Source organism: Prionailurus bengalensis, chromosome D4 (assembly GCF_016509475.1).
Source record: "Prionailurus bengalensis isolate Pbe53 chromosome D4, Fcat_Pben_1.1_paternal_pri, whole genome shotgun sequence".
Taxonomy (NCBI): domain Eukaryota; kingdom Metazoa; phylum Chordata; class Mammalia; order Carnivora; family Felidae; genus Prionailurus; species Prionailurus bengalensis.
The window spans coordinates 58,453,288-58,514,235 of NC_057359.1; the positions used below are offsets into that span (position 1 = coordinate 58,453,288).

At 48.0% G+C, this 60,948-nt stretch overlaps 1 long non-coding RNA gene across 1 annotated transcript; it reads left to right on the forward strand.

The window, feature by feature from the left end:
* Positions 1–18,006: 18,006 nt before the first annotated feature.
* On the forward strand, positions 18,007–60,666 carry LOC122474630. Its single transcript, XR_006294959.1, has 3 exons — positions 18,007–18,237; positions 56,998–57,281; positions 59,308–60,666. It is a non-coding gene; the product is annotated as an uncharacterized LOC122474630 (long non-coding RNA).
* The last annotated feature ends 282 nt before the right edge of the window (positions 60,667–60,948 follow it).

Genomic DNA, 60,948 nt, shown 5'->3' on the forward strand with positions numbered 1-60,948 from the left:
CCTCACTGTCATGGTGATCTTGGCAGGCCCTGGGGAGAGGGCCCCAGAAATCAGCCTCAGGGGTCAGAGGATGGGGCCTCCTCAGGGTGTGCTCCCAAAGCACACCACAGCCCTGCTTATAAAGGTGTCAGGCGTCTGTTACCCTCTGTTCATCCCTCCCTCTGCCAGCAGCTCCCTGTCCCTGGATTCTGGCATGGTGTGTATTTCCTTATGCACACGCAAGCCTGGTCCAGCCTGCCCAGCTGACTCTCTAGATGCAGTGCTCTGATTAGAATAATCCCTGTGTAGCTCACCAAGGACGTTTACATCCACTGCCTTGTTCTATCCTCACAACGCTCTGCGAAGCAGGCAGAGCAGTTATTCTTTCCCTCCCTGCTCATCCTAAGGGAAAACGGAGGCTCTGCTGGGTTCTGGGGGAAATGGTCCATTTCACATCTATCTTCCTCAAAGTTACGCAGCTGGTTGGGAGAGCCGGGTCTTACATTCCCCTTTGGGTGACTTCTCAGCCTGTGCTCTCTTGGCTCTGCCTCACTGGCTGTCGGAGGGATCAGGAGCACAAGGGCATCCTTGAGGCGGGCGTCCACCTGAGGGAGGCCGCTCCCAGGGCAGGGGCCAGCCTCGAGCTAGAGAGCTGTCATTATTTGCACATATGTAACGTGCCAGGCGCTATTCTAAACCACATTCACATATTACTTTGTTTATTCTTCAAATCACCCTCTGACATAGCTGCTGTTATTATTTCCATTTTATAGATACAGAAATGGAGGCACAGGCAGGGTAGGACACTGGTGCAAGGTCACACAGCTAGTAAGTGGTAGTGATGGGATTTGAATGTGTGTTCTTAATCACTGTATCCTCCGGGCTCCTTGGAAGCAGATGAGCAACGTGGAGGAAGGGTTGTTCTCTCACATGACTTGGTGCTTCAGTGTCTAGCCTGGAGCCTGGCACAGAGAAGGGGTTCATGAGGTATTTATTGGAGAACTGGAAAGCCCAGCTTGGTGGGGCGCTCCTGCCTCTGGACTGGCCAGCTCCTCACCGTGTTTACTCATTTATTCTTATCACAAGTGTTTCCTGATCTGTCAGGCCCTGTCCTGGCACTGGGGACACAGTGGTGGCTGAGCTGGTCTCTGCTTCTGTGGAGGCAGGTGGGGTCTGGTGGGCCAGCTGATAATAAAGGGGTGTGGTAAGTGCAAAGATGGGAGCACCGTGGGTGCCGAAAGAGGGCCATCTGACCCAGCCCGGAGGGGGCAGCCAGGCAAGAGGACAGTGGGGAGAGGACAGTATGTCAGGTGGAGGCGACAGTATCAACAGGCCTGGGGGCAGGACACAGTGTGGGGAGAATAGAATGCACACGAGGCGAAGCTGCTGGGGGACAGAGTTCAGGGCTGGGAGTGGCAGGGGATGACCTGAGATTGTCAGGGCGAGCGATGTTTTAGGAAGCTCTAGAGAGAAACGGGAGCACACGAGGTCAGCAAGGACAGAACGTGGCATGGGAATTCGGGCAGTGGCGGTGGTGGGGGGGAAGTAGGGGGAAGACTGGGGCCTGGCTTGGCTTATGTTTGTCCCTCCCAACCCCTGCCCAGGCCCGGGCCGGTTTTACGGTTGTAAGTGAGCTCTGGCAAGGGGCTGAAGCCATGGATTTGAGACCCGCAACCAGCGCCTGCCTTTCAGACCCTCGTGCCCTGTGAGAGGAACAGCTCTTCTTTCAGGGTTTTTGGAACATTTTGCCTTTGTCTGTCCCAGGTGACTTCCGAAGTGAGTGCCCTGAGGGCGGGGAGAACCCAAGGCAGCTGAGATAATCTCTGAAACCAGACTGATGTGGGTTTCAATCTCAGTCCCACCACTTAGAAGCTATGTGACGTTGGAGAAGTAATGTCCCCTTTCTGAGCCTCGGTTTTCTTATCTGTAAAGGGGAGGTGATAATGATGCAGCTCTTATAGCACTTATGAGGCTTTTTAAAAAAAGTTTTAAAAATCTATTTATTTGCGGGAGTGGGGGGCAGGGAGAGAATGCGCAAGAGCAGGGGAGGAGCAGAGAGAGAGGGAGACAGAGAGAGGGAGAGGGAGGCAGACTTGATTGGGGCTTGATCTCATGAACCATGAGATCATGACCTGAGCTGAAATCGGGAGTCAGACACAGTTGTGGGCTTAAATGAGCTCTATCTGGGAAGTGTCTGGATGGTTGCAGGTCACTCCCAAGATCTTTGCCATCATGTCTTCCTGTGTGGGCCAGCACATAGTAGGTGCCCAGGAAGTAATTAAGAGGTTGCAAAGGGATGCTGTTTGCCTGGTTGAGTACCTGAGGCAGATAGGCCAGGGTGACCGGGGCTTCTGAGGTGGGATGTCTTCCAGAGCAGGGTTGTTGGGGTTGGGGGCTGGTGCTGGGGGAGGAGCAGGGTCTGATATCTCATCCCTCTGAGATGAGCAGTCTCTGATGGGGCTGGTCCCCTCTATCCCCCCATGGTCCAGTGCCCCAGTCCTTCCCCAGCAGCTGTGTGGGGAGGGAGGCAAGGCTGCACTGCACCCCCATGCTACAGAAGGGGGAAGAAGAGACGCAAAGAGGCAATGAGACTTGCTCAAGTTTCCTCTGGAGGCAGGAGGGAGGTCTGGGTTCCTCTGTGGGGATCACAGAGGACCTTGAAGTCACCTTGTGGCAGGCTAGCGCACAGAGAGTGGGTGTACAAAATGAGCACTCCTGCCACCTGTAGTGAGGGATTTGCTGCTCAGGTGAGGAGGGCCTTGCTTGAGGTGGTGGTGAGCTCCCAGCTTCCCAGCATGCTGCGAATGGACTCTAGCCATCCTGGGGAGGGAGGAAGCCCAGGCCCTTGTCCTGCACAGCTGGCCTATATGTGCTGCGAGCTCCCAGAATAGCAGGAAGAGCATGATGACCAGCTTGCTTGGGATATGGAAGCTGAGGATGATGCCCAACTCCCAGCTGCCTGGGCAACCTGGGGGACTGGGTAACCTTGATGACTGAGGAACAGGGCTTAATCACAGGATGGTGGAGGGTGAGGCTAGCATGTGTGTAGAGGGGCTGTATCTTCCCAAATTCCTTGAGGGGAGGAGGGTATTCAGCTAGCCTTGGTCTCCTCCTGGGTCCTGTGGGGAAACCTGGTGGGGGAGGAATGACCCAGGGATGGTCCATCCAAAGGTGCTCCCTGAGGTCTGAACTGGAACCCACCTCTGTTGAATCTGACTCATCTATCTACCCACAATTAGTTATTCCCATAATAATCGTTAACAGGCTGAGTCAAGCACTGTTTAAGTATATCACATATATAATCAACCCAGTCAATCCCTGTTTTACAGAGGGGAAAACTGAGGCACACAAGAATCAAATGGTCCAAGGTTACACAGTTCACAAGTAACAGAGTTGGGATTTGGAGCCTGTTCTAACCCTCACAAGTTACTCCCTCCCACCCACCGCCACAGAGGGCCACATGGATCAGACAGAGCTCTTGTCCTGAAGCAGCTCATCATCTGTTTGGGGGCCAAGAGAAGAACAGGTGAAGTACTATGGGCCTTCAGAGAAGGAAACAGTACCATCGTGACAGGTGTGTGTGTGTGTGTGTGTGTGTGTGTGTGTGTGTGTGTGTAGTTATGGAGCAGGCGGCATGGGCACTTAGACACAGAAGTGGGGAGGGCATTCCGGATAAGGGAACAGCATGAGCAGAAGTATAGAGGCAATAAAATGCTGTGAATATAGGCCTGGTTAGGATATTGGGAGTGCAAAATATTGTCATGAGAAAAAAGATTGGGGGTGGTTGGTTAAAATTGTGGAGGATGCTGATTATCAGTCTGCGAATAATGGGATTTGTTCAGAGAGTACTTGGTAATGACTGCAGGGCTTTAAGCAGGAGAGTGTTGTGGTCTGAAGTGTGTTTCTGGAAGGCCAATCTGGCAGTGATGGGTGAAGATGAATTAGAAGGGCACAAGTGTCAAGATAAGAGAGAGGTGGCCTGAATGTGAGCAATGAAGAGACTGGCCCAAGAGGGGCATGAGATTACAGTCAACAGGGCCAGAGCAGGAAGAGCTGGGGACTCTGGGTTGTCTGCTCAAGAAAACTGAGAGGTCAAAGATGCTACTGATAGAAAAGGGGAAACAAGTTTGGGGAGACTTGATGTTTCTCTGACCAGAGCCATCCACTCAAACACTACCTGTTCAGTCGGGCTCAGCTTTCTTTCCTTCCAACAGTGATTACTTTATGGGAAATCCTCACAGTCACATATTTGTTTTTTGTGTTTGCCCAACTAGCCTGTAGGAGAGCCTTGTTCACAGAACTATTTCCAGTACCTAGTACAGTCTGGCACATAGTAGGTGATCACTAAATATTTTTTGAATAAATAAACGGATGAATGACATGTGTTGTGTTTGAAGGGAACTGTGGAAAAAGTATACAGCTGGACTGAAAATCAGGAAGGACATCTGAGCAAACAAGAAGCTCCCACACTTGGGGTCAGCAGCCCTAAGCCCAGAGTGTCAGAGACAGTCCAAAGAGAGAATGGACAGGAAGCAGAAGTTGAGGATTAACCTTGGGTGGAGGGCTGTGAGGAAATTCGTGTGTGTGTGTGTGTGTGTGTGTGTGTGTGTGTGTGTATGCGTGTGGTCACTGGGCTACCAATTTGGGACAATGGACACCTGACTGGACTGGTTCACTAGTTGTGCCCAGTGCCTAGTACAGAGTCTGGCACCAATGTGTTCGGTGTTTGTTGACTGAATTAATGTGCTCTTCAGCCCTGAGTGAATCTTCCTGTGCATTAAGAGGCTAGAGCAGGAGGCAAAGGTTAGCCTGTGAACTGGGGTCAGTAAGGTTGCCTCAGCTGCACCTGTGGTCTTTCCGGATTCTGGGCAGGAATAAGTAGGTCCCCGCTTGGAGTGCTCCCATTTGGTCCCCACCCTGGCTCCCAAGTGAGCAGAGCCTCGCCAAGAGTGCAGAGGTGGAACTTCCCAGTGGGTGGCCAATGAGGAGGTGCACTACATTAAAGCCCGCCCCGGAACTGAGCTGTTGGCCTGCTCCGCCCACCGAGGAAGCCCCGCCCCAGGCTCTACCCAGCAGGGTGTGGTGGCCAGACCCACCACAACTCTTCAGGGTGCTTGGTCCTTTTTCGTTTAGAGAGAGGCCTTCAAGGATTAGTTTTGTGAGTCTGGTTCCGTTCTTTCGTTCAACAAAATGTCAAGCGCCATTCTAGGTACCGAGGATACTGCTTCAGACCCTTTCCTTAGGGACTTTACAGTCTATAAGAATGGAAAAAGGAAGTAAACCAACTCTCAGCTTACTCTACAGTTACCCACTGTTGTAAGTGTGACAAGAAACAAAATAATGGGGGCATAATTTATATTGAAGGCAACATTGGAGCTGGCCTTGAAAGGATCTCATTCAGTAAGCAAAAGATGGTTGGACGTTGGAGAAAGGCCTGGAGCTGAAATGCTTTTGCTACATTGAGGGCCCAGCAGCCAGGCTGCAGGGGAAAGCCCAAGAAGAGGGGAGAGGAAGGCAGGTAATGCTGGACTCTGGCCGTTTTCAGTTTAGATTTTTTCCAAAAGATACTAGGAAGCCACTGAAGATTTTTACAGGGAAGGGCCATGTGTTTTTAAAACATTCACTCTGACTTTGTGTGTAGAATGGATTGGGGAAGAGGAAGAAGATTTTTACTGGGGGGTCTGATTTTCCCGTTCACTATAACTGGTAACTAAAGGGCGTTTGAGACAAGGCAATGTTCACAACCGTGAGCTGAAGGGCTGTGCATCGGAGGAGGCACAGATTAGCCCTAATCCTCTCCAGAAATACATGTGTTCACCAGGTGGCCTTGGGAAAGCAACTTTCAGGACTCAGATCAGCAGTGGAGGGAGGAGAGAAAGGACATGGAATGTGTCACAAGCCACACATGCCTCCCACCCAGGTGCCTCCCACAGTCAAGTGTGTTCCTTACGTGCTTTCTGAGGCCAGTTTTCCTTTCCTATTACAATACTGCCACCCAAATTTCCTCTCTAGTCCTGGTTAGTTGTGAAACAGAACTCAGGTTTCTGGGTTCCTCCATTCCTGTGCTATGGTGTTCTGGTTTCTGAGAGTCATTTGCCTACCAGAAATCTGGCTACCTGGATCCATAGCTGAAGCAGAGTCCACACAGTCCGCACAGCAAGTGAAAAATGTCCTGTGTAGCCGGCCAGCCATGGTTGGACAGGAGGTTGCACTGAAGATCTTCTAGACTGTGGAGACCACAGGAGCGGAGACGGCCTGTTTCTACCCATCACTACATTCCCAGCACCCAGCCTGTAACGTGATAAGTCCTTAATACATATTTGTTGCATAGAATGATGCTTTACCATTTTTTTTTCAAGTCTAAGGCATCATCAACTATAAGAAATACTGTGATTTCATTTATAACTTTGCAGGAAATACAAAGAAGGGGCTGATGTTAAGTATGCACATCGGTTGTAAGAGGCATCCTGACAATAGGAATGCTAAAAGGGGAAAAGACAATACATGCATCCTAGAGTCAGGCACTTGTGTGATAACAATCATCCTTCCCTACACCGACTCTTGCGGCCAATTCAGCTGTCGAGAGCCCGTTGTTTTTCATTCCCCTGCCGGTGCTTGTTTTTATGTAGACACATCCCTAGGCCTTTGGATGTTTTGAGCCCAGTTTTCCTTTCCTCCGGGAAGTTGCCACCAGCCCCCAGTCAGCAGTTGTGCATGGATGAGCCCCCTGTGTCATCTCGCCATGACTTTGTGAAGGACCAGCCCACAACATATTTTCTTCGGAGTTTATAGGAATAATGGAAGTGACACAAAACTGCAGCCAGACTCAAATGAAAGGACAAATGTAGTTGGCCAAAATGAACAATTATAGGAAACAAAGGGAAAATAACGATTAAAGATCTTTCATTACAGCCAGCTAATTATCATGAGTTCTGGACTTAACTGTTCAGGCATAGAATTAAAAACCTTAATTATATTGTCACCTTTGTCTCTCAGCTCCCATTGCCACAAATGAATCCATTTACTGTAAGTGCCGCTGATGAGCAGAAATTGATGGCAGTCCCAGCGAGGTGGGAGAGGGGGCCCCGGCGCGGTGGTGGGGGGTGTGCACCAGGCAGCACTACCAGGCCCGCACAGCTGGGCGGCAACTGCATTCCAGGACATTATAAATTAGAAACACTTTTAATGAGACAAATACAGGTTTGATGGATTTTATGATTTCTTCTCCCCTTCAAACCGCTAACAATGCTCCTCCTCTTTCTTCCTTTCTATTAGAGCCGGCCTCTTGTTAAGTGATTGCATTAATGGTCTTTGGAGACAGTGTGAGTGTGGGAGGACAAGGGGGACTTCCCTTGCGAGGGTACTGGAAGGCTCTTCTCTCTCAAGGAAGACAATTCCCAGCTGTTGTTCCAAATGGGGGCCTTTTAAGGCCCGGAGCAATGAGTGGAAACGTGAGCTTACTTTGCGAGTGAGCGAAATTGGAAAAGAAAGATGCAGGATGGTTGGGAAGATAAAATCCTCAAAACTAGCCAGTTGCTTGGTTTGAGAAGCCGGCCGGTTCAGTGAGCGAAGCCAGGCATGGCTACAGGAGGTGGTCAGGTGGTCAATTTCTTGACTTCAGGGTGAGATGGGGTACAGCTGGGAGTTAAAACCTTAGCGTTATAATCAAGCATGGTATAGTGGTTACGGACACAAACTCGGAAGCCAAACTGCCTGGGCTTGACTCCAGGCTCTACCTCATTCTGTGTGACTCTGGGCAAGTTACTTAACTTCTCTGGGCCTTGATATCCTCATCTGTAAGGTGGAGCTATTGATAGTCCCTACCTCATCGGACTGTTATGAGGTTTAAAAGAGTTAATATGCATAAAGCACAGAACAGCGCCTGGCGTATCGTAAGAACTACGTGTCAGATATACCAAATGAAAAACAGCCCTGAAATTCAAGTATTGTCTTCATTTAACAGCAGTGTGACCTTGGACATGCTACTTAACCTCTCGATTTCTTCTATAAAATGGGAGGAGTGGCCATACATACTTTGGAGGTTTCCACCGTGGAGTCAATGAAAACACGGGAGTGTATTAGCCACTACATACTGTCGCTGTGTTAGCCCCAGCTCTGCTATGAGCCTGCTTGGATTTCAGAGCTGTGGAGAGAAAAGGCAGGTACGCAGTCATGGAGAAACTTGGCGTAAAAAAAGCTGAAAGCCATCCGCTAACACACTCAGTGGCTGTGGGTGTCTGGGGCGTGCGGGGTTTCTGTGGGGCAGACACTGGGGACACAGCAGATCAGGCGAGGCGGCTGTCCTGACTGGAGACGAGTTGAGGTCTCTGGCTCTCCTGCGCGTGTGGAGAAGGGGTGCAGGCCTGCCCTGGCACGGGCAGTCCTATCTCCCATCTTTGGAAGAGTCGGGAGCCTGTGTTGCCATGGTGACTTGGAGGCATTAATGGGATGGAACTCCTCACAGGGCTGGTGGTGGGATGGCGGCGGCAGCTCCACGGTGCGAAGATGCCCAAAACAAAAGGGGGCTACCTCGGCCGTGCAGGGTCATGGCCAAATCCAGCTTGGGGGATTTCCAGCTTTGCCGCCCAGAGAGCAGGAATGAGATTCACTGCTGAGGGGCTTTCCTCCTGTATCTGGGCACCCCCTCTGCCTCCGCCGGCCAGGATAAAAGACTCGGATAGGGGAGGTGTCAGGGGGATGCCAAACAGGCTGGGCAGGGGGATGAGGGGGGTGTAGAGAGAGGCAGGAAACAAGGGACAAGGGAGGAAAATGCCCACTCTGGGGTGAGTGTATAGAAGAGGCCCCCTCCTGACCACCCCCCCCCCACCACCCATTCCTCCATTCCTCAGGTGAAGATCCCTGACAGCCAGGTCTATGGGTGACCAGAGGCTTTTAGATCCTTTATCACATGTGTTTCTCCCCAAACCCTGAAGGTAACCAAAGCAAAGTTTATTATCCCCATTTTACTGCTGAGCAAGCTGAGACCCAGACTCAGTATGGTGATGAGCCTTTCCTGGAGCTGGGAGCAGACTGGGATCAGATCCTGTGTCTGTTTTCCTTATAACCATGAGAACTAGCAGGACTTGGGGTTTGGGGGGTAGGCTGAACCCTATGCTGCCTTCACTCCAGGCCTTTCTGTCTTTGTGGCCCCGGCTTTCTGCGCAGAAGCCCAGGACCCTTCTTCAGCCCTTGGATCAGGTCCCTACCAAGCAGGTGAAAGCCTCAGCTTGCAGTTACTCCGTTGGCAGGCCCAGCTCTGCCCCCTGAGCTGTGTCCCGCCCACTGACAGGGGTCGTCGCGCAGCAAAGCTGGGCTGGAAGGCAGAGAACTGGCTCTTACCCTTTCTCCCCCACTGAACTCCCTGTGTGCCCATGCGTCAGCTTCTTGCCTCTGAGCCTCAGCTTCCTCGTCTATAAAGTGGGGCAAACGTGACTTGCCTCTCACCTCACAGGTTGGCTGTGGACGTTGAAACACTTAGGTTACAACTCCTCCTGAAACACTTAGGTTACATCCCAACTCCTCCTAAGAGGCAGGAGTTGGGATGGCAGCAGGATGGAGGGTTGGCTGCTACCACCGTGGCCCCAGAGGGTCTGGCCCTGTCCTCCTGAGGATTCTTCCCCATTGGGCTCTCCTCTTCTCTGCCCTACACTTTCCTGTTTCCCAAACTTCCAAGACTCTCATACATTTGTATCTCTTCTCAAATGGTTCTTCCGTCTATAACTCCGCCTTTCCTGTCCCCAGCCTATCAATGCCAACTCCCTCTCTGGATGCTCTTCTGATTCCCCCACCTCTCCCCAGGAACTGTCTCTCATCTGTGTCCCACTATACTGCAGAATCATCTGTCAGGACAACCGAGATACTGTATAGCCCCCATTTCCCTACTAATAGCTCCTCTCCTTGGCTAGACTAAGCTTCTGAAGGACTGGTGTTTGCTGAAAGCCCAATGGGGGTGGTCCTCACCTTACAGATGTGAAGGTTGAGGCTCAAATTAGGCAAGTGTTTCACCCAAGTGCCCGCTGCAAGCTGGAGGCAGAGCTCACCGTCTCTGGCCCCTGGTTCAGGGCAGTACTGCTTCCCCTTATTCATGTGGGTCTCACAGTCAAAGCCAGGTAAGTTGGTAGGAGTCTACATTTAGTCGCAGATAATAGAAGTAGCCTTAGCTGTTTAAGAAGAAAGGGATTTAAGACAGGAAACTAGGTGCTTACTATTCTTTTGGAGGGCGAGCAGAGTAGACCCTTGGCCGGGTCTGCAGAAATAACTCCCAGAACAACACTGCAGAACCGGCCTGCCAGAGGAGCCCCACCTCTGCCACAGTCAGGAGAGTGGAGGAATGTGCTGGATCCATAGCTGCAAAGCAACGGTGCCTTGACTGTGCTTCTTGATGTATGACGGCTCTTGCAGATAATGCAGCATGAGCTGAAGGGGCAGGAGCAGCAGACACACAGCCCTGCCTCCCCCTCACCTGCCACATGCACTACTCAGGTGCCTCTGATTGGCTGGACCTAAATCACATCTGGGCCCTCAGCTGCAAGGGCATCCAGTAAACGCAGCTTTGGGCCTTCTTGGCTCTATAGCACAGGAAGGCCAACTGGAAGGGACTGGAAAAGATGTTGAGCACCAAGCCTCTGCACCCACCCTGCACCCACGAGGCTGAGCTAAGGCCAAGACTCTCCAAATTGGACCAGGAGGCTTATGTACCTTGCAAGAACCTGCCCTTGGCCAAAGCTCCCACAGTATCCCTGTCTTAAGAAAAGCACTATACTTTGAGTTCAGCATCTTGGGATCCTGAGCTCTATCAGTAACTGGCAAGGGACCTTGGACAGCTCACCCACATACATACACGTACACACCCACATGCAACTTTCAGTGGGGCGTCCGTGAAGGACTGATGGGGAACAAACTCTATAGCTTAATCTCAGGCCGAGCCCGTGTATTACAGTCATGAAGATCTTGGTCTCGGAGATCAGGCCCCTGACCATCCAGGTCACCAGTCTGTGGGCCCACCTCATTCTGCCGTCATCAACGTGAAAGCCAGGGCCCAGGCATGGTGAAAAGCACAGGTGTGAATGCACATCTGGTTGGCAGCCAAGCACCCACCCTTTGTACTACACCAGAGCGACTTCAAAGCTGGGGCTGGGGCTCATGGCCCCCCTCCTTAACCGAGACAGGAACTGGTGCACAGAGAGATAGGGTGAGGAACATGCCACAGCCTGAGGCCAGAGGCAAAATTCTCTTCTGCCACATGGTAGCCTCTAAGCCTCAGTGCTCCCATCAGTAAAATTGTCTTCCTATCAGTGCCACCTCAAGGGTCATGAGAAGGATTAAGAGACACAATCCACACCCAGCAAGCAGTACAGAACCTCGCATTCAAACAGGCTCAATAAACATCTGCTACACTGTCGTCAGCTTGTGGGCTTCAAGCCACAGTCCTTACTGATGTGTCTTAACCAGTATGTCATCATTCCTCTGTCTCTCCTGGGAAGGCCACTGCAGGGCTGCCCCTGAGCCAACAAGCATGTGTTGATCATTTAGAGCCTGACAAGGAGCTGACCCCGGGGTCTGAGGAAAGGAGTGAGCAAGTGAGCAAACTGGACCACAGCTTCTCGGCCCTTGGCTACACACTGAGAAATACCAGTGCCAGCCCCACTGGCAGAGATGGGATATAATTAGTTCAGGCTGGAAGTCAGGCACCGTGTTTCATTTGTTATTTATTTTATGGCTTCCCAGTGATGGCTTCGTGCAGTGGGAGCTGAGACCCACTGGGCCAGGTGTCCTGATGTGATCTGCTGGGTTAGGACAGAATAATAATGAGCTGTGTATCTATCTTACCAGTGTCTATGCTTCGCCTCTCTGAATCCTTGCAGGATAGGAATTAAGGTCCCCATTTTATGGGTGAGGAAATTGTGGCTCGTGGAGTTTGGATGACCCTGATCCACGGGCCTGGAAGATCAGCGAAGAGACAGAGGGGGTAACTTTTGCGGCCTTGCTTTGTTAATATCCCCAGGAAGAATTACTAGCAATAGAGAATCCTTCTCGAGGTTCAATTCTAGCCTTTTTGCAGGAGCTGAGTTTGGGGTGTCTGCCAGAGCCATGCTGCCTGTCCGGCCTTCCTTCCTCTGATCCCAGCCAGTCCTTGTCTCCTACTGCAGGGGACATGGAAGGGGCCTTGCCGGTCTGCAGGGCAGGCTTCAGCCTGTCCAGGCCCAGGTAGACAGGTCTGACGTGAGGATGACAGGACTCCTACTTGGAGCCTAGTGTGGTTCCTTGCAGGGGACCCATCTGTGTGGTGGCTTCCGGAACTCAGCCGGCCCAGAGAGAAGGTTGTCACTTGGGCCTGGCCCTCAGATTGGCCGCTAGGTCCTCCCAGTGAGGATTTCACCTCTCTCCCAAGACTGGAGCACATTCATCACCCCAAGTGTCTCAAACAGTGAAAGAGATGGGATTATAGATGGCACCGGGAGAAAAATGGAGATTTAGCTCCCGAGTAAATTAATTTATCTATTCCCAGACCCGGGTCGGACAACGCTGGCTGGAGGAAGTCATTTATCTCTTTGAGAGATGATTTGAGAAATACAGTCATGGACATGTCAGTGCGGTACTTTCCAACTTCAGGGTGAGATGGGAAGAGCCGAAGTGTCTTCTGCCACTGGAAGACAGCAGGAGGCCCCGCGGTGACCAACTGCTCTGCCTGACAGCGGGGTCCAGGCATCGGGTGCTAATTACCACATCCTCTTCTCAACTGGAGTCTGTGTTGTTCCCCTTCACTTCCTTTTGATTATCTCAGGGCAATTTTGAGAGAGCCAGGGACGAATGTAAGCAGAGCTGGTACGCACATTATTACGGCCTCTCTCTGGGCTTAAATGGCTCTCTTGAAAATAGGCCTTTTTATTTATCTTCTCTTCTCCTCTCCTTAATTTGTAGCCCAGCCCTAAAGGCGTGGATTGATTGTGCATTTCCTTTGCCTTGGAATGAGCCTGTTTATCACTTCTGTGGGTCTGAAAATAGGAGAGGAGGTAGGGATGTGGGGGACATCGCTCCTCCCACCATCCTCTCCTGCCTGCTCAGACCAAAGGCAGCTCTGCCTCCAACTTTGAGTTTTACAGAAGCCACGTGCAGTTTGCACTGGGGACTGGTAGGTGCAGAGTTCCTGCGGTGGTAACGGGAGTAGTTCCAGTTTATTTCCTTCAGAGCAGATGGACCTCAGCCCCACAACAGGTGCTATTAAAGGCCAGTTTAGATGAGGGAAGCAGCCCCAGAAAACCTCCCGGCCACAGGCTGCAGGTGGAGTCAGAAGAGATGGGCTCTGCACCCAGGACAGGGGGCACTATCCTGCCAGTGACCTAGGAATTTTGTTCCAGGACAGTCATCTTCACCCTGACTTCTGATCTGGGAGTTAATGCCAAAGCTGCGACCAGAGGCTGGGTCACTGACACTTTCTACAACATCCTTCTAGTCTCTCCTAACCTTGACTTTGTCAACACTTTAACTCTTTTGACAACCTTTTTGGGGAGGATTGGAGTGACAGAGCCCACGCACTGTGCCTTGGCTTATGCCCGTTGCTGATTCAGATGGTCCTGCACGCAACATGCTACTGTGGCACAGGGCACTGTGGGTGGACTTCCAGTGGGAGGAAATAATGCCAGCTAACCTGTACTGCTACTCTATATGAGGCCCTGTTCACAAGTGCTTCACATCTATCGACTCATCCTCTCAACAGCTCTATGATAGCGTATTATTATCTTCACTATACAGATGAAAACCCTGGGGGACAGAAGGGTTTTGTCCTTTCCTCTGGTCACACGGCTAGTGAGTGGTGAAGCCAGGATCAAACCAGGCAATCTGGCCCCTCAGCTGGAGCTCTTAATCACCTCCCCAGGGAACCTGTGCTGGACCTTGGGGAATGTTCCTTGGGTGGCCGGACTGCCACTGCCCCGGGCTTGACCCACTTATTTCCACCTGGCCATATTCTAGCCTCTCTATTGGATGCCATATTTGTAGTGTGGCCATCCAACACCCTCTGCTCCAGCCTGCGGTGACCATTCTAATACAGAGAGCTCTTCTGCACACCAGTGCCCTCAGGTCCCTCCCCACCTCCCTTTTATGGCCGCCAGTCCTCTGATTCTGGATCCTCCAGACCCTTTTAGTCTGGTCTACCTTTGACGGGTTCTAATCAGCCAAATAAGAGGATCCACCAACTTTTCCAAACAATGGATTTCCCTGCCTCGGAGCGTTCTTCCTTCCTGGAACACCTGTTCTCCTTCCCCAGCTAAGCTCTTTCCTCCATCACGCCTTCCCAGACCCTGAACATGTAAGCACTAACCAACTGGGTGCCATGTGTGACGGTTGCTTTATTTGTAAAGGAAGTTTTATTGTTTTTTTTTTTGGTGGGGGGGAATCTTGAAAAGAATTCAAGTGTATTTAAGAAAATTTGAAAAATATAGACACTCTTTCCGAAGAAAATAAAAACAATCTGGGATCCTGCATCTGCTGTCAATATTTTGGCATGTATGTATTCAATCTTTTTTTTCCACTTTTTTATTGTGAAATATTTCAAATACAGACAGGATAGAGAATTATACCTTTCCCTGGGCATCCACCACCTCTTTCATCAATCCAGTAATTTTGTTATGCATATGTGCAAATTTAGTTTTAAATACTTTGGGATGATGGTGTACAAAATGTCCACACTGTTTTGAAAGCTGCTTCCTCCCCATCCCCCACTTCATAAATCACACATACTTTCCCATGACTGACGAGTATTCTTTGAAAACATGTGCCATAGCTTATTCAGTTAACCAATCCCCTATTTCTGGACATTTGTAGGCATATATAACAGCATATAAAAATATCAATTTTAATGCATCTTGGCGAGCATTGAGTATTACCATTTTTAGAAGATATTGTCAGTTATGAATGAAAAGAATGAATGATAGGAGCTCTTTCTTGGGAGTGATAGGGTCTCCTTGAAATGTTGTCATCACATTGCCTTTCTCCTTGTGGCCAGCTCAGTTGCCACTGCCTGGGTGAGTAAGTACGGTGGTGCTTGGGGTGAGGTCAGAGCAGAAGGCTGATTTCTCGGGGTGGCTTTTAGTCTGCAGCCAAGTCTGTAAAGTGACCATGCAGCCAAAGTAATGACCCTTCTGTGGGCCAGGCTAATGTGCTCCTCCCTTGCTGCTTGGATCAATACCATACTTACTGCAGATTAGCTAAATGAGCCAGCGCAGCTGGGAATGAGCTTCTAGAGACAATTACTATGGAAAATGCAGCCATATTTTAGTGGGCACCACATGCAGGGAAGCTTTTTGCAAATATCAATATATATTTGCTTGCTTGACAAAAACAGATCAAACCAAAGTCAAGAAATTAATCCAAATGATCGGACTGTAAATGATCCTTGTTGTGCCAAGTGTGGTGAAACCTTGACCTTTTCAGTGGTTGCTGTTGTCCAGATTGTGCTGGAAATAACCAGCCTGGCAAAACTGGCTGGTGGTTGGCCCATGCTCAGGTCTGCAAGTTCATCTCGGCTAGAAATAGTGATGATGCTGACAATGAGAGCCATTCATATTTGCATAGTACTGCCTCACTCATTCTTCACCGCAACCTTGGAACGCTCAATAAATGCTTATTTAATAAATCCACTCATTCATTTCACTAATAATTACTGAGTAGCCCATGGGTAGCCTGGCATTGTTCTAGGTGCTGGGGAAACAGGAGTGAACAAGGCGGGGTCCTTTTCAGTGGAACTTGCAGCCTTGTGGGGCAAGACTGAGGATAAACAAGAAGAGAAGCAAATCACCGTTGAGGGAAGTGCTGCAAAGAGAGGGAGATGGTGATGCCTCATTTCAACGGGTGGTTGGAGAGGGAGGCTTCTCCAAGGAGGCGACATTTAAGTTGAAATTTGAAGAATGAGAAGAAACAAGCCAGGGGTGAGCTGGGGCCAGAGGAGAGGGGGTGTTCCGGGCCGAGGGCCCAGCTTGTACGAAGGGTGAGAGCTGGCAAGGAGACGGAGACCATCAGTTCAGGGAGCGCAGAGTGGCCGTGCGGGGCTGGGGTGGCAAAGAAAGGGAAGGACAGCATGTCCTCAGGCAGCCAGCAGCCAGCACACACGGGGCCCTGTGAGGCACGGTAAGGAATTTGGATTTTGTCTTAAGGGGGCTGGGAATAATACCTTTCCCTGGGCATCCACCACCTCTTTCATCAATCCAGTAATCAAGGGGCTTTATAAAGGGGAAGGATAAGACCCAATCTACATTCTAAAAAGCTCACTCTAGGTCCTGAGTAGGGAATGAAAAATACCCTCTATTCGTTTGGGTAGCTGGTTCCAGAAGAATAACAAATGTAAGCAGCCGGGCTGGCCAGATGCGGGGAACCTCAGGTAGATCCTCTGAAGGGCTTTCTGGGATTTGAGGACCTGCCAAGGCTGCAGGCTCTGGTTCTGGCTTTTGTCCGATTTCAGGTCTCATTTCAGTTTCTCTTGCCTGTGGGAGGGTTTGTCACCTGCATGATTCTCGGCCCAGTTAAATGAAAGGCAAAGAATGGAAGGAAAAGGGAGAGCTGGGAACCCTCGAGTGTGTGTAGCAGGAATATCTGTCGTGCCCTCCCAGGCTGGGGTGCTCCAGTGTGCTAGTTTTCACCCCAGAGAAGAGCACGGGCCCCTTCCCACTCCCTGCTTGGGGCCCTGGGGCATGTGGGGAGGTGTCCTCCAAGGGGGAGCCCCGCAATGAGTTGGGCAAAGGCTCTCCCTTGCTCAATCACTGGGCTGTTTGTGACCAGGGTTCAGGGAGTGGGTGGCCTGAAGTTTCTCTCTCAGGAAGAGTGGAGGGCTTCTGGGCAGAGCCACCTGGCCCTCAGGCTGTGCCTGGGTTCTTGCAGTCACCACCCAGCACTGCCCTGGCCACAGCCCACTCTTGGGCAGCCATCTGTGATTGGCTCTGGTGTCCTGCCTGGGACCCAGCAGCTCGCCTCTGGTGGCTCCCCAAAGTCTCCTCACTTCCCACCATACCTTCCTTACTGCTCCACATGGCTATCAAGTGGAGAACAGCTGCAATGCCTTTCTCGTGTTTGCAAACAGGCTTCCATTCTAGACCAAGAAGTCTGGAGCATGGGGAATATGAGGGCAGGAGGATAAAGATACCAGTTCCCTTTAAGCTTTTAGCAAAGTATACAGTTAAGCAAGCACTCAAATGTTTAAAGGGTCAACACTGAAAGACTGGGAGTAGAATGTACAACTTCCAGAATGATAGTAGGGAAGGGGCTAGAGAAAACATGGCCAAGTAGGTGGTTAGATGCCTTATGATATAGCAAGTGATAGAGAACGGGGGAGAGCTCAAAAGAGAGAAAGAAAGAGAACAAGTTGAATTTCATTTCCTAAACAGGTTGAACATTCTTATCCAGCCCCAGGAAACCTGGAGGCATAGTCTCTCAGGAGGTTGATGGGTGTGGGGAGGCCATGAGAGGCATCTCTAGTGCCCGTGTGTGCCAGTCAATGACATACACATCTGTTACTCCACAATTTTAAAGTCCTTGGGGGCAAGGTCTGACCCAATTCGTCTCTTTATGTTCTCAGAACAGGGAGGTCCAGCTCCTGCAGAAGGACTATGAGTGTGTATTATTGTTATCCAGCGCATGCTTCCTTTAGGCTCTTTGGCCATCTTCTGAAAGCAGTGAATTCTGATCCCACTCTGAGGGTAAAGGAACAAAATGAACAGAGAAGCTCAGGGACCCATGCGAATGTGAACCTGCCATGGATGAGACCAAAAGACAGAAGACTCTGGGTTTGGGGGCATATGAAGCTTTCTTATCACACTGGCTTCCTTTTCCAGTTCCTTCCCTCCCCTCTTTTGACATTTAGTTAGCAGGTTGAAACAGAGCAGTTCCCTGAAAGGGATGTGTGAATTTCCCCTTGTGAGTATAAGAAACTTGAGGGCCTCTATTAAATTCTCTCAACCCCAGAGCATGGGGAACCATGTGAGACCTCTGACATCCCAGAGCTGTGGTGACAATGGTAATGTCCATCGTTCTCAGGAGCCTTCAGGATGAGGCATCGCAAAGATGGCTCGTACCCAGACCGGTGACCTCCAACAGAGACACGCCAGGAAGGTGGAAGGGGCCGTGCGGCAGGATCATGTTCTGGACTGGAAAGTACGTCTGCTCATTACCTGACCTTTGCTAAGTACACCAACTAATGGAGCGAGAGACGTGAAAGATCTTCACAGGCCATGTGGAAATGTAATTCAAACCCAGCTCGAGGAGGTCACCGTAAGTTAGATTAATTTTCATCCAGCCTTTCCTTACAAAGCTAACCTTTGCCTTACAGAAAAGTTCTTTAAAAAGAGATAAGTCAGTGTTTATTCGGCATTTGAAGGAGTTTTAATCCTAGCAACCCTGTTGGAAGCGTCCCCTTTTTTGGGGGATTCAGGCCAGGGAACTGTTTATTGATCCTTTACGTCAAAGATAATTGTCCTGGGTTTGAAATCTATCAAGTATTGGAAATTCAAATTAAGCCATTTGTGAAGTTCTGTTTAACGAGGGTTATCAACTGCGAGAGTCATTTATTAGCAGCATGTGTCGGCCTCCTGGCCTCCTCTGCCACTCCTGCGGGAGCCGAGGCCGCTCTCCAGGTGCCCTGGGCTGCGGTCGGTGGGCCCTTTCTTTCGTCCGGGCACCTCTGCCCCACAAATGATGGCACCTGTCACTCTGCCAGTCCCCCACCAGGTTCTCTCTCCATCCTGACCCTTCCGTGTCTTCTCTTCCCCTTTCATCTTCCACTCTGTCTCTCCTCTCCCCTCTCTGTATTTCCTGTATTTCCTCTTCTGGCTCCCGTCCTGTCTTTCAGTTTCCTACCTCTTTCCCACTTTGGTCTATATCCGTCCCTCTCTGCTGTCAGCGTTAAGACCAACAAGCTTTACCAAACCATCTCACATCAGAGGCCTCTGAGACTCTCTAAATCCTTCAACATGCTGCAATTTGACAGCAAGAGATCCTGTTATTGAAGTTTATCGCCCATTTTTTGTTCCTAGCACTTTTTATTTTGGCCTGAAACTATCTTTCACCTGCTACAGGCTGCCTCCTAAGCACTGGGTCTGGGGCTGATGGTCAGTTTCCCATACCTCTTCCTTGGCTCTCTGGGTTCTCTGGAGTGTGACCTTGTGTTCTCTCAGCTCTAGACTGGAAAGTTCTACTGCTCATCGGAAGCCTCCCTTCCTTTGGAGCACTTTAACTATCTGTTCACAAGATTTTGTCAGTCGTGAGGTTTCTTGTAGGAGATAAAGGGCCAGATTGGAGAGATGCTTGGAGAGAGATGGTTGACTGGACCTGGAGAGGCATGTGGGAACGGGAGACACTGGAGAGGCATCCTCTTTCTCCTCTTCCTCTCCCTTCCTTTCCCTCTTTCTCCTCCTCCCTCTCTTCCCCCTTACCCTCCCTCTTCCCTCCTCCTCCCTCTCCTCCCCTTCCACTTCTTCCCCCTCCTCCTAGCCCTCTTCCTCCTCCCCCTCCTCTTTCCCTCTTCCCTGTTCCCCTCCTTCCACTCCCCCTCCTCCTCCTCTCCTCTCTTTTACATGTCTCCCAGTCAACCCTCAAATCTTTGTTCATGCTTGGTCCCCTATAAAGCCCCATATGAATTTCTTGCATGTTTGTCTTCATTCCTCTTTCTTCTACTTCTCTCTGCCTTAGACTTAGGAGGGAGAATTTCCCTAATGAATTTTTCAGAAAGCTCCCTTCAGCCCTCTTGCTGCTCTTTGCTAGCCACTCTCTGCCTTTTGGTCCTTGAGGACCAACCAGAGAGCCAGTGTGTCATTTTTAAGAACCTTGGTGTGTTTTAAGGCAAGGAATCAAGAAGGCCACCCCCTGGTGGCAGTGTACAGGGAATGGGGGTGGGGGTGAAGACGGTAAGCATGACAAAGCATCTGGGAACCAGGCTGTAGAACAAAGCTCTACAGAGCTGGGATGCCTCCAGGGTGGGTTCGTCAGCAACAGAAACCCAAATCAAAAGAACTTGAGCTCTGGATATTTCTTGGCTCCTGTAATTGGCTTCTAGCCATTGGATCCAGAGCCTCCACAGCGTCATCAAGACACTACCTCTCTTGAGAGGCAGTATTGCCTAATGGTCAGCCAATGCCTGCATTCGAATCCTGTCCCTGCCTCTTATAAGCTAAGTGACCATGGGCAAGTTACTTAACATCTTTGTACTTCCATTTCTTCATTTGTAAAATGGGGGTAAAAACAGTACTACCTTATAGGGCTGTGAATATTAAGTAGGTTAATGTATGTAAAATGCTTACACACGGTAAGTGCTCTATAAGTATATGCAGCTGGGTTAGTGTCTTGGGGCTGGCGGGACAAAGCATCACAAACTGGGTGGCAAACAACAGCAATGTACTGTCTCGCGGTTCCAGATGCTGGACATCAAGATGTCGGCAGGTCCACAGTCCCTCTGGAAATGTAGGGGAATCCTTCTTTGCCTCTTCCGAGCTTCTGGAAGTTTGCCAGACATGTTTGGAGATCCTTGTCTTGCAGATGTGTCACTCCAGCCCTCTGTCTTCATGTGGAATTCTCCCTGTGTGTCTTCACAGCATTTTCTCTCCTTGCACATCTGTCTGTGTGCCTAAATCCTTTCCTTCTTATAAGGACATCAGCCATATTGGATGAAGGCCCACCCTCATGACCTCATTTTAACTTCATTACCTCTGTGAAGACACTGTTTCCAAATAAGTCACATTCAGAGGTACTGAGGGTTAGGACTTCAACATAATTGGGGGGGGGGAGCACATTTCAGCCCATCACAGCAACTATTATTCTCTCTCTTGCTGTTGCTTTCTTTCTCCATCCCCTTTAGTTTCCTCGGTGTTGGCTTCATTCAGTGACACATTTTCCCTAGGCTTTGGCAAAGATGGTCATTGCACTTCTGGGCTTATAGTCCACCGTCTTAGCACTGTATCATTTGTTCTAATAGTTTCAGCGAAAGTCCCTGATTGTCTCTGTCTCTGCTTGGACCGTGTTCCTGCCCTGGAGCCAAGTCCCTATGACCAAGGGGATGTGGCGCTCACACTGGCCATCTCTGGAGCCAGGGGTTGGGGTTCTGGCCATTGAAACTGAGTAGATTATGAGTTGGGAGGTGGTCACCCAGAATGAGCTCCCGGATCGTGCTTCCCAGAGAAGAGGTGCCAGGCAGACATGAGAAATACATGAGCTTAGTGCCTTGAAAGAACACAGTCAAGAGGCCTGTAAACTTGTCTCCCATTCTTTCAATGCTGTTATCTGAAGTCAGACTGGGTTTATTTGGGGGAAGATGGTCAAAGAACTGGGGAAGACCAATGGACAGGAGGACAAAAGGCAAATCTGAGCTCAGCGTGAGGAAGTGCTTCTGATGCACAGAGCATTGCCTTGGGAGGGGTCGTCATCCTATTCCCAGAGATGGACAAGAGAGGTTGTGCATTTTATTGAGAATGCTGTAAACACAGTTCACACAGGGCAGAGGGAGTGGACTTTATCAGTGAATTTCAAACATTCATTACCGTGACCCACGGAAGTGGATTTATATTTCGAACCAACACACACACTCAAAACAAAAGTTTCATAAAGCAATTTTATCTTTACTACAAGCAGTGCACTCTGACCTAGTCCCTTCTCTTCTATTTCATTTTAAAAACACTCTTACCTCAGTAAATTGATTTCCCAGGCCGGAGTTTGGAAATCTGGACTAGATGACCTCTGAGGTCCCTGGCAGCTCCGTGATTCTGGGACTCGATGACAAGTGCCATTGGGCCAAGAGGGAGGAGACGTGGTTTGGTATTACTGAACATCACCAGTATGATTAGTGGTGACACTGGGACTGGGACGCAGCTCTCTGGACACCCAAATTAGTGTTCCTTTCATACAACCTGCCGGCTGACTTCTAATTGTTCTTCTGGGCCTTCTCCTCCATCTTTGGGTGACGGCCCTGTCGGCCTATGAAGTAGAGCATTTGTGACCACATCAGCCCTTTGCCCAGACACCTTCAGGAGTTCTGCCGTTGTCCACAAGGTAGAAGTCCAATGTCTTCATCTACTGAACACCCTGATTCTCCCAGGAATCTCTCCCACTGTTTCCCAAAGCTCTATCCCTTTGAGCTGCCCCTCCCCCTCACCCAGGCCTTCAATCCCATCCTCCTCTGGGCCTGGGTGTCCTTCCTCCCTTTTCCTTGTCCACATTCTCCCTGCCCTACCAGGAGCAGCACCATGCCCCTCTTCTGGGAAGCTCCCCTCTTCTGGAGGGGATGAGCCCACATTGCTTAGTGGAGTCTGGGAACCAAGCCTTGTAGACCAACATGAGGCCCCCGCTGTCACTCTGAGTAGCACAGAGAGACACTGGAGGGCTTTGAGAAGGTAACTGGACTCATGCTGTGAAAGCATCGCTCAGGCTGCCAAGTGGAGAAGAAAGAGTAGGTGAATGAGGAAGCAGAGGGAGAGCAGGGAGCCTGCTTTTCCAGGTGAGGATGGAGGTGGCTCGGACAGACTGACAGTGTGACCAGTGGTCTGATTCTGGACAGATTCTGAAAGCAGAGCCGATTTGGTTTGCAGACAGATTTGATGTGGGACTTGAGACAGGTAGAGGAAGCAAGGGTGATTCTGAGGATTTTAGTCTGAGCAACTCAAAGGGAGGAGCTGCAGTGAACTGAGACGAGGAAGCCTGGGTATAGAGGCGGCCAGCGGGGAGCAGGTGCTCCTCTCTGTACAAGTTAAGGCTGAGACCCCGTTAGCCCTCCATAGCTGAGGCAAGTGACCTGCACACCAGGGACCAGAGGGCAGGGCAGAAGCACTCCAGGGCTGGATCAATCGGCCTATAGACTCTCTGTTGGTGGGGTGTGCGTGCACACACACGTGCGTGTGAAGGATGTGCAGGAGCAGTTGGGATAACCCATGATGGCTGTCCTGGACTCAGGGCTGCCTTTTCTTGGTGTGTTTGAGGCCAGGCGCCAAGGGAACATTTCAGGGGCTGCCCATGCCCCCCTAGAATGCCACGATGGGCTCAGCAGTGATGGGCCCCTGTCCCTGAAGTAAGGGACTGAGGAGTGGTTTCGACACTGTGGGGTGGGACAGGTTGCCTCCAAGGTCCCTTCCCAGTGTGATTCTGGGATTTTCTGCAGCACCAAGGGCTCTTCCCCCCTCACTCCTCTGGGTTCATACACTTTGCCCTTGCCTTGCCTTGTGTCCAGTTTGTTCTAATGTGGAGATGTTCCTGGTACTTCCCTCGTTTTATTCTCAGTCTCCTCAAACTTTTGAAAGATATCAGTAGCGTGCAACCTGAAGAAGAGAGGGATGCTGACAAAATGAATTCTGACAAAGATAATTGCGTGAATCCTTTGTAGCTCAGTCCTGAACATGGCTCCACACTGTCAGTTTTTATTCCATTCAAATCTGGAGTCAAACGTCCATCTGCAGGTGAGGCAGTGCTGGGAGATGAGGAGGACAGGAGAGGGGGCGCAGGCCAAAGGCAAGATTTAACCCCCTGTGGCAGGAGCCTTCTGGGGACAGGGCCACAGCCCCATGTTCTGGGGGCTTCCTTTGGGCTGGGGACCACGAGAGTCTCTGGGATGAGCGGAAAGACAGACAAGCGAAAGGCTTAGGGGACCACCACATTGGCACCACCTGCCAGGCTGGGAATCGCAGCCTTAATGAACATTGAGTTTCTTGATGAAACGGGCATAGGCTTGTCCCCGGTGGGTGAGAAGAGGGAGCCACTGGCAGAAGGGGGGGGTCATAGTGACCTTGCAGAATTGCACTGCAGCCGCGGTCCTCAGGGTTCCCTGCCGTCATAGCTGACTGGGGCCACCACTGCTATAAAGCGTGTCTCTCGTGTCCAAATGCTCTCAATCCAAATTTCCCAGCTGTTGTTCATTGGACTGTACCCCAACACCCAGGCTTGTGGTCTTTTTTTGGATCAGGAGCTAGTGCTCTCAGGGTACTTGGTGCACATGTCCCCAAGGATGGACCAGTGGTTGAGCCTTTATCTGTCCTGGCCCCTTGGCCTGGAGTAACCTTCCTCAGTGTCCCAGTTTCCACCCTGTGAAATCCAAGTCACCCATCAGCACTTTACTCTGGGCCTCAGAATCTTTCTCAACACAGGCTCTAAGCAAGTGCCACTGAACAATGAGCATTGATAAGAGAAATGAAGCATATTTAGCATCCCTGATCTAGAAAAAGGACCAAAAACTTAACCAACATTAGTGTTTTAGTGATGTTGGAATTTAGTTTACATGTAACCTACGCTGTGGGTATCAGAAGTTGGTCTGGCCCCTGTTATGACAAAGTTTTTCATAATTGTTTGGTGATGAACATTTGATCATTCTGTGTGATATTCTGAATTAAGACCACTGAGACGAAAGGGGCTGATGGAGAAGCCATCCTCCTGGGGGTCATGCTGAACCACTCCTTTGCTGGTTAACACTATGAGAAAAGCATATGGATAAACACCTGAGTTCTCCGAATTAGAGGTCCAAACATCTAGGTGATTATGTCTTATCAATCACTTCAGTGAACAAATCACTCAAGCCAGTAAAACTGGCCCAAGCCCTTATCCAGGCAATTTTCATAGAAATCGGCCACACAGAGCTAGCTAGGGCCTTTCCTTACTTCTTTATTTGGGATGTTCTCCTGGCCACCATTGCCCAGAATAATATCGCACAGAGCTAGGGACGTACTAGGAGGAGGAAGGTGTTTAATACAGCTGAGTCACCTGAGATGGCTTTCTGGCAAAATGAAAGTAGTCAGATTGGAAAAGTAGCAAGTCAAGGTGCACTGTCTATCAGCTAATTCTCGCAGCTGTGGGGTCCTTTTTTTGTAATGAGGGCTTGTGCCCAGTCACATTCCAGAACATTCTGGAGACTTGGTGTTTGATTCCACAGCTTTGAATGAGCACCCATAAGAGGTTAGACTTGTTGGAGATCAAAAATATGGTCTAAATGTGTGTCAAGGGACTCCTTCCAAAACTAGTTATCACCTGGTTGGTGCCAGGCGCTGGGCAGGTGAACTAGGTGAGCGGGAGTCAGCTTCTGCTCTCAGGAACCTCACATACTAGTAAAGGTTGAGCCCGGGATGCGCAGAACTGTAAGACAGGCAGAATGCCCAAATAGAGATGCAGAAGCTATTTCATGGGAGTCTGAGGGAGGGAGAGCCCAACTCTGGGGAGTGTATGTGTATGTGCATAGATCTGGGAAGATTTCAAGGAAGTGGTGGCACTGAGCAGAGCCCTCACAGCTGGTGAGGGTTTGGAAATGGAGAGGAAAGGACACCCTTCTGTCCTTTACTCGGGACCTGGCACACTGGAGATGCCCAGGAAATGCTTGATAACGAACTGCTGAATCCCTGAACTTCTAGTTTTCTCCTTTGGGCCCTTTAGGCCATCATATGGCATTTACAAAAATCAGTTCTGGAAGCAGGATGGGCAAGACAGACACAATCCATCACTTTATCGGAGCTCTGTTTTGAGACAATGAAAGCCTGGTCAAAATCATTTGGAGGCAAGGTACAGAAACCTACTTGGAGCTCAGGTAAAAAGAGGAAGTTAGGAAAACACTAGAGACTCTATGAGCATCCAGTTATAAAAAGTGTGGACCTCACAGGAACTGGAAAGACCTCAGGTGTCTAATTTTTCCACTTGGTCACTTGTCCATTCTCCCCTCTACCACAGAATGCTTGGTTTCTTTTCCATCTCTTGGACTTCTATTACATTCTGTTGGCTCTGCAGACTGGCTTTTCTCCTTGTTCATCTTCTCACATATAACCCATCAAGACATCGCCAAAATGGTACCTTTAGCCCACAAGCCTCCAAGGCCTTCTCACTCCATTCCCTATGGCTCATTGGCCAGTGTCAGTGTCCTGGCTCCAGAGTCTCAGGAGACAATCTGCTGGTGTCAGCTTATGTTAGATATCTGCCCAGTCAGCTGGGAGCAGGGACACAGCCGTCACACATTGTGGATGTCCCCTTCCCAGCTATTTTTCCAAGAAAAAGGTAAAGAGGATGATGGGCTTCTCCAGCAGGAAGAGTATCCATTTCCTGGGCTGTTGCATAGCGTGGGCTTCCACACCCAACCTTTCATGGACTTGAACTACACAGAGGGTGGGTGCTATTCCTACCACTATCAGTGCGATTGATAGTAACATACTATGAATAGCTTAGCAAATGCAAGGATAGTTGTCTTTGTCTAACACAATCTACCTGGCATCTTTTCTCCCTAGAGTTAATCAGGCAATTTTAAAAGAACAGTTTATGATGGCACTGAAAGAAGGAATCATGGGAGATATTTCCCCCTCCTCACTGCCAGGCCAGCTTTTAAATGTTGATACCTGCTCTCCTAGGCTCCTGGGTGGGAGCTGATGTCTATGTGCTGACTGCCCCAATGGAGACACAGCCAACATTTGGACCTCAGAGTGCAGATTCCTACAGAAATAGATATTAAGTGTTTGTTCTGCGCTCAGGCCAGCCCGTAAAGCCTATGTAATAAAACTTTTGTGGACCCTAATGGCCATTTAATACAAGCTTCTCTACATTCATGTGATGGAAAACAGATCTAGAAGCAAAACTTTTCTTAGAGCTAAAAGGAGACTCTTAGTAATTCTCTGCAATCCTGCCTCCTGCGGGAGGCCCAGGAGAGAAAGGAATGTATTCAAGGTCACACAGCTCTTCAGTAGCTGGACCGGCAGCTGAACTAACAATGGAGCTGCATCACTGGTAAGTAAACAAAATTCCAAGTCCCTAGAACTGTGTAACAAATAGGTGGTTGTTTATCTTGAATATTGATGTTTGAGAAAAAGCAGGTTGAATTAGATCGTAGATGATTGTCAGATACCTTCATGAAGTACCAAAAGATTTCCAAATACCAAGTATTTTAAATAAATTCAATGTTATAATGCATGAAAACCTTCTCTCTCTAGATTGATAGATACAGAGATAATTTTATTATATAAAGTATGTACAGATATAGATAGGTAGATGGACATATCTGACATATATATACAGAAAGGAAACAACTAGTGCTTTATTTTGTCTGTTCCTTTTAGAAGCTGAAATTACATTTCCTTCTTATCTAGAGGAATGTAGAGCAATGTTGCATAAACATAGAACTTTCTGCAAATGATGGAAATGTTCTGTATCCAGTACAGTAGCCCCTAGCCACATGTAGCTATTGAACGCTTGAAGTATAGGTAGTAAAAGAGAGGAGCTGAATTTTTAATTTTATTTAGTTTTAATGAATTTAAATTTAAATGTGACTAGCCACTCATGGTTAGTGGCTATCAGTGGACAGTGCAGCATAGCATTACTATCAAGCTTATTAGCCAAAATACACTTGGAGCTCTCAGGTGGACCAAAACGAGATAGAATGGGGAGAGCAAAAGATAACAGAGATGAAGAAAGATGTTTAATTAAAGGTGACCGGATGAAAGTTAGGGAGAATGCATGTTTATGTATGAGAGGGCATCTGAGTTGGTGTAAACCGAGTCATTAACAGTAAGAGGCAAGGAGGGGGTTGCTGGATATATTCAGTATTCTTGCGTGGGCTTAAATGAGCAAGATGGTGAAACAGCAATGATTAGACAGTTCCTGTCTTGGCCACCAGGGGCCCCCATTGGCTCAGCACAGTTTGGTTGCTGAGGTGAGGTGTGTGTGATGGGAGAAGGAAGGTGAGACTCAGAAAAGAGTGGGGGTAATGGCTCATCAGTCTGTGGTAAGCAGTGCTCCAAGTACCTTACAAATAACAATCCTATGAGGTATGTCAGTACCATTTTATCACCCCCATTTTACAGATGGGCAAGTAAGGCACAAAGGAGATAGGTAACTTAGCCAAAGTCACAGAGCAGTGAAGTTCATAGTCCGAAAGTAAACTGAACCACCTGGTTCCAGAGTCTGGGTTAACTATTATGCTCTGCTATTCCCACGAGGAGCCTGCCTCCACATGGTTCTAGGCCAGCCTAGAATGTGTAAGTATATTGGCACTCAACTAGATTATTTTCATTCATCCCTTAGCATTAAGCTGTTGTGGGGGTACATGAAATATTGTATTCTTTTTACCATTTTTTTTTTTTTGCCTATAGCCACTTCTCATTCATTTATGCACTCATGTGTTTTTTTTTAATGTTTATTTATTTTTGAAGGAGAGAGAGACAGAGTGTGAGTGGGGGAGGGGCAGAGAGAGAGGGAGACACAGAATCCAAAGGAGGCTCCAGGCTCCGAGCTGTCAGCACAGAGCCTGACTATGCACTCATGTATTAACAAGTAAACATGAAAGATGATAAGAGCTGAGGATAGGAATATGAAGGATCAAAGGAGCCTGTCCTTGGAACTTACAGCTCAGCAGGGGCGACATAAAATGGGCAGAAATACCTGCCACACAGGGTATGAAGGGCTGACTGTCCAGTATGAAGGGGCAGAAACCGAGGAGAGAGGGCATCCTGACAAGGTGGATTGTTTCCAGAAGGCTTCTTGGAGGAGGGGGCCCTGGAGCTGAACCTTGAGGACCAGTAGCATTCAAACACGTCCACGTGTCTCCATTTGTGGTGTCAGTGCCCTCCTGTCGCGCACTGACAAACTTCGTTGTTGCTGGGAGGATGACCTGTGAACTCAGCCTCGTCCGACCCTAACGGCCCCTGGTGCCGAATCCCTCACTGTCACAGCCTGGTGTGCTGGTAGGAAGCACACTGCCCGGGCTCCTCCCGCCTCCACCACACGCTGACCTCTTTCAAACTCGCAAGAGCTGCGAGAGCTTCCCTCCGAGGCCCGACTTTCAGCACAGGTCTGGCCCGCACTCCGGGCGCCTGGATTCCTCAGAAGCCGGCTCCCGGGGCCTGTCCAGCAAGGCTTGGAAGCCCAGGTCCCCGCAGACCTGCTAGTTAATGAGTTCTGCAAAAACTAGGTCTGTCTGTAATCGAAATGGGAGTCCAAGCCTCGCACGGTCCCTGAATTAATTCAGTCGTGTTAGAAAAGGAGCCAGGCAGTGCTTCCGCCGCTGCCTGCAGGACCCACGGAGGGGTTCTGTGTGCTGTTACTTCCATTTTGGGACCCGTTGTTTTTCATCACTTCAGCACAATCTGGAAAACACTCTCCAAGTCTATTATTCCTGTCTCCTGCTGCCACACCGAGGCAGTTGTTAACAATGCCCTCTGCCCACCCCAGACCCCTCCTCTATTTAAATACCAGTCTGATGGGCAAAGAGAGCATTTGATGACTGCTCCAGACTAAAAAGTTCCTATTATTTTATTCCCTTCTTACTCTCACTCAATTTCCTTCCAGATGGGGACAGGTGGGTATAAAATAAATGGGGCTGGAATTACAATTACAAGAAGACAGGTTCGGATGCAGCGGGGAAATTAGATGTGGCTGGGAAATTTGTCTAGGGCCCGATGGGTATGTCCCCTGGGGGTTTGCAGGCCACCACTACCACCACGCCCAGCCTGGCTGTGCTCTGAATGGTCTGAGAATGGGGAATCAGAGTGACCAAACTTCCTCCCCCGACTTTAGAGTGGTCTGAGTATCCTGACTACAAGAAAGCAGAAATTCAGCAAGGATATCTTCTCTCCTGTCTTTACTCAAATACCATCTCCTCTGGGAAGCTTTCCTGGATTACCCTTCCTCTGCGCTTCCCCCTCAAACTCTGTTTATATCTCCATTAAATGTGTTATTGGTCTATGGTGCCCTTCTGCATTATGAGCCTGTCTCCACTGTCAATGGCTGGTGGCTTCCTGTACAGAAGAGGCTTTGGTGACAAGTGTGTTGCAGAATGACTCTTCTCTCCCCCTTGCTTGCTGTGTGACATTCTTTATGTCTCTGGTCCTCAGCAACTTCGTTTGCAATATAGGTGACAAGACTCACCTTACAAGGCTGTTATGAGGAGTAAATGAGATACCAGCCCTCTTCTCTCTTCCTCACAACCCTTTGTATCCACTATTATTAGGGCACTGGGGTTCTGGAGCCAGACTGACCTGGCTTTGAATTTTGGATTCCACCATTTTCTAGCTGTGTCTTCAGTTTTGCTGCAACCTCTCTGCGTCTCAGTTTCTTCATCTGTAAGATGATGATGATAACCCTGTCTCATATACTTGTTGGGAGGGTAAAATGGGATCGTGCGTGTCATGTGCTTAGCCTAGTCTGGCACAGAATAAACACTCGAAAGGTTAGCTATTATTATTGTTATTGTTGTTATTAAAATTGTGAGCTGGTGGGGGCAGCAATACCAGCCCTGTGGTCAGTGAGTGTTGAGTATGAAGAAAAGGAAAATGTTTTCATCCTAAACTGGGAAGCACTGTGCAACTGTAATGCTCAATCATGTTACCCTTTGTCAATCAGGGATGATTGGGACGTGATGCAGGTAATCAGAGAATATGGTCCTGGAGGGGTACCCGGGGGTACCTGCCCCTTCCTGGTTGTCACAGTGCCCCTCAGCCTCCCAGCTCTTCTAGCCTCTGCCAGATGCAGGGGAGCCGGAGGTGACAGATATTCACTCACTGATAGCCAGAAATTTAACCCAGAAGGAAAGAAAATCCATGACTGCCAGCTCACATGCAACCAGGAGCAATTGCTAATGAGTCAAGGTCGATGGCCGGACAGACAAGAAGAACCAAGGGAAGGGTTGGCATCTGCTGAGGATGCTGATTTCCAAGCTCCGTCCTGTGGTAGAGCAGCAGAAATGTGCTTGTGGAGTCCTTGGCCTTCCTTCCAGGCTGTGGTGGCCTGGGGCTGCCCAGAGCCATACCTTGGAGCCGTGGGCTGTGTCCGTGTTTGTGTCCATTCCTGTGTCTGTACCTATCATAGCTAGAGTTTCAGAAGGGCTTATTGTACACTAGTTTACATAGACCAGACTATGTAATATTCAGTCTTACCATGACATAGATACTAGTTTCCTTACCATGAAATGGGGACAACAGGCCCCACGGGCATTAGTCAGATCAGCTAAGTTATGCTGTGGTAACGAGCACCTCTCAGGTCTCAGTAGCCTGAAGTGTCCCCGGTAACATTGCAAGTCCTTCCTGGATCAGCCACGGGCACTGGGTCTGTGCCATTGCCATTGTTACCCTGGGGCCCAGACTCCCAGAACAACTGTCGTGTGGAACGCTACTGGTCTCTTGACAGAGGGTGAGAGTGGGTCATGCACCGTCATGAGGCTTCCTCCTGGACGGTACTGCTGCTCACGTTTCATTGGCCAAAGTGAGTCATGTGGCTACCTCTAACTCCAGGGGGTGGGCATGTGTAAGACTACTAAGTGCCTGGAAAGAGAACTGGAAGTATTTGGTGAACAGCAAAAGGCTACCATGTTACTGTCTAATGTGGTTTTGGGATTGAATGAGTTCATATACATCATATACCTAAAATAGTACCTGGCCCTCAGAAAGCCCTGCATGGATATTAGCTAGGAACAACACTACTATTTCTATCATTTGTTTTAAAGATGAGTAAATAGCACAGAGAGGCCAAGTAACTTGCCCAAGGTCACACAGATAGGGAGCAGAGATTCCCTAGGGATTATATTCCTAACTGTACAACCCCGCCCCCAGAGCACCAGGCCCACTCTGAGAGTCAAGGGTGGGTCAGGATGGGCGTGACGTGCTCTCAAAGAACACCCAGTCTATTGGAGGAAGAAGAGGGAAGCTATCATTTAGTGAGTGCCACAAACACAGTCTCACGGAATTCTCACAACAGCCCTGAGGTAGGGATTATTATTCCCATGGCTGGGATGGGGAGACTGAGGCTCAGAAATGTGAAGTGATTTGTTAAAAACTAAAGGCTAGTGGAGGGTGGAACCAGGATTCGTGTCCCACCTTTTGGATTCTAAAGTCTGTTGGACTCTAAACCACCATGGCACATGGCTTCTCGGATGCTTTCACAGGGGACAGCATTGGCTGTTGGAGGGCACTTGGGGTGAATTCAGAGATGAACAAGCCCCATGGTATTGACTTGCTGAGGAAGATGTATAGGGGAGGCTCTGTGAGGATCCCTGAGGAAGCAGACATGGCTTCCAGTTGGTGAAATCAGGCAGGCTTCAAGGAGGAGACAACATTTTCCCTGGGCTTTCTGGATTGGATGTACAGTGATGATGGGGAGGAAGTTGCAGAGGAGGGAGCCATCATCTGGAGAAGCAGGACTTCTGTTCAGGTTGTTTGGGGAGCCAGACTGTGGGCTGTTTGGGGGAGAAGTGAGACCTGGCATCAGACCTGATGACAGCGGGATGAGCACTGATGGGTGCACAAACCAACTTCAGGGCCACTATCTATGTTGGAATCACAGAGTAGAATGTGTCTCATGACATTCCGGCAGATGACAGCAAATGTCTGGAGGAAGGGGTACTCTGCTGGCCATCTCTGTGCTCAGATGTTTTCTGTCTACCCTTCTCCTTCTTCTCTGTGACCTAGAAGGCCGAAGTCCGTGGCCTGCATCCACCAGGCTTCCTCCTCTCTGGCTTCCTATGTAGCCAGTGGGAGGCGCCAGCACAAGACGGTGGGGTGGGGGTTAGCAGAGAGAGAAGCTGGGGTATTTATCCCCTCAGCTGCCCCCCCTGCTGGCTTGGTGGTGGCTGTGCCTATGAAGATCCACCGCTCCTGTCAGGTACCCCTTACCATAGATGCAGCCTCCTGCTGTCCCTTCTGGCCCAACAGTGGTACCACGGCTCCCTTCTGCTGCTAGGGTGTTCCACCATCCCATGCTGGTTTTTCTTACCCCCGGCCACAACTTAATAAACAACCTTTTCACTAAACTCTCTCCAATCAACTCTTTGGAGTGAGCCCTCTGTCTCCTTCCAATACAAGGCTCTTTCCTAATTGACACAAAGATGCCATGGGACTAGCCACAGCTTCAAAAGCCTTCTGACCTTATTCTATGGCATTTGGGGAGTTATTCCCAGCAGGGGGATCAGCGAGCAACCCAGACTCCATCACCGATGCGGTGGCCAAAACAAAAGTGCAGGGATAGAGCAGGGCATGGTGACATTTTCTGCCCTCCTTCTCCTCCTCCTCCTCCTCCTCCTCCTTCTTTTTTGCAAGACTCCTGGCACCTAGTAGCACCCCTGTGAATGTTTGTCATACTGAGATCAATGAATTCTGCAAACCGGAGCAGCAGAGGCAGGGGCTTAGGGCATTGGTAATGGTGACCCCCAGGTGATTGTCCCTCGCTGCTCTCCCCTGTAGGTGCCCCCTTAGACTGTGAGCCCTCTGAGGGCAATCTGGGCCTCTTCCCTTCCCACCTGTGCCAGCACAGCCCTGTGGAAGCAGACGGGGGTGGCTGGCGAAGTGACCTGAGCTGAGTTGAGCTGGCTTGAGTTGGCCTAAAAAACCCCTTTGGGGCAGTCCCCTGGTTTTCACTGGAAGATGAGAACCTGAATCAGAGAGAAGACTGACTTAAAAGGATTTTAGAAAACACCATTTTATTCTTTTTCAAAATGTACAGCAAGTAATCAAGAACATTCCTCCTGAGTCCAGTGCTATTTCCTCTTCAGTTCACTGCCCCTCAAGCCAAATCCCAAGTCTGCTTTAATGAATATAGAAAACTCACTTGTCATTAGTTGGACAAAAGCTAATGGACTGGAGTCCTTGAGGACAGTGGGTCTCTTGAGCAAATTAAACACTCCCCTTGCAATCTTGAAGCCTATGTTAAATTGTTTATCAAACTCTGCTTTCCCAGGTATCATTCAGGTGAAATTTCTGGCCATTAAGTCTGAAAATTTTATTGAGCTGGAGACAGTCAGAAGGAGGTAATTTCAAAATGGTTTTGTTTTAAAGAGGAAAAGGCATATTAGTTAGAGTCTGGGGAATGATCCATGAATACACTTCACCTATAGTATGGCTCTTAAACCCTCGCTCATAGCAGACATTACTAATCAACCACATACTCTTTCCTATTCATGCAAAACAAAACCCACTTGCAAACCAGGCCCTAGAAGTGGATCTCCATGATTTTGGTAGTCAGAAAAAAGATTCTGGATATCATATGGCAAAGGAATGAGCACTGAGCCTGGTATCAGGAACCCTGGCTCAGTTCTCTTGTGGTCTCGCTCTCTGAGTCTGGTTCCCCCTTTGCTCAAAGAGGAATCCTTCCTCGCCTACCAGCTGTGGCTGCTGTGATGATGGTCAAGGTCACGGCTGAAGGATCTTGCAGGGCTATGGAGTGCTGTCGTGCCAGCTGGATGGTTGTGGTTGTTCTGGGCACTGCCATTCACACATGCACAAATGAACTCTCCAAGGAATAGAGGTAGTTCTTGGGAGGTTTCCTCCTCATGCGGCTGTTGACGTTCAGGTTCTGTGTGCTGCGTAGCCGCATGTGGCTGTGGGGTGAGGGATGTGACTTGGGAGGAGGTCTTGGATCCAGGGACCCCAGAGTAGGGTCAGAGAAGCAGAGTAGTGGAATATACCACCTAAGTGGAAGCAATTCACGCAACTGTTCATTCATTCAGTTGTAAACATTTTCTGCCAGAGCCTGAGCTGGGCTCCGGGGACTGACCAGCAGCTCAAGTTGTTGTTGGCTGACATCCTTCAAGTGTCTTGCAGTCTCATGGGTGACAGGGGCCTGAGAAAGGGCATGGCTCTGGAGAAAGGCTGTGTGTCCTTGGGCGAGCCTTTCACCTCTCTGAGTCTCAGTTTCCTCATCTGTGAAGTGGACGTAATATCTCCTCAGAGGGTTTATGTGAGGGTTTAATATTCCACCCAGGGGATTAAATGAGATCGTACACCTGGAAATGCCTGGCACATGGTAAGTACTCAAGGAACGTTAGCCAACTGCCAGGCATCAGGGCCAGTGACACCTCAGCAAATGCTTACGGAAATGGAATTCAGAGATTTTCGGAGCGCTGGAAACATTTTTGTATTTGTGCAGGGAGAAAACAAATATTATTTGCCCTAAAACTATGAGAAGGATGCTAAAAGAATGAGGCTGTTGGAAAAAGAATAACTTAATTTGCAGATATAGCATCAGTTTTTTTTCAATTTGTAAGCACTTGTCTCTGTATTTGGGAGGAAAAATGAATTCATCTCAATCAGTCAGCCTATTCCTGGGTGGTTTGGGGGGAAGCCACCGTCTCTCCAAGGCCCAGGAGGCTCCGTGCCGCCTGGAGCAGAGTGACTGGAACCTGGTTGTCTTCATGGTGAGCTGGGACTAGAACATGCTTAATCATAACTGTGCTCTTTTTCTGTGCTCCCAAACCAGGCACAAGTAGGAAGCAGCTTTGCGAAAGTATCTCAATCCTGTGTTGGGGAGCTTTCACAGATGGTCAAGGAGGGCATCCGATGGCTGCTCCTGGGGCCACAGAACGATGGCTTGGGAATAACCCATTCAGCACAGTGGGGACGGGAAAGGCAAAGAGTAGATAGATGGTAGGGAATTCCAGGAAGCAGCCACTGTTTCTCTTGATCCTTTCTTCTTACCTTTGTTTCACAGTACGTAGCCTGAATTGCCCCCTGAGTATGCCCCTGACCATGGTCATGTACAGAAATAGGACTTTGTTGGACATGGATATTGCTGTAGAGGAATCTAGAAACCGGTTCTCCAGTACTCACCTGTCATTCCTGCCCTGGCCCATGAGTGAACGTTAAAACCAGAAACTTGAAAGGTAGGAAGGTCCTAAACATAGATCCCCTTTACAACAACTTCGTATGTCCCTTTGTGATCTTTCTCCTTTCTCTCCCCTTTTCCAAACATTTGGGCTGCCTCAGATTCCACTGGGATTCTTTAAGTTAGGATTTTCCACCATGAGCTGCACTTCTGTAAAGTGAATGTGCAGGTATAACAGTAGCTAAAGACACGAAGACATGAAAATGACCTATATTCCCCAGTCCCTGGCCGCTGACTGCTGTGTAGTGATGGGTAGGTAAGAACACTTAATGAGGCTGAGGTGTGTGGCCAGGGTGGGTAGGAGAGGGGGACATTCAAATGGGGCCAGTGTGTGCATTGGTCTCGCCCTACCTCCTTGATAAAAGGAAAATAGGGATGGGATGGAGGAGGGTGGGGGAGGAGATTCTCCCGGGAGAATCCCGCCCGGTAGGCGTTTGTGCTCAGCCCTGCCAGCTTCCCACCCCCACCGCCCCCAGGATGGAACAAGCTCTGGTTGTGTTAAATGTTGACTATTCTCGTGCCACGGCCCCCGCAGGGACAGATTCTGGCAAAGATGATAGATAGACCTTGGAGCAGGAAAGCAGATGATGTTTGAAAGCACAGCGCTGGGGGAGAACCAGTCTGGGGCTTAGAGAAGAGAGCACGTTTTGTTTGTTTTTGTTTGTTTCCGCTGGATTTTGTTCAAGGGAGGTGGAGGGGACATTACAAAACGCCCTTTTTGATCTGCTGTGGAAGCTCAGGCCTCGGGTAGCTCCCTGTTAACATCCTATGCCACAGTGTCAGAAGCCCTCACTCTGGGCCGGGCTTTGTGGGGTCACTGGGGATGCAGACAGAAGTCAGCTGTGGCCGCTGGCCTGAGGGCCTCAGTCCGGGGGAGACTGAGCATGCACAGACAGGGATGAGGCAGAGTAAGTCATTCTCTGATAGAGGTGGGTACAGGGAGCTGGGGGATGGAGGGGAGGGGACAACTGATGTGCTTGTGTGTGTGACTGGCAGAAGAAGACAGAAAAGCTCAGGGAGGAGGAGATTTCTACACGTTTGTGCCTGGGAGGTCTGGGTGATAAGAGGTTGCTCATGGATGGTGGCCAGTGCAAGGGTCTCCTGTGGAGGAAAGACAGGAATAAAAAGTGGAAAGGAAGCAGGAACCGGTTCATGGTGGCCCTTGAGTGTCAGACCTCTTTCAGGAGGGCAATGAGAAGACATGAAGTGGTGTTCATAAAGTGAGCAACCAGTGCAGTTGGAGTTTTAGGGGAAGGGTCTTCCCAGATGGGAGAGAGGGTAACAGGCACAAGAGGATGGCCAGGGTTCTGAGTCTGAGGGGGCTCCATTCATTTCCTCCCTTGCCCTTGGGTCCCAGGCTGTCTTTGTAAAAAGCCATGGGGAGTCCAGGAGAATTTCCAGGGGGCAGGGAAGTACTTACTCCCAGACAGAGTGGAGTGAGAGCTTTATCCTTAGAGCATCATTACTGAACCTGCAGGCTGGGATGGGGAAGGCAGTGAGTGGAGAACTGGGGAGGTAGGAAGAAAGGAGATGGTGTAATCCTGTATAGGTGGGAGCACAAGTTTTGAAATCAGACAAACATGGCTTCTAATTCCAGCTCCACAGCTGTGTAACTTTATATATGTTATTTAATATTTCTGTATCAGTCAGGATAGTCCAGGTTACATTGCAGTAACAAACAGCGCCAAAGTCTAAGTGGTTTTAAATCACAGAGGTTTATCCCTGGTTCATGTTACAGTTTCATTAAAGGTTTGCTGCAGGCTCTACTCATACTAGTAACTCCAGAACCCAGGTTTATGGAAGCTCCTTGTCATTACTGCTTCTACAATGACTAAGGGAATGTGGAGCAAGCATGGTGACTCAGTTACTAGTTCTTAAAATGAGCCACCTCACTTCCACTCTCATTTTATTGGCCAAAGGTTGTTTGGCTGTGCCTAACTTCATAGAGTGTGTGGAAATGAGAATTGGAATAGTGATGGAATAGTGATAGAATTGGAATAGTGACTTTACACATGCACACAATAAGTCTCAACTGCCTTATCTATAAAATGGGAATAAAACTACCAGCGTCAGTTAGGCATTGTGAGTCTAATGAGAGAATGAATGTGAAGGTCTAGTCATACTCAAATAATAACAGCTGGAAAAAAAAAAAGTGTGGGTAAAAACAGTTTGGAAAAAGGGAGGCATTTATTCCTTTGGAGTTTCCTAGACAGCATGGCCTATTTGCCCAGAAAAAGGTGCTGTGCCTGGAACAGCTATATCTGAAGGTTTTGCTTTGCTTGTGATCCCAGGAGTCCCTGGTGCTCCAGGAACTCCTGCTTATGAAAGGCTTCCCCATTCTCTATGAGTCTCAGGGCTGAGCGGGGGTGTTCTCAGAGGCACCCCCAGGCTTTCTCTCCAAGCCTGTGCATTTCAAACACCGACCTAATGTTTTTGCTGCTGCTGCTGAGGCCCTGTGGAAATGGCATTTCTATTCCAAGAATCAGTTCCCATTCATCACCGTGAAGCGCGATACCTGGGGGGAAATGGTAACTGAGACTTTGTGGGTCTCCAAAGACAGGAATGTGTCTGCACGAGCTGAGTAATTAGAGCAGTTTTCTGCACACGTGCCTAATCTTTATTTAAGACATTTCACTTAGGTACACATCTAAGTTATTCAAAAGTCAGTTAGATTTGAGACATGTATGTCATCCAACAATCTCTCTTCTCTATTTTCGAATAGTTAAATAAGCACCAATAACCATAATTGCAAATATTTATTGGGACTATGTGCTAAGCAACTGTACTCTGCACCTTATTTGAAATAACCCATTTGATTTTCATAACAACACTATATTCTTTCTGGTACCTGACCTAAGAAACTCATATGACTCCCAAGTTGTTTCCACATGGGATTCTTAAATAATCTTTAAAAGGAAAGCAGTGAATCAATGAGAGTATTTGGCCTGTGAGACTAAGCAAGTAATGGCAGCTAGCATGTATATAGAGCTTATTATGTGCCAGGCACTATCCTAAATGCCTCTCACGTATTAGCCTACTAATCGTCTCAGTAATCCATGCAACAGACATTATTATTGCCATTTTACAGTTGTGGTAAGTGAGGTTGGTCAAGATTACATAACTGTCTAGACATAAACATAGCCAACAGGTGGTAGACCCAGCACTTGAAACCAAATAGGCTCTTAACCACTATATTGTGCTGTCTCTTGGGACCTAGTAACCTCAATGTCTTTGAGCTACTGTGAGGACTGTCACATGGAAGACGATGACAGAAAGGCTGTTCACTCACTTTTAGATCAGCAGAAGCAGGACCAACGGTGTCAGCCACACAGGCAGATTTGGATTCCACCTAGGAAAGAACTGTCCTGCATTAGTGTTGCTCAAAGATCAGAGTTCCTGGTAGGTAGTAAGCTCCCCATCACCAGAAGTCCTCAACAGACTGGATGATGACCTCTCCCAGAGAGGCACGAGTGGAATCCTTCCTTGGGCTGTAGGTTGACCCAAAATGGCTCCTGTGATCTTTTGACACAATGATTTACTAACAACTGTCAGGACATCTGAGTATGGCAGGAAGTTTTTAAATGAATATATCCTCTTCCTACTTAAAATTGGAAGCAGATGATGAAGCTACATTAGTGGCAAATACAAAGGCCCAGGATACTTTTCCAGAGCTCAGTAGTATCATCAAATTAAACTCATAGCAAAGCTACTCTGACACATGGTAATGATGCAAATAATTGTTGTTACCTGGATGATCAATTAACCTAAGTTCACTTCATTGACTCTAAGCAGTATAATTTTCATTAGTCAAACATGCATTTTTATGTTTTTCTTTTCTAGCTTTATTAATCTACCTGACTTTTAAAGCAGTGCTGAATTAGGAAGTTTTTCTTGATGCGCTGTAGGGTTTGTAGGGTTTTATCTTTCTTGGAGAAGCCGTTAGAGGATGGCAAGCTTGGAGGTGGGGGATCACTCCTTGGTTGGATAGGAAGAGCCAGGCAAAGGCCAAGGACCTGCCTGGTGATCAGGAGCTATGGGTAGGGAAGACCTGACAGGAACATGGGTCAGAGCTTGGGAGTCTGGGAGGAGCAATCAAGCTCTCAGCAGAAAGTACAATGATCCCACAAAATGGCCCAGCCCCTTGGGACCAAAGTCCAGGGCAATGGTCAGAGGTGATAAAATAGGGCAAATGCAGGAGGAATGGTATGAATAATATGTGGCCCCTGCCTCAGCATCTGGGCCTTTGTCTGGATCCCCTGGGGGCAGGAGCCAGTTCCACATGGGTGGGCATAGGTTCTGGATACAAGGGCAAGAAATTGTAATGGATAAGCAAAAAGACCCAGTACAGGGGTCCCAGGAGCTCCTGGTAGTAAATCCAGACCAATGTTTGCAAGCAAACCTCCTCCCTCCCCAAGATCTTACCCCCATGGGGGTGGTGGTTGGGGGCACAGGGCCGTGATTCCAGTCCCAGCACTGTCCCAACAGTGCATAACTTTGGCAACATCCCTTCTTTCTCAGGCCTCAGTTCTTCATCCCTACAGTGGGAGAATTGGTCCAGACGTTCCCTAAGGACCTCCCAGTTCTAAATCATGATGGGAGTGGCTCTCAAACATCTTCTTCCCCTTCTAAAGGGCTGTCGGGAAGATTAAACCAACCATGAGTCTTTTGCTCTTCTGCTTAAGAACTGAGGATTTCTATGAACTAGAGTTTTTGATGTGCAGTCCCAAGAGCAAACTGGTTCAAGAGGGAATAATAAGCTCTTTTGCCTTGGAAGCTCCTACAAGTAATGATGGATGTCCCGAAGGGATGGTACATCCAGGAAAGTGTCCCCAGCCCCCCAGCAGAAATCAATCTCCCCATCCCCTGAATGCCCAGCATCTCCCTAATAGCATTTTCTACCTGGTATTTTGAGCAACTGCTTATGGGTCGTATATCCACCAACTAGGTCCTAAGCCTCCTGAGCTCAGCAACCGTGTACCTAGTAGGCTCTCGGGCAAGATTTGTGGTACAGCTGATGACTGGCTGGATGACTGGACATCTCTGATTTCAACCAAGTATCCCACCTCATTTTGTTGGGAAGATCTACTAGGATCTGCACTGCTTAAATGCACAGAAGCCCTCCTACTCTGGCATTCCTGAAAATAGAAAAAATCCACATGGGTAGGAGAGGGGTGTGCTAGGTAGAAACTATCCAGGCATTCCCTGGAATGCAGACTCCTAGAAGCTTTGTTTCTTCCACCTGTGATCTTAATCCTGGTGACACTCCAGAGCAGACCCCTGGGGGTGGCACCTGGGCTGGCCTGGGGGCTTCCAAAAAAGGCTCCATGCCATCTTCTTATGGTTGGAGGCCCAAGAGCTGTGGTTTGGTGATATTATGCTCTAAATAATAAAAAGTAATCATTGATGGTGAGTTTACATTTTGGCAAAGTCTGTGCTCAGCCTTTTACCTACTGAATCCTCGTCACAACTTTATGATGAGAGAACTGTTGTCACTCCCAATTCTTAGAGAACTAAGACCCAAATCCATACAGCAAGTGATACTTTTCCTCTGGCACCTCACATGAATCCTTCTCATTCCTGTCTCAGCCTTGAACGCCCCTTCCTCAGACCAGCCATCCAGATCACTCCTCAATCAAGAGGTCCCCATGCTACCCCATCATTCTATATCCAAAGTCCTCAAAGTTGAGCATGTAACAGAGTCTGCCAGAGAGCTTAAGACATACATTGCTGGGCTCCACCCTAGAGGTTCTGATTCAGTTCTCCAGCAGGGCTGGCTCATGCCTAGGTAAACCAGCCCCAAATTTCTGATTGTGTGCAAAGGGGCTCTTCTGCCATGGTCTGGTCATGTATATCCTAGAAACTACCTGGAACCTACAGAGGCCAAGAGGCCCGGTGAACAGTGGGGATAATGTTATAGTCACAGCCTCCAGTTTCTGACTACCCACATGTAGCAGGGCAGCTGAAAGCCCAGGAGGAACTGACCCAGCACAGCACCGGCCCATCTGGTACTTGGAGCTGTGTAGGCCCAGTCAGAGGGCCCCAGAGACCCAGGTATGACCAGAGAGGACAGCTGATGGCAATGGGACTGCTGGCTGCATGTTGAAGCATATAGCCTTGTAGATTCTCACTCCTGAAGAGGAAAGCACAGGAAGAAGAAAGCGGAGAGGAAGGACAGAAAGAGGATAATAGAAGCACATCGCGCACTGTGCTTCTCTTTGGCAAACTAAATGCTTATTGAAATTAAGATAAGCTTGACAGACTTTTGTTAGCAGTTTTGGGGCCTATCTGAGAATATCTTGCCTTGAGAGACTTCTATTAGAACTGACTCCACAACTAATAATGTAGTCTCTGTCACTTAACTCAAAAGTCCCTCCTGGACCCGCACAGTGAAGCGTTAAGGAAATGAAATCTTTTTTTTTTTTTTTAACATATACAGCAAAGTTTGATTTGTTGAGAACATTTCTTCAACTGACAAGTTACAAGCCATGTCTGAGAGGCCCACTGGGAACTTTCAAATTTTGAGCAGCAGTTTCTAATCACTGACGATCATTAGCATTTTAGTGAATAGATTTTTGATAAGAAAAATCTTTGCTCTGTGGGTAGAAAAAAAAAACCTGACATTTGATAATGCAAACAGAGTAGCAATTTTAATTAGGCCTGCAGTCCTTCTTGGTGTGGCAAACATTGCACAAGATCCAGATGTTTTCCATCTTACAGGATGTGAACTTAAGGCTGTGTCAAGCCACTGGTGCCAGGCGCTTTGCTGATTGGATCTCCAGGGTGAACATAATAACCACTATTTACTGAGCACTTACTACATGCCAGATTCTCTGCTGTTTCACATGCATGATCTCAATTGGTTCTCAAATCTATCTGATGAGATAACTTATTATTTTCATTCCCATTTTACAGGTGAGAAAACTAAAGACCAGAAAGGTTCACTAACCCAAAGTCACCCAGCTCATTATTGGTGGAGATACTAACCAAAGTCTGTGTGACTTCAGAATCTCCATGTTTACCCACTAAGCCATGCCTCCTCTCAGAGTCATGTGACCTCTCCCAGCCTCAATCTGCTAGTCTGTGGGATGGGGGTGTGATCAGTCATATTTCCTTCACTGGACTCTGGCAGAACTCTGAGGAAGGGGTGGCTGTACTTAGAACATTTTTTCCTCTCAGGGAACTAGAACCTAACACTTTGTTTTTTCCATTGATCCTAGCCTTACCTTTTGGGGTCACCCAGAAGAACCCCGATTCTCTTTCCTGGTGATATTCAGAAATTTGTAATCGGCTCTTGCTGGGCCATTGGATAGATAGATGTTTAGCTTTTCAAGAAACCACAGAACACTTTTCAAAAGGAGCTGTACCATATTACACTCCAAACTGCAATGTGTATGAGTTAGAGCTGCTGTATATCCTCTCCAGCATCTGGTGTTTTAGCCATTCTAGGTGTGCAGTGCTATCTCACTGCAGTTGTGATTTGCATTTTCCCAATGACTAATGATGTTAAAAGACTTTCCATGTATTTCTTAGTCACTTGTATATCTTCTTTTGTGAAGTGTGTTTTCGGACTTTGTCTTTTGTTCATTTTTTTAAAAATTGTGCTGCTTGTCTTTATTATTGAGTTGTCGGGGTTTATGTATTCTGGGTACAAATCTTTTGTCAGATAAATATGTTGTGAATATCTTCTCTCATTTTATGGTTTACCTATTTCTTTTTTTCTTTCTTTTTTTTTTTTTTTTAGAAATAGAGAGCAGCACAAGTAGGGGAGAGGGGCAGAGGGAGAGAGAGAATCTTAAGCAGGCTCCATGCCCAGTGGCCCCTCACAGAGCCTGATGTGGGGCTCGATCTTACAACTGTGAGATCATGACCTGAGCCGAGATCAAGAGTTAGACACTTAACCACCGACTGAGCCACCCAGGCACCCCCACGTATTTATTTTCTGAATGGTGGTTTTTCGATGAGCAGATGCTTTAATTTTAATCAAGTCAATTTTCTCACATTTTCCCCCTATGATTTAGACTCTGTGTACTTTCTAAGAAATCATTAGGTCACAAAGATATGCTTTCTGCTTTCAATTTTACTTTTAGGTCTATAATCCATCTTAAGTTTATTTTTGTGTACGGTGTGACACAAGGTCAGAGTTCTTTGTTTTTCATATGGATATTCATTTGTCCCAGCACCATTTGTCAAAGACTTTTTCCTTTCCTCATTTAATTGTTTTGGCATCTTTGTTAAAAATCAAATGACAATAAATGTACGGACCTATCTCTGAACCTTCTATTCTGTTCCATGGATTTGTGTGTCTATCCTTTCACCAAAACCATACAGTTTTGATATTTTTAGCTTTATAGTAAATCTTAAAATCTGGTAGGTTAAGTCTTCTTATTTTGTAATTCATTTTCAAGGTTGTTTTGTCTATTATTGGTCCTTTGTCTTTCTGAATGTTAAAATCATCTTGAGTGGGCTTACAATGGATCTTTCAATCAATTTGAGGAAAATTGACATTATGATAGTATTGAGTCTTACAATCCATGATTTTTTCATTCAATTTTTAATTTACTCAATTTATTTAGGTCTTTTTGATTCCTTTTGGTATTATTTTATAGTTTCACTATAGAATAATTTCACATCTTTTGTTAATTTTTTCCCTGTTTGATGCTTCTGAATGCTATTATAAATGGTATTTATTTTTAGTATAATTTTCTGATTGTTCATTTCTAATATATAGGTGTGCAGTTGATTTTTATATCAATTTTATATATTGTTACATCTTAAATTCACTTATTAGTTCTAGTAGTTTTCCTTCTTTCTTTGTAGGTTCCTTAGGATCTCCTATGTACACAGTCATGTCATCAACAAATAGAGACACATTTAGTTCTTTCTTTGCACTCTATATGCCTTTTATTTATTTTTCTTGTCTTATTGCATTAACTAAACATTTTCCCTTTAATGCATCTTAAGAAAATCTTGATTTTGGTAAAAGTCAGTCTTTGCACAGGTCTCAGTGTTTTTTGCCTTCATAAAAAAAATCACAAATAATCAGTTGCGAAAATCCCTTCTACTCACAGGGGTAGTGTTTTTCCAGACTTAAGAGCAAACCTAAGAACTTGGCTGTCCTTTTTCTTCTTGACATGGGATGAAATTTAACTTGCATAGTAGTTTTTAGAGCTGTTTGCCAAATGTTCCTAGTCTTTCCACTTTCTGGACACAAGATAGCACTGCACTTCTTTGGTAGCTCATGGTTAGGTGGAGCTGTGTGACTGGTTTCAGCCAATATGTGAGTGATGAAATGATATGTGTCATTTCTGCACCAGGGCATTGAACTACTACTAATCCAAGAGTCTCCAGAGCTCTCTTCTTCCTCTAGCATATTAACAAGTGATGTTTGAGATGGAAGCCACTCCATCTGCCTAGATCTCTGAATGCCTACAATGAGCAGAGTCTCCCCAGTCCTCCCCCTCTCCTGTTCCCTCCACTACCACTGACCCACAATGGACATATGGCTTAAGGTAGAAATAAAATTTTATTGTTTTGAGGGACTGAGACTTTTTTTTGTTGTTATAGTAGCATTACCTAGCCTATCCTGACTGATACAACTTGCATGAAGTTTTAAAGAGAGATGACTAAGCAAAATGATAGGTGGAGGCAATGTAAGAAAACACATTGTTTTAGTTTTCTTTTAGTGAGACAAAGGACATATACTTCCAGAGAAACCAGCAGTGAGCCAAAGCCCAGAATCTTATATGAGTTTTGAATACAACCAGATCCCCAGTGCCCAGCACATAGTGTACATTCAAAAGAGGTACTTGCTTGCATTCAATTAAGCCGGAGTTCTCCCTTCAGCTTGTGCTTGGTAAAGTAGAAGCGTGGCATTTTCCTTCTCTTTCCTGCACTACTTTCTTGCCTGCAAATGGGAATGGCAAAAACAACTTGTCCGCGAGAATTGTTGGGAAAAATTGTGCTGATTACAAAATGCTTTGCAAAATGTAAAATCCTATCTAAGTGGCAATTTTCTCCATTGCTCTGCCAATTGTAATAAATAAATATTGTTTTTAAAGCTGGCTCCTGGCTTGCTTTCCAGTGACCATCCCATCAAACACTCTAACATGCCTAGGGTTATTGTCCACTCTGGATTTGCATGTGTGTGCATGGCATTTGTGTAATGCTGTTTACCGAGGAGTTGAGTAAGCCCATCTTGTAGCAATAAAACTTGAGAACAATGTCATACTCCATTGGAGAGGTGATGGGTCAGAACAACTCGCTCAGGACAACTATGCTATATGCTCCCCAAGGGCACAGGAGCTTGTTTCAAGTCATTTCTGTAGCTCCAGTGTACCTGGATTAGGGGATGTCCTCTGTGGTTATTAAAATTTTTCAGTTCTTTGCCCAGCTTGGATTGAGACCCTAGGTTCCTGGTTCATATTATAGCACCATGGGCAGAGTTCTAGAACTCCCATAAATTATGTAACTGCTGACCACATGGTAGGACCATGTTCACTGACCACCTACTATTGACCACATGCTAGGAACCATGAGGGATGTAAAGATTGCTGACATAGTCTCTGATCTCAATGAGCTTCCAGTTAGTAAGGGGCTAAGGGAGACGTTCATTCATCCATTCATTCGTTCACCTGTGCAGTCAGCTCTCATAGGAGCATATATTCTAATAGGGGGATACAGACATTTATCAAATAATTACAGTAACAGATACTTTATTCTAAGCTGTGATAAGCACTGTTGAAGAGTGCTGTAAGGACAAGAAAACAAGAGGAATAGACTTTGTCAGGGAGAATCAGCCAAGAAAGACTTCTCTGAGTAAGTGACCTTTGAGTTGAGATCTACAGGATGAATTAAGAGTTGCCCAGTCTGGGTGTTGGTGGGAGGAGGGAAAAGCCAGGCAAAAGAAACACTACATTTAGTACAAGACAGACTATATGATGAGCTACAAAAGAGGGAGAGATAACATGCTAGAGGAGGTCCCAGAACAAGTTTAATTATTACTAGGGGAATGAGAAAGACTGCCTACAAGAGGTGGTGCTTGGGCTGGGCCTGGAATGACAGGAAGGACTTTTGCAGGTGGAAGGAGAAAGTACAAGCAAAGACCCAGAAATCCAAAGAGTAGAGGGTGAAAAATCTAGGACAGACTGTGAAGAGTCTTTAATGCAGACTAAGGAGTCTGGTCCTTACCAACTGTTGGTGGTGGAGAGTCACTGAAGGTGTCAGAACAGGACAGTGATGTAATCAGAGTAATTGAGTGAGAGAGACTTCTTTGTCTCCCTGGAGACAACTTTGTCTGTAACCCGAAAGGATCTCAGAGCCCCTGGCCTCCCTGGAGCCCAAATACCCCCTTGGGGTTCCAGTGGTCAGCTCTTTCTCTGCCCACAAGGAGTAACCCCAAGGTCCTGAGGATACAGTGCAGGAGAGGCAGGGAGTGGGGGACACAGGGTCCTAAAGCTAGGACCTTCTTCCCTAGTGGCAACAGAATGTATTTATGAGCACTGTTTTCAAAGTGACTCAGAGCAGAGAGCTGTGTGTGTGCCAACCATTGTGTGAAACAGGCTGACATGAGAAAGGGTCTTGTATTAGTTTTAGGACTCTTTTATGTGCAAGGGAAAGAATCCCAATTCAATCTAAAACAAAGACTAAACAGAAGTAATTGAGCCATGGAACTGGGTGCCTTCAGGGAATTGCCCTGGTTTCAAGTACAGCTGAATCCAGGGATTAAACCAAGTCGTCAGGATTCTCTCTCTCTCCATCTCTTGGGTTTGTTTCCATCTGTCTTTGCAGTTGGACTTCCTTTATGCAGGTGAAGAAAAGAGCTGTTGAAAGTCCTAGTCTTACACTCCAGCAGATAGAGGGAGTTTCTATGTCAGTACGTAAGTCCCAGGGAAGCACTCTGATTGGCTCTGATGAGTCACATGTGCATTTCTTGGACCAATCACTGGTGCCACAGAGAGGAGGTACTATGGTTGGTACCGTCCTGAGATTGACTGGCAACCCCAGCCAAATCACATACAATGGAGGAGAGCACAGCCCCAGTGAAAGCAAAGCTGAGCTAACAAAAATAACCCAGAGCCATTATGGTTCTTTCCTCCAGTTGTCCACTGTAGAGCAAATCATAGGAGAGTATTTATATTCATCCTAGAAATCTGGGAGGCTGAATCATTTAAGGAGAGCATAATAATAATTATATATATTTAAATGAGATTTTGAAGACAGGTATAGTAAATAGTTTCCATATGACAAGATTAATTGAAGTTGTGGAGTTATTTTTTTTAATGTTTATTTATTTTTGAGAGAGAGAGAGAGAGAGAGAGAGAGAACATGAGCAGGGAGGGGCAGAGAGAGGGAGACAGAATCCCAAGCAGGCTCCATGCTGTCAGTGCAGAGCCTGATGCTGGGCTTGAATTCACAGCGCAGAGCCTGATGCAAGGCTAATATGCATGAATGCTGAGATCATGGCCTGAGCTGGAATCAAGAGCTGGACGCCCAACTGACTGAACCGCCCAGGCGCCCCTGTGGAGTTGTTTTCAGTAGGGTTTTAGTTGCTCCTCCAAGGGGTTTTGATGCAAAGGGTTTGATGGTGCTGTTATTTTGAGGGAGGAGCCTCAGAGAGAGTTCAGGTGACCTGGGCTCTGCCTCTGGGCCTGCGCACAGCTCACTTTGTGATTTTAGACAAGTCCTTTCCTCTCCCTGGACCTCAGTTTGCCCAGTTTTACAATGAGAGCCATGGTGTCTGCTGGTATATCTGATGGATCTACCACAAAGCCATGGATCTGTCATAAAGCCCACTCCTGTACTATCCGCTCTCTGTTAGTTAAATCACATTGCAGGAGAGACCTGTTGGTCCCACAAGCACAGGATGCCCCAACAAGGAGCACATGAATTCTGCCCCTGCCAGCTTCTATCTGAAGACTTAGAGAGGCTTGTGCTGGGATTAAGACTGAACCAAAGTTTAGTATTCCTGAAGTGCCTGGCCCTGGTCCTGGCCCCGCTGACAGGGGCTCACAAAGAGGGCATTTACCCAACTATGATTTCTAAGAAGCAGATACACAGAGTCATAGAGACTCTGGGCTAGAAGTTCCCACGAGGTCCCTGAGCCAAGACTGCTGTCCTATGCTGGAGGCTTCTCCCCAGTAGCCAGGAGAGTGCTCCTCCAGTTGCTGCTGCACACCTCCCATGACATGGGCACACTTCCATCTAGACCCCTCTGAAGTCCAATCTGCCCTGAAGCTTGCTAGAAGTCTCAGTGGCAGAGGAGAGTATCCCAGTCACAGACTTGGGGGACAAAAAGCTCAGGATGTCTGGAGCACTGAGCAAGTACGTGGCAGGAGTAGGAGACGAGGGGCAAGAGAAGGCAGGCCTTGAAGACTAAAAAGGAAGCTGAATTCTGCCTTGAGGGCAAGGGGATACTCTGGAGGACATTAGGTGAGAGAGAAAGTTGACCCTTCGGAAAGGCCTCTAAACTGTGGTTTGGAAGACATTGGGGCCAAGCTGGTGCCTAAACCCAAGAGAGATGATGGATGCCCACACTATGAAGTTGACAAGAGAAGACCCAAAGGCTGACTATGTGGCATTTGGTTACCCAGTAGTCATAGGATGGCGCCCAAATCAGAGGACAGAAGCTGAGATACCATTGGCTGGGATGAAAACCCAGGGAGGCAGCTTTGAAGAAGGACCAAGTTCATTAGTAGACACAGGGCGTGTGAAATTCCTGGCTGGCCATCTGGAGGTTTCAGGGATCGTAGTGGAGGTCGGAGGTTCAGACCAACTTCTCAGATCCCAGAAGACCCCTGGAGGCCTCAGCAATGCCTTACCTACCCCAGACATCTGATAGAAAGATGGAGTCCAGTTCTAGCTGAGGGCCATCATTTCTGAACAGGGATTTCAGTGCCTTTCTTCCTTTGGGAAGGTTCTTGATCACAGAGTCCTGAAGGGCTCCTGACTCTCTGGGATCAAGGAGATCCTGCAGTTTCCCTTCCTCATGACTGCTCCAGGCCAGCTTGGAAGGTGGGTGGAGGTTGCAGGGGAAGGAGGGCAGGCAGGTGTGCAGGTGTGCAGGCTGCCCAGGGTGGAGGGGCAGGGCTTGCACCAATACAACCTGTGAGTGTGCTTTCCTGTTTTATTAAACATTCCTGGTGAAGTATTTCTCATCTGCAAGGGGCCACACCAGAGGATCTTAGCACTCACCTCTGCTTAAAAATGGAGACTAGTTCCTTGAGTCTGAATTTAAAGAAACTTCCTGTCAAAGCCATTTAAAAGGCCGAGGAACTGCTGAGAGGGGAGAAGATTGGATCAGAAGCCTGTAAAAATGAGTTTCAATAAAAGAAAACAAGGAAACAAAATGATTATACAAGCAGTATGTATTTGTGAAATAGAAAGTGCAATGTGTATTGAAGAAAAGGAGAGTGTCCTTCCTGGCCTCCCTACTTTCCTTTAGGTGGTTGCTGGGGTGGGGGGGCACTGGGTTCCCCACCTTTGGTCCTGGAGGTTTGGCCCAGTGGGGGGAGGGAGGGAGGCTGGGGGGCAGGCAGGGTTGGGAAGGCCACACCTCCTGGTGGGTGGCATGAGCCCTGGATCTGTAGCCTGTGACGTCAGGCTCTGGCTGGACTGCCCCTCTCTGGCCTTGGCTGCTTCCTCCGGAAAATGGGGCGAGGTGCCCGTGGGGCCTCCAGCCAGGGGGCTGAGCTGATGATGGGCATGAGGGAAGGGATCAGGGAGCTGGCTGGAAGCTGGTAATTAATAAATGAAATGCCCTGGGACTGCTGCCGAGCCGCCTCAGATGACATATCTGTCGCGGGCTCGGCAAACCATTAAATGACCATTTTCTGACAGAACGACTTCCCCGCTTGCCAGGACATATTTTCTCTTCTTGCCCTCTTTTCTCCTCCGCTCCCCTCCCCCATTTCTCCCTCACCCTGGACTCTGCCCTCCCTGCTGTGCCACTGTCCTGGATGTCTCTCTTTCTGTCTCCGCACGTGTCTCTGGCTATCTCTCCATCTCTCTGCCTCTCCCTGTATATGTGTGTCTCTGTATGTCTGTCCTCCCCTAGTCTCTCAGTGTCTCTATCTCCCTCTATCTCTGTGTGTCTCTGTCTCTCCCCTGCCGTACCCCCCCCCCCCCCCCGCATCTCTTCTCTTTGTGGCTGCCTCTCTCTTTCTCAGGTCTCTGGCCCTCTCTTCTCCCAGGCTGCTCTCTCTCTCCCCCACCTCCCCTCTCTCTGCTTCTCCCCGTCTGTATAAGGTTTAACTACCCCCCCCACCCCCCCTTGTCTGGCTCAGCCTACCCCCTCCCTGCCTCCCCCCTCCCCGGCTGCCTGACGGCTCCAGTTCATTTCTGCCTGTTTAATTGGGCCCCGGATGAGTTTGGTCGACAGGGCCATTCATCATGTGGCCGCGGCTGGCGGCGGAGCCCGGGGGAGCGGGGCTGACAGCTCCGCCAGGCTGGGATGCGGCCTGCGTCGGGAAGTTCACATATTTGGGCATTAGTGCAGCTATTAGTTTAACAAGCTTCGTTTATCCTTGTCACTACCACTTCAGCTTCCCATGTAATCATTTGAAATGTAGATTACAGCCAGACAAATGGGACAGCGCAAGACGCGCAGGGTGGAGGGAGTGACACGCAGCTCGTTAGGGCCGCCTTCCCAGCCCCATCCCTTTCCAGGCAAGTCTTTGATTAGCTTAATATTCACATGATTTCAGTGGGAAGCGCCAGTCACCTGTGCCAAGCCCCCAGTGCTGGGCCGAGGTGCCCAGGGTGTACCTAGGTGAGGGTCCAGGTCCTGCCAGATGGGGTTCCTCTGGTTCAAAGACTACCCATGCTGCAAGGAAATGTGGGTGGCCAGGGCCTCAGAGTCTGCCCTCCCAAAGTGGTCTTCCAGGATGAGGTGGTTTCCAGACCCTGGCTGTGCCCTCCAGCTCTGATTTTGGCATCGTGGGCTATTGTCTTCTTGTGTGACCTGAACAAGATCTGGCCTTCTCTGGGCCTTGTGTCCCCATCTGGAAAGTGAGGGTTCCAGATTGGATTGGGTGGGCCTGCTTTTCTCCATTCCCCTGCCAAGACCCCTCACCTTGGTTCTTTTGAACCCAGTTTCCAGTCATTTCTATTCTTAGTAGATTTAGGGCTCCTTTCAAAATGTAAACCTGGTTCTGTCTGTGTCCTGCTCCAAAGGCCCTCATGGCCCTCAGAATGAAGGCTGAACCCCTTCCGAGGTCTTGGAGCGAAGGTGGGGAAAAGGAAGGCTTCGGTATCTCCTACTGCCCGCCCTCCAGCTTGACCTCCTCTGTTTATGCACTTCAGTTCCCTGCAGGCCTGGAAGTTGTCAAATGCCCCGAGCCCTCTCTCAGCTCTGGGGTTTTGTGCATGCTGTTTTCTCTGCCAGAAATACCATTCTCCCTGTGCCCCCTTCCCCAACCCATTTTCTCAATCCTCTTTCTTATCCTTCTCATTCTTAGTTTAGATGTTCCTTCCTCCAGGAAATCTTGTGCCCCGCCCCGGGGTCCTTCTGCCCAGTGCCTGCCCTATGTGCGTCTCAGAGCCCTACCTACAATAGCACTTAGCACATGCAGTCAAACTGTCTGCTTGTGTCCCCCACTGGACTGTGAATTCCATGAGGGCAGGGCCTGCCTAGCCCAGGACCTGGCCCTGGAAGCTGAAAGAGTAGGTGGACCACCAGCAGCGCCGTGCCTGAGCAGCCTTGGACAGAGAGGCCCTCACACACCAACATTCCTCGTGCAGCAAGTTCATTATGCCTAGCCTCCTTCTTCCTGACCCCCCATCCCCCATCCTGCTGACACAGCCCACCTCCCTCCACCCGTACACACAGCTCCAGAAGGGTCAGAGTCTGGTTCCCTGGGAGGACCTCCTGAATCAGTCAGGGTCCAGGAGAAAATGGTTGGCCCTCTCAAAGAGTTCAACCGAGGAGAGTTTACTGACGGGACTCTGCAGAGCTGTGAGCCAAGCTAGGGAAACCAGTATGGGATAGTGAGGCATCGGTGGGGAGCCATCACACTTTAAGGCCTGAAGGGCAAGGGCGAGGGAGTATTGTTGCCAGAACCTGGAGAAAGCAGGAGCCGTGGGACAGGGGTTGTAAGAAGATGTAAACTTTATAAAGCAGTCACCATAGAGTTGGGGTGAGGCAAGGAACGACTAGGGGTAAATCTTCTGACTCCTCACTCTTCTCTCCCTCTACTGTCTGTCTGGTGCCTCCCAGAGGGCCAGGGGACTCTGAGAGCTGTGGTCCATGGAGATTAACCTCCTGGGATACAGAGCAGGGAAGAGAATAAAAGAGGGGGATGACCTGGTAGAGGTGGGGGTATGGGACAGATAGAGAATACCCCGCATATCCCCCAACATTGCCACAGGCCAGCCCCTCTGCAGAGAGGCCAGAAGGGCCCTAAGCAGACTCGCCTCTGGAGAAAGTGGAGATATCCTCTACAGAGGGCTCCACAGGGCATGGACATGAGTGCCAGCTGCCTTTTACATCATCCCTTCACTGGGACATCTCCCTGCTCAACCCAGCCAGGCCAGGGCAGTCCTAAACGGTTTCTTTTTTCACTTCTCCCCCTGCTGAGCAGCTTGTCTCTGTTTTCTTCCTGACACCTTCTGAATAATGACACCAGACCTTGAAGCCAACGAGTCGTGAATCAAAGTGGCTTCTCGATATCATAAAAGAGATGTTCTAAACCCCAAACATAAAGATCGTTTTATCTTTATTAATAGTTTAATGCATCTGAGAAAGCTATTTGACATTTTTTACACCTCCAACTCTTTCCTTCATGCATTGCTGGTCAGATTACACCAGGGTTCAGCCACTTAAATCCACTTAATAACTGACTAAATTCTACACTGAATTTACATTGAGCTACAAGCTGATTCGCAGATATAGGGGAAATGTCTAGCAAAAACAAACAAACAAACAAACAAAAAACCCTACACCAATGTCCTGACTCCAAAGTTGTAAATCTGCTTTAATAATGAAAAAGGAGTTAAAGTATTGGGATTGATGTCACATTTAATAGTACTTCCTGATGAAGACTCTGCAACACAAAGTGAAGAAATGTATCTCAATTAATAACTGGGAGTGAGTATTTTCTGCATCTATTTAATTAAATTATTGCACTTGCAAACACATAATGTGGAATTAATTAAAAACACATAGAATTTGGGAAATGGAGACTAATTCAACTCTTCCCAGTTGCTGTCAGGCCCAGTACACATCAGTGCATGACACTGAGAGGAGAAAGGTTTGGTTACTAATGACATCTGAATTGGAATAACATCTAATTAATTGGCTAATTGTTTCTATCATACACACTGCCGCCACCACTGCCATTGCCACATCACAAAAACGTATCCAAACAATATGACTACACTTAATATGTACATGTACACACACTGGAGCCCAGCACACACCTACAAACATACAACCCCACATGCTGGGCACTTACATGCAAATATTCTCTCATAGGAGATACACATGCGTAAATTTATATATCACACACAAATACTCCCAAGTAAAGGTTAGTGGAGAAGAGAGAAAAACCTATTCTCTGCTTCTCCCCACCTTCCCAGAAAGGAAAAAAAAATGTAACTGTCAGAAATGTGATAGGACTGTCGAAGACATATAGAAAAAGCTCAAACAAACCATGTAAGTTGTGAAACATAAATCCCAATTCTATTTGTTCTGCGACATTGTATAAACCACACATTTTTCAATAAGATAGAAAATTAAAATCCTCACCAGGTTCAGAATTGCTTGGGGAAGTTAGATAGAAAGCCTACTGTCCTGGCAAAAGGAGAAGCAACTGTTGGCTGGTCAAGTACTGAAGGATGCTTCAGGACCACGGACAGCAGGGCCTCCCTTCCTCCTCATTTTAGAGCCGCTATAAATGTGTTCACACACCCAGGGCTGTGATTGGCCAGACATTCCATAGGCATAGTCTCTACTTAAAAGATTACTCAATTCCTTGATTCCTTCAATTTCTGGGGAGTCCTTGAGCATCTCTAATCTACACATAGCTCCTGGGGTATGCCTTCTACTCCCCCAAATCTGTAGTCTGTCCTTTCCCACCCCTCCCCCACCCCACTGAAGTTCACTTGATTCATTTAAATGCTTTAGTTCCAAATGGCTTAACATCTTCCTCACAAGGAATTCTCCCCAATGACTATCAAATATTAAGTAAAGCCAGTTAACCCCACACCCTAGAGAATTGTATAATGTTACTATATTCTGTTCAGAGAAGTTTTATTTATCACATTTGGTTTCCCTTTCCCTAAGCCAATTTGTTACTCATGAAGAAATGTTTCAAGACTTCTTGAAAAGCTCATTGTTTTTAGTGTGTTTTCTGTGGAATGTCCCCAAGCCATTTGAAGACTAAATAATGACATCCTTTGGTTCGTTCTCATCCAAACATCATTCTTCCTCAAACAAGCTTCCTTGATCAGGCAGACAGGCTTCTCTTTGCAGGAGCCTCACTCCCCCCTCCCCATGGTTTGTCCCTCATGGACCTCCAAGCCACTATTTTTAATAGTTTCCCCCAGACACTTTCTGTTGACAAGCAGTCTGCTGCCATGGCAGCCTGACCCTTCTTTGGCTTAGGGGTAATTTTCAATGACAGGTACCTCATTGTAGCCAGAGTTCTACAGTTTCATTCTTCACTTTCTTCCCAGCCCTTGGGTTGGTGCCAGTGTTGATTGAGATCTAGTTCATTGCCTAAGCAGGATCAAGTGCCTGGGGGCTTCAGCCCTTTTGTGAGATGGAGATTACCACAGGTAAGGCCAGACCCAGAGATCCCTCAGTCTCTTTGATCTCTCATCTTTGACTCTGAGTCCTTGTGGTCAATGCTTGGTCCCTTGCCTTTGATTCATTTAGAATCACAGACTCATTGTCACTTTGAGATGGAAGGGCTGGAGAGCATGTCATTAAACCTTATGTCCTCCACCCCATTGTGCATATGGAGAGCCTGAGCCCCAGGTAAGGACCTTCTGACAGGGGTGTGAGAAGAATAGGACAGGAAGATGCCATTTCTCTCAGTGGGGGTAGAGGGGGGGTCCCAGCCAGTCCCTCTTGAGTTTCTGAAGCAGAAACTCTGGGTCCTCTACCATCTTCATACAAGTCTGTCCTATCTCCCATCTTCCTTCAATTTAATTCAATGAATGCTTATTCAGTATGGACTAGTTGAATAAAAAGGAAGGAATCTCTTCTCTGAACCAGGCAGTGTGATACAGGCAATGGAGACAAGGTGGTGTGGCAAAAACTTCTGCTTATGTTCCAATATCCACTCTCTCCCCTTCCCATAGCAATAAAATTTGTAGCTGGACAAATAGGGCCACTCAGAATAAAGATCACATTCTCCAGTTTCCCTTGCAGCTAGATGTGGTCATGTGATTTAGTTGTGGCCAATGGGATATAGGCATAAGTGTCAGGTACCAGCTTCCTGGAACCTTACTTAAGAGACAGCTGGTTCTCTTTTGTCTCCTTTATCCTGATCCCTGCAATCCTGATGCTGACATCTTGGACCTTGGGGCTGAGGAACTAAAAGGAGGTCTCTGTGGGCCTCCTGCTGCCAAGTTGCCTTATCAGCCCTGATCACCAGCTTCCAGACTCCATATGTGACAGAGGGTAATCTTCTGCTTGTTTAAACCACTGTTATTCTGGGTTTTTCAGTCATTCATAGCTGATGTATTCTAATATGGGTAGTAAAATAAATACTTAAGGGTTTTTAATTTTTTTTTTCTATTCTTTCTAGCTTTGCCAAGAAAACATTGGTCTCTTTCAAAAGGAAATTTTATTCCTGGGGGCTCAGTCATTTAAGCGTCCGACTTTGGCTCAGGTCATGATCTCATGGTTTGTGAGTTGGAGCCCTGTGTCAGGCTCTGTGCTGAGAGCTCAGAGCCTGGAGCCTGCTTCAGATTCTGTGTCTCCCTCTCTCTCTCTCTGTCCCTCCCCTGCTTTCTCTCTCTCTCTCTCTCTCTCTCTCTCTCTCTCTCTCTCTCTCAGAAATAAGAAAACATTAAAAAAATTTAAAGGAAATTTTATTAAGAAACTAGATTCTCTAACTAAAAATATTTTAAATAAAGCGATGTGGGGGCGCCTGGATGGCTCAGTTGGTTGAGCATCTAACTCTTGATTTTGGCTCTGATCATGATCCCATGGTTGTGGGATCAAACCCCACATCAGGCTCCATGCTCAGCATGGAGTCTGATTAAGATTCTCTCTCTCCCACTCCCTCTGCCCAACTCATTCTCTTTCACTAAAAATAAAGGCAAAATTTTTAAAAAGAGATGTGTATATACATATGATGTCTATATATGCATAAATTATCTCTGGAAGAATAAAAAGAGACTGTAGTCATGGGAAAGAACTGGGGGCTTCAGAGGTGGGAATGAGACTTACTGCCTACTTTTTTGCTCTGGATTTTTTCACACAAGTATGTGTTATCTTTTTTTTAGTGCAAAGACCTAAAAATGAATGAAACACCATTTTACACCTTGGAGGCCCCCAGTCCAGTCACTCTCAGAGGAACCTTTTCAATGTTGCCAAATGGACATCCATTCAGCTCCTCTTTCAGCCCACCTCCTCCTGGGACAGCTTAATCTCTCTGTGGAAAAGGAGGAAAACGACAAACACGCCAACCTCCGAACCTGTTTGCGCATCTGGGGAAGATAGAGGCCCCTCTTCCAGGGCTGTGGCAGCTACACCTGGCGAGCTGACACATCCTAACTGCTCAGCAAAGGTGATGATGACTGTTACCACATCCTGTGCCTGCTTGTCGTTCCTGGGTGTCCCACAGCACCTCACAGACACCACTTGCTCGTGCAACCATTGTCCTGATATGGTTTGCCTCCTCACTACCAGAGGGGGAGCTCCATGAGGGCAGGGTTCATATTCCATTCATCTCTGTCCCCAGCCCCGGTGCCCAGACCAGACCCTGGCATGGAGCAGAAATCAAGGAGCATTTATTGGCTGGAGGAAGGAGAAAACAACGGGCAGTTCATTTTAAAAATGCAGACCCTGATGGTTCCCAGAAATTCCAGTTGATTCACGGTTTTTGACTGGAATTGTAGTTTTCCCTGGATTCAACATTCAGCTGAACCCAAGGAGTGCCAAGGTTAGGCATGTTAGGATAAGGGAACCCTGAAACTCTGCCCAGAGGTATCACCCAGGGAGTACTTTTCTTAAGAGGAGTAACAAAATCCTCTTGGTGTCTCCATGAGGACTTCACTGTCTGTGGCTGGACCAGGGCACTGAGCACTCACAAACTCAGCCCACAGCCAGAGTGCAATGACTCTCAGAGACTCTGCTCTGGGGTCACAGAGCTTGGCTTCTTATCTTGACCCCACTGTTCACCAGCTGTGTGAGCTGGGGCAAGATATCTGAGCTCTCCAGGTTTAGTTTCCTCACCTGTAAAAGTGAGGATCCTAATAATTGTACTTACCTCATAGGGTTAATGTAAGGATTTTAATGAGATAATGCATGTGAAATCCATTTATTAAGGAGTCACAATTCTTTGAGGTATGAACATGGTTTAACTTTTCCCCCAGCTGCTCCAGCTGTGCTCTATGGAACTATCCCCTCCCCCACCTTTTCTGGTAGGGGAGCAGTCTCTTTACTGACATCTTAGGCATATTTTAGAACTTTCTAGTAAGTTCGTTATTAGAGCAGTTTCATTCTGGAATTTAACACTCAGTCCTGTTCTTTTTGGAACTTTAGTCTCAAACGTAACTCAATACTGATATTCTACCCTCATCCTCCCAACTAGACAGCATCTTTATGTAGCTCCCATAACCTGCAGAGAAACTGTATTAGTTTTCTATTGCTGCATAACAACCCCAAACTCAGTGGCTTAAAACAACATAAATATATTATCTCACAGTTCCTGTGGGTCAGGAGTATGGTCCTTTCCTTGAAGCCTCACAAGACTGAACTCAAATATCGGCTGGGGCTGCAATCTCATTTAAGGCTTGAGATCCTCTTCCAAGTTCACTGATTATTGACAGAATTTGGTTCCTTGTGGTTATACAACTGATGCCCTCAGCTCCTAGAGGCTGCCCACCATTCCCTGCCACATGGCCCTCTCCACAACATGACGCTCTGCTTCTTCAAGGCCAAAAGTAGGGCATCCGCTTCTCTGACATCTAGATACTCTTAAAGAAATCACCTACTTATGTCAGGCCCACCAGGGTAATCTCCCCTTTGATTAACTTAAAGTCCACTGATTAGGGACTTTTTTTTTTTTCAACGTTTATTTATTTTTGGGACAGAGACAGACAGAGCATGAGCGGGGGAGGGGCAGAGAGAGAGGGAGACACAGAATCGGAAACAGGCTCCAGGCTCTGAGCCATCAGCCCAGAGCCCGACGCGGGGCTCGAACTCACGGACCGCGAGATCGTGACCTGGCTGAAGTTGGACGCTTAACCGACTGCGCCACCCAGGCGCCCCGGTTAGGGACTTTAATAACATCTGTAGACTCTCCTCACCTTTACCATAATTTGGAAAGCCTGTGTGCCTCCCCTCCCTGACTCCTGGATGTGGGAGATCTGACTCTGCTTCTTCTCCTTCCTCCAGCCCCACCAAAGATGGTCATCACACACCACATGACACAGCCTCCAGCTGACAGCCTTCACATGTCCCCTCACCAGGGAGAGGCTCTTTGGGGCAGGGTTCCAGTAAGGCGTTGTAAAGGTGACAAGTAACTATAGTGCCCCACAACCCATAAGGCTTACCCATATTTTTGTCTGCTTTCCTTTCCCCTTCTTCAGTAAACACAGGCACAGGTCACCAAATCTTCAGGCCATACAAGGAGTGAAATTCCAGTCTTCGTTTCTTGAAAATATCTCCAAACTTCCAAGGGATGCTCTTGGAGATAGGAAGCAGCAGTTCTGTCCCAGGACACCTGAACCTGCATTTTGCCCAAGCTGGCCACCTGTTTCTGTCTCAGTCTTCTTATATTTGTACTGGAGGGATGAAGGTAGGAGGATGTTACTGATAGTCATTCTTTAAATTGTCATCTCTCAGGTAGCACTGTAGAAGGTGACTGGACCCAACTGGTAGAGGCTCCAAGAATTTTGGGTTTCAATTTTGGGTCTTGGCTGTGCAATGTGGGGACAACAGGAAAAATTCTACTAAGTCTCAGCACCTGATAAACAGTGGTTAATAAGTGCTAATGGGTATTATTGATCAGAGCTCAACTCGAAGAGTCTTGCATTGGGAAGCAGGGCGGACCAGGAGTCAGAGTGGACCAGGAGCAAAGCTGCAGGTGACAAGCGGTGGGACTCCTTCAGTACCTGCAGGCCAGGAATACACTTGTTCTCCAAACCTGGTGTCAGTTGGAGTCCAGGCGAGGGTAGGGCAAAGGTGAGGAGTGGAGAGGGCAGGACATATTCATGCCATTCCTTTGCTTCAGGCTGTTCGTCCTTCACTGCCTCAGAGGTGGCAGGAAAGAGCTGAGTGAAGCTGAGATTGAAATGCTCTGGAATTCGTGGCGTCATGAAGATACAGCCTGGCTAACTATCCCCAGACCCATTTCCTCTTTTTCTTCAGCACACAGGTAGACTACATTTCTCAGCCTCTCTTGCAGTTGGGCCTGGCCACAAGACAGAGTTGTGGCCGATAGCATGTGAGTGAAGATGTCTCCCATTTCCAGCCCTGCCCGTGGAAATCTTCCAAGGCATGATACTCCAGATGCTTATCTTTTTTGCAGCCTTGATGCAGACAAACAACTTTGGAGGCTACACATAAAGATGGCAGAGCCAAAAGATACAAGGGACCTCGATCCCTGAGTCACTTTGTGGAAGGCTGCCTCCCTACCAGGAACACCCACATTTAACCGTCATGTGAGTGAAAGGTGTATGCTTTTGTGTGGAGACATTTCAGTTATAGGGTATGTTTGTTGCATCAGCTGGCACTGCCTTATCGGACACACGAGTTCACAGAGCAAATGAGAAAATTAGCTTGCATCCGCACTGTCCACACTGTAAGAATTTCTACGAGTTTCGGGAATGTATCTGCCATGCTCTACAAAGTATGCACAATGTTTTAATTCCACTTCACAGAAAGGTTTTCTTTCCAAACCCTCTTCAGGGGCCTTCCCTATTAAAAAGTCCCATTTATAGAAACTACTACTTAGCATTTTTGGAACTTGTTATCCTATTCAGCAGAGTCTAAGTCAGGAGGCTTTGAACTCGGACAATTACTGCTCTTGATTAACAACAAGAACTGATGAGTTGGCCTTTCCAGTGTGCTAAGCAAACTCAGCCAAGCAGAAAATATCACTGAAGGGGAAACAATGGGAAGTGATTTTCTTGGTTACATTATGAGCCGTCGTGATATTTACACATGTTTGTGGATAATGTGGGAAACTCTGCTGCTTGCGTGCCCTTGCAGATGACACTGTTGGGCTT